Source organism: Polypterus senegalus, chromosome 13, assembly GCF_016835505.1.
Source record: "Polypterus senegalus isolate Bchr_013 chromosome 13, ASM1683550v1, whole genome shotgun sequence".
Taxonomy (NCBI): Eukaryota; Metazoa; Chordata; class Cladistia; order Polypteriformes; family Polypteridae; genus Polypterus; species Polypterus senegalus.
The window spans coordinates 22,956,697-23,019,617 of record NC_053166.1 but is presented as its reverse complement, the minus strand read 5'-3'; the positions used below and the strand labels follow the sequence as shown (position 1 = coordinate 23,019,617).

General features: G+C 36.3%; 3 protein-coding genes across 4 annotated transcripts; all 3 read right to left on the bottom strand.

The window, feature by feature from the left end:
- Window positions 1-10,734: 10,734 nt before the first annotated feature.
- On the bottom strand, window positions 10,735-14,370 carry LOC120543280 (protocadherin-10-like). The gene is made up of 2 exons (XM_039776314.1): window positions 12,073-14,370; window positions 10,735-10,830 (listed from the first exon to the last, which is right to left on the bottom strand). The coding sequence occupies exons 1-2, from the start codon at window positions 14,368-14,370 to the stop codon at window positions 10,735-10,737; spliced, it is 2,394 nt and encodes a 797-aa protein (XP_039632248.1).
- Window positions 14,371-19,955: 5,585 nt separating this feature from the next.
- On the bottom strand, window positions 19,956-22,316 carry LOC120543279 (protocadherin alpha-C2-like). Its single transcript, XM_039776313.1, has one exon. It carries the CDS (start codon window positions 22,314-22,316, stop codon window positions 19,956-19,958), a length of 2,361 nt encoding a protein of 786 aa, XP_039632247.1.
- A 1,116-nt stretch (window positions 22,317-23,432) lies between these two features.
- On the bottom strand, window positions 23,433-60,612 carry LOC120542158 (protocadherin gamma-C3-like). Of its 2 annotated transcripts, none has more exons than XR_005636163.1 (2): window positions 59,812-60,612; window positions 23,433-25,184 (listed from the first exon to the last, which is right to left on the bottom strand). XR_005636163.1 is itself a non-coding variant. In XM_039774395.1 (2 exons), exon 1 carries the CDS (start codon window positions 53,079-53,081, stop codon window positions 52,014-52,016), a length of 1,068 nt encoding a protein of 355 aa, XP_039630329.1. In that variant the 5' UTR covers window positions 53,082-53,520; the 3' UTR covers window positions 23,433-25,184; window positions 51,085-52,013. The 2 variants fall into 2 exon arrangements, 1 of the variants encoding a protein (XP_039630329.1); XM_039774395.1 differs by lacking the exon at window positions 59,812-60,612 and adding an exon at window positions 51,085-53,520.
- Between the last annotated feature and the right edge of the window lie 2,309 nt (window positions 60,613-62,921).

The following is a 62,921-nucleotide window of genomic DNA, read 5'->3' as shown; positions in this document are numbered from 1 at the left end:
TCGCATGTTGGTAAATATCGATTTCTTTAATTTTATGACACACGAGAAGCAGCTATTAACAAACTACAATTACAAGACTTGAAATCTGAATTGATACATTTTCACAATTTCAAAACATTTTGAATTCAACTTCTAAAACCAAGATACTTTTTGCCTTCTGTTCAGTTTTTTTTTTTTATGTTTTCAAATTACCAAAATGAAAATGGATATGTATACTATTTTACAAAGTTGTATTTATGTTTTGAAATTCTCACAACTTATCATTATATGTGTCATGTTTTAAAACCTTTGAAGATGTACTATTAGGCACCTACAGAAATATTTTTTAATGCAAAAATATGGGACATGATTGCGTTTAGTTCATACTTAAAGCTAAGGATTAAATGCAGGTTAACTTTAAGGATTAAGAACAAAGTAAAATGTTTAATTTCCACGTTTTTATAGAAGTTGAGCTGAAGTGTTTTAACTGCGAACGAATCGTTTCTAAGCAAACAAACTTATTTTGTCCTTTAAATGTTCTTCCATTAGTTCAATATGCATTTACATTACTTCAGCAAAATTAACAACAGGAAACAAATACCTGTAGTTGAGAGCTTAAGGTAGAATTGTTTTGATTGATAAATTGAATTAACTTCCCTCACCAGCATTTTAGTAATATATTAGTAATATGTAGCAGTAAATAAAAGCAACATTAAATGAAAATGTATTTTTCTGTTTTGCATTATTTGATGCTTTAATGGACTACTGCACATAAATAACTAATAACTGCAGTAATCTCTTAATGTTCAGGGCTCAGCAATAAGCCTCTTCTCAGGATAGTCGGATTTTGTTTGAGAATCTAAATCTCTTCATCCATTTTTTAAACTATTTTTTCATTGCCAGATTACAACAATCCACAGCCCTGCAATGCTAGCACTGAATGCAAGTAAAGAAGCATTCCTAGATGATAGACCACACCATCACAGGGCATACTTACTCTCACAAAGTCTTTATTCATCACTTACTCAAGTACTATCAGAGTTTCAATATGTGGGAGAACACTGAACACTGAAACCCCCAGTGAATTTTCTTGAAACCAGGCATAATGTGTAAACTTCAAAGAAACTTCAAATCAGGGTGTTTTCAGCTGTGTGATAAAAGCATGATAATTTCTTATTATTATTACTTTGGTTTAATATTGATCTTTTTGGTTAATGAGATTTGTTTTTAGAGAGTTAAATTAAATTTCTTAATTTTAATGGGTAGCCATGAACAACAAGCCTCACTTCAATAACAGGGACATTGAGTAACATCAAAAGAGTAACATCTAAGGCAGGGGTCCTCAATCACGGTCCTGGAGGGCCGCAGTGGCTGCAGGTTTATATTGTTTCCTAATTAGAAAGCAGTCCATAATGAAACTTGGTATTGAACTATTTAGCTTGTTAATGCTTGCATTCATCCAAGAGTGATTTTAACTACACTGTAGAGTTTCCTTCTGTGAGAACATTATCCATGTGTTTTGTGGACCAGAATAGATTTAAACTTAATGGTCCTTCCAATTCCCCTGTCATTCATTTCTAAACATTTTTTTATCATAGATACTTCATTGCAAGCATGTTAGCTGGAGAGCTGCTGGATGATTGGTTATCTGCTTCTCATTATTAACTAATATCTGATTAAGAAAACAGACAACAATTAAAACTTAAATGCAGCTGCTAAAATCTAAAATAGGCAATTAAGGGTTCTGAATGGTGACAGGCAAGAGAATTAAAATTAAGCCCAAAAAAACATATTGTTTTAGTAGTAAATAAAAAAGTTCTAATTAAGAAATTGGTTTCAATGAAAACCTGCAGCCATAGCAGACCTCCAGGACTGTAATTGAGGACGTCTGATCTACAAACTAAAATTTGTCTTTGATGAATGAAAGCACTATCAAGACATAGAGTTAAACACCAACTTTAATTACCAGCAAGGACTGAGTTCTAATTAGGACACTGGCTGGAATGAAAACCCGTAGCCACTGCAGCCCTCCAGGACCGTGATTGAAGTTGAAAACCAGGAAGTGATGATTTTGGCCAATTAATGTTAGAACATCAGCTGTGGATTCATCCAAATGGAAAATATAGGTCAAATATATAATATGTTATGCATTCATTAGGACAGAACTGTTCTATACTGGTTACAGCAGCCACCTCGAATGTCCAGATTTTTTCATTTGAAGATGCCTTTTCTTATTCTTTGGTGTGTGTTTCTTCAGGTCCTGTAATTTCTGACAACATCCCGAAACTTTGAGTGTTGTGTTAATCAGTAATCACTAATTTCCCCAGCATGAGTTAATACAGGTGTGGGTATTACTGAGCCATACTGGCACCACATTAGTAACTGGCAGGTTCAGGAAATACATTGATCAAAGAACAGATTGCACTTAGACTTCCGTAAATCTGTCTTCCAAATGCAACCAGGAACATAAAGAATTAAAACAAGATAGTGTCTATGTTTGTTTTCATTACTTTTTCTCCATAGTTGTGTGGCACAGTGGTTAAGGGTTTGGGCTTCAAACTGTTTGGGTTCAAGTGCCTTCACCTGCCTGTGTTCCAACTGGAAAATGAATAGTAATATAACCAACTCTGTCTCAAACGTGGTTCCTTGGATAAAGACATTGGCCAAATAACTAAATTTAAATGAAAATTTCAGAAACTAATAGTGAAATATCTTTGCGTGGTTGAGTCCTATTCCTTGTGGAACTCATTCTGGCCTGATAATTTCTAATTAGAGCTGGTGTGATGTCATGGTTACTGATTTGTCACAGTAAATGACAAATTTGTCACCCAAGCTGTCATTTTTTTTAATGGCATTTTGTAAACACTTCCTATAGTTGTTTGATTAGATTTAATTATGAGATGTGAAATAATCTGAAATATGTAGAAAACGATTCTAGCCAAAGAAAAATACACAATTGGCAATAATAATTAAGAGATTATTAAAAAAAATAACAATTAAAAAAAACATTTTAGTCATTCTGTAGGAAACATGAATAGAAAAATACCAAAACTTACAATCAAGACTGTAAAATTAAATTGAGCAGTAAATGAGAAAATCTGATAAAGATAATCAAATCTAAACCACACAGCAGAAGATTATGTACTACATTACTAAAATCCATCCATCCATTTTCCAACCCAATGAATCTGAACACAGGAGTCTGCTGGAGCCAATCCCGGGCAGGGTGCCAACCCACCACAGGACTCACACAAACACTCTAGGGCCAATTTAGAATTGTCAATCCACCTAACCTGCACGTCTTTGGACTGTGGGAGAAAACCCATGGGGAGAACATGCAAACTCCACGCAGGGAGGACCCGGGAAGTAAACCCAGGTCTCCTAACTGCGAGGCAGCAGCGCTACCACTGCGCCACCATACCACCCACATTACTAAAATGCAGAAAATAAACCATAAAAAAGACAGAATGCATGTAAAGAAAGAAAAAATCATAGAAAGTCTCATGAAGAAGAAAAAGTGATCTGCATGTTTCAAAACTGGTGCAATTTCCAAGTGTTTTAAAGACTAACTAAACCACATGCTATTATGCAGTTTTGCCCAAGGAGTGGAAAAATATGAAAAACGTTGAATTGATCCACTATGCATAAGTGTGAAGGTATTGGAGATTCACCTGTCATTTGCAATTCGTTTCTACATTGTCCCCAAAGTCACCAGGATATACACAGTTCCCAATAATCCTACAAGCTACAGGGCTGGGCTTGTTTGGTGGGGATATCTCATATTGATTAGATTAAATTAGATTAGATTAGAATTATTAATTTCAAGAGGAAATTTAAATGCACTTAGATGCATACAGTACTGGAAACATGAAAAACATACCAACTCAAAGAATAAATAAAATCAATCAATCAACAAATTAATAAGTAATACAATTATATTGTGCAGAAATTGTAAAAAATAAACTTAAATAAATAAATTAAATATCAGCATTTAGTTTGTTACATCAGGAGGAAGCATTGAATTGCCTGATAGCAGCAGACAGAAAAGTCCTCCAGAGGTGCTACTAAGCCCCTCACTGTGAAATGAACCTGTGGCTATAAGTGCTCTGAGACATAATCTCCTGGGGTAATGGGGGATTTTTTCTTAATTGCATTCAGTTTTGCCACCATCTTCTTTTCCACAACAGCTTCTAGTGTGCCCTGGGATACCATTAGACCAGGCTTTCCTGATAAGTTTGCTCACAGATTATGTGTCTTTTGAATTCAAGCTGCTTCCTAAAGAGACAACAGTGTAGAACAGTACACTGGCTGCTATGGACTGACAGAACATTTCCAGTGACTTGCTGCATACATAGAAAGACCTGAGTCTCCTTTGAAAGTACCGTCAGCTCTGGTACAGTGCCACTTTGTTTACAGACAAGTCCAGTTTGCTGTTTATGTGAACCCCCAGTTAACTGAAGCTCTGCACCACTTCCACATCCTCCTCAAAATGGTGACTGATCTCAGAGGCTCTTTGGTATGCTGGAATTCCACCACCAGCTATTTTGTCTTGCTGATGTTGAGTTGCAGGTGATTCATAAGACAAAATCCACCACAATCCTCCTGATAGAGGAGTCATTGGAATATTTGTAGGTTGTGAGTGCTGGTATTGTACTGGATGTACAGGAAGGGAGACAGGACAGTTCCATCTGGTGCTCTAGTGTTACACACCACCAGTCCCAAAGCCTTACAAACTGCTGTCTGTGATCCAGGAGATTGTGGGGCATCAAGTTGCGTAGCCTTGAGGTTTTTCCACAGTCAGTGAGGCAGAATGGTGGTTAAAGCACTGGAAAAAATCAAAGAACATGATCCTGACTGTGGTGCCAGCTTTGTCTAAGTAGGTGTAGCTATGTGGAGTATTTAGATCAGAACATGTTCCATAACTATGACTCTGAGAGACAAACTGCAAAGAATCAAGATGTTCTTAAATAATGAATTATGGCTGGACCTGCCTCCCGAAGGTCATCATGATGTATTAAGTAAGAGCAAATGGTTGGAAGTTCTTTGGAACACTGGAATGCCCTTTCTCTGGCACTGGGACCACACATGATGTTTTCCACAGGTGGAAAACCTTCCAAAAACTCAGGGAAAAGTAGGACAGGTGCTGAGGAACACCAAAGATGTAGCTGACACATGTCGTCCGAACCATAGACCTGATTCCATCCAGTCTAGCTGCCCAGTTTATTCAGAGAACCATTTTTTGTGCCACACCTAGCTGATCTATATATATACTAGCCATGTTACCTGTCAGACACAGGTTATAAAATACATTTTCAAATATTTCATATCCCTTGCCCTAGGTGTGCCTGCAGCACATTTCCTGTATATCCTTGTGTGACTGAATCTCTTTTGACCGGTTCTCCCTTTGTCAAGCACATTCCCAGACTTTTTTGCTCAGATTCTATCATTTTGACATCACTTGCTCATCTCCTATCTACTTTCATGGTCAGTATTTGAAAGTGATTATCAGTGTGGCTCCAACGCCTTTACTCCTTCATCTGGGTCCTTACACTTGTACTTCCCCTTCTTCTTTCAATTCTTATTTCAATCATGTTACCATGCCAAACTGAAGACAGCTCAGAAAGACAGGACACACAGAGAGAACTTATATATACACCCAACTGGGTTCTCATACGAGGACCACTGCCACCTAGCACATGGGGGATGGAACCATTGCCAAGTTATGGGTTCCATTGGCTCATTAATTATTTTATACCAGTTGGACACAAAGTTATCTTTTCATCCAGCCGGTCAATCCCTCTGTTGTTCCTCTGGGGTAAAAACCCATGTTCCTCCCTCTCTGGGATGCCTGTTTTCCTCCTACTATACACACACACACACTCTGTGGAATCAGGGAGTCAGAAAGTTATTCAAATCCTTTCATTTCCTGCCGGGTATTGTTATGTAAAAAGTATAATTTTAATAAAATATGCCATTTTTGCCCATCAATCTGCACTAAAGTATCTATCTATCTATCTATCTATCTATCTATCTATCTATCTATCTATCTATCTATCTATCTATCTAAATTACCCTTTATGACAAATAGAAAGAAACGTTTTCATAAACATTTGCAAAAATATTAAAAATAAATGCTGGAATATCTCATTTATATAAATATTCAGACCTTTTGCTGTGACACTCAAAATGGTGTTTAGAAACATCCTGTTTGCTTTAATTATTCTTCAAATGTGTTAAAAACTTGATCAGAGTCCATTTGTGGGAAATTGAATTGATTGGATATTATTTAGAAAAGCACACAACTGTGCCTACAAGGTCCCACAATTCACACAGCATGTCAGGGTAAACACCAAGTCATGAAGTCCAATAAACTTTTTGGTGATTGCCAGTATAAAATTGTGGTGAGACACAGCCAGTGCAAGGTTTGCAAATTTATTGCAAATTAAGAGTGGAAATCTTGTATTTATTTTGGTATTCAGACCCATTGTTGTGGCACTGCAAATTGTGGTCAGGTACATCCTGTTTGCTTTAATTCTCCTTGAGAAGTGTCTAGAACTTGATTGGAGCCCACCAGTCACAAACAGTACAACCGGACATAGTTTAGAAAGGCAAACAGCTGTATATTTTATATCCCAACAATTCACACTGCCTATCAAGAAAAAAATAAATAAATAAATAAGAGGCATCGATCAGGGCAAGGTTATGATGCATTTTCTATAGCTTTAAGTGTTCCTGGGAGCACAGTGGACTCAAGAATTGTGAAATGGAAGAGATTTGGAATCATCAGGACTCTTACTAGAGTTGCCTGTTTCGTCAGACACCAGGAAAGAAGGGCCTTTTTCATAAGGGTCATTGTAACAAAGCTGCATACGTTATTTGCTGAGATGGGAGAACCTGTTGGAAGGATAATTATCTCAGCAGTACTCCATCAATCAGGCATGCATGGTAAAGTGGTTAAGTCACACTTGGAGTATGTAAAATGGAATTTGGAGGACTCTGAAAGCATGAGGAAAAAGATTATTTAGTCTAATGAGACAAAAATTGAACTCTCTGGGTAAAACCCTAAACACTATGTCTGGTAAAGACCCGGCAATGCTTATCAAATGCCTAATATCATCCCTACAGTAAAACATGTTGGTGGCTGCATCAAGCTATGGGGTGCTTTTCAGGGGCAGGAGCAGGGAAACTGGTCATACATGTGGAAAGGATGATTGCACCCAAATACAGGGAGATCCCTAAAAAAATCTTCTGCAAAGTACATGTGGCCAAAGGCCAGAGTTATGGTCCACTCTCCAGTATGGCAATGAACTAAAAGCATACAAGCTAAGACAGCCATGGGGTGGTTTCAGGACAAGTTTCTGAGTATCCTTAAGTGACCCAGTCAAAGAACACACTTAAACCTCAATAGAACATGTGTGGATAATCATGAAGATGGCAGTTTACAAACACTTTCCATCCAATATAACAGAGCTTGTGAGGATCTGCCAGGGAAAAATGGGATAAATTGCTAAAGTCCAGGAGCCTCATGCATAACGCCGTGCGTAGAATTCACACTGTAACATGGTGTAAGCTCAAAAGCAGAAATGTGCTTACCCCAGTGGTTCTCAACCCGTGGGGCGGGCCCCCCTAGGGGAGCGAAGTAACAAAAAGGGGGGCACGAAGATGTGAAAAAAAGAAAACAAGATTCGAAAATATGAAAAATATATCTAATGAAACCAAAAGAAATTAACTTAAACTACATTCTGATACTAGAAAAATACATATAGAGTTAGATAAATGTCAATAAAAGTTAAGTAGGTATAATAAAATATGCATCTACAATATATCATTAATTAGAAAAGAACAAATTGGTATTAGTGGACTCCTTTAAAAAAAAAAACATTAGGGGGACGCAATTAAAACTGTTATGAAAACTCGGGTTGGAAATACTTAAAGGTTGAGAAATGCTGGCTTACGTACAAAAAAATCTAGATGCATAAATCTGTGCGAACGCCAACTTCCACGTTCTTCTGCTACATAAATCCCGGTCTGCGTGAAAAGTAACGCAAGTGCACGCGTCTGCTTCCCCTCCCCAACTCCTTCCAGAATTACACCTCTTTGCATATGCAAATCAATATAGATAGCCCTTAAGCTCAGCCTTCTGTGAAAAGACAATGGCAAAAGCACGGGGGAAAATAGAAGAATTTCAACGAATACCAAGTGCAGGCAAGGAAAAACGTACTATTTGTTGGTTTAAAAAGTGGTATAAACAACAAAAGGAAGCTGATCGAGTGACAGAGTGTCGGGGAAACTCGAAAGCTCAAGTTCACAAAGTCGCAGAGTGCCCGAAAAAAAAGTTGTTAGATATCATAGTCACCATGAAAAGGCGAGTTGTAGCCCACCGTCTGAGTGTCATATGAAAGCGTATTAGGGCATAGAGAAGAGTACAGTTGGAAAAAAGCACAAAATGTCAACTTTAATCTCTAAATTTCAACTTTAATCACAGTTTATTTTGTCATTAAAATAAAACATCATAAACTTCATCTTAAAATCATTTAATTTACTAGTTTCTCAAATCACATCGTAACTAAAGTAGCACGTTAAATGCTTTGTTTTGTATTTGATTTTCAATGTGCTCTATGTGTTGGAATCATTACGTTTTTTCAGGCTTTTTCTTCCACTGACAGGGCACAGAATCCATTACATTCATTATATTACAGCTCTCTGAATAATTCAAATACTGAGATGTATACTTGATATAATTTTTATGATGATAGGAGTTAAAGCATGTTATTAAACATGGGAACACGGTTGTACAGTAATTGTTCCTGCCTCACACAAGATGCTTGCTGCACCGTACGCGACCTTCAATAAAATAATTGATTGCAGCAGTACTGTCTCTTTCAAACGTACTAACCTCCAATTCCTGTCCTTACTTTTCTTTCTCCAAATACCCAATCGCCACACAATCAGCTCTGTAATAGACGTTAAGCCATCTGTACGCTTAGAATGCAGATTCTTCAAAACTTTTAAGGAACATTGAAATATCTTCGTAGTACATTTTTAATTATTCTATCCATCTATCTTTCCAGTGTCGCGTCAGCCCCAACAAGAGTACAGCGCGAGGCAGGAACAATCCGTGAACGGAGCGCCAGCTCCTCGCTAGTGCTGTGGCACCGTGTCCTCACATGTTTAATTATTAACAATATAGATTATTTAAATGAAGTTAACGTTTTATCTGTATAATATAATAAACATATTTTGCTGCATTTCATCTTAAAAATGATATCGTCATCATAGGTAAATACGCGCTTTTTAAAGTGGCACAAGTTGTACAATATTATATAATATTATAATATTATTGCAAGTTTACAGTGAGGTGATTGTACTAATAAGTACTAACAGTTCAACAAAGAGCACTTGATGGACTGATTTAGTGCATTTATAGTTCTTGGGATGAAACTGTTTCTGAACCGCGAGGAAAGGCTCTGAAGCATTTGCCGTATGAGAGCAGTTTAATAGACAGCATGGCTGAGGCAGCGTCTGCTTGATGCTGTATACCGATATTTCTCTTTCCAATCAACTGCTGAGCTGTGATTCCACACTCAGATACAGTGATATAAATACTCCGAGTGGTGCAGTGAGAGTAATATGGAAAAAGATGATCCGCTGAGGCAACCCCTAACGGGAGCTGCTGAAAGCAGAAAAAGGTGCAGTGAGGGTAACAACGCTAAAGCAGCTATGGTATTTAGAATAGTTTGGCTATTCCCTGGACCATTATATTGTTACAGGTTAATTACAATCAGATGCCATAAACTAATAAATAATAAGCAGTTAATTACAGTGTATTTATAAAGCTGCGTCAGGGATGTGGATCTAAAAAGGAAAGGGTAACCACACAGGAACATTAACACTGCTTTGACGCTGGGTGCTGCCAGTTTGCAAAACCAAGCGGAGAACTTGCGTACACCAGAGTTGGAGCTACCATGAAAATGTGCATGGCTTTATGCCATGTTTAGGTTTTATACATCGGGATTTGAGCATGGAAACATTCTTATGCAACATTTTTGTGCGTACGCACCATTTATACATGATGCCCCAGGTGTGTGCAAACCTTTGAGACTTACCCAAGAAGATTTGAAGCTGTGAGGGGCTTTTATTAAATTATACTGCTTTATATATCTGAATAGTGAAATGAATGAGATACTTTAGGTTTTGAATTTTAATATTTTTGCCAGTATTTCTGAAAACATGATTTGACATTATGATGTATTCAGTGCAGTTTGATGGGCGAAAATGGCAAATTTATCCATTTGAAATTAAATCTAAAATGCAAAATTTTCAGGAAATGAAGGGGTCTTAATACTTTCTGAATCCAGTTTAAAAACATTATTCCAGCACCAATAATTTGGAACAGTTCAAATATGAAAAAAAAAATGAAAATACAAATGAAACAAATGAATAAAACATTTTAGCAGTTAAATAAAGTTTAAAAAATTACATTAGCAGCTTTATTTTTTCACCATTTTCCACACTCTAGTTACTTTGACAAACTACGAATAAAGTGTACCTATTATTTAATATAGATGCCAGCAGTTCAGTATTGTACAAGGTACTTAAAGCTGTATTGCCAGAGGACCCTTTAAAACCAAATGTGTCAACAACAAGATTTGCCTCAGGGATGAAAGGTGTATAGAATCTTATTTATTAGGGTCCCAAAATGTATTTAAATTTTCCACTAATGTCCAATAACTTGTTACAAAAGGTAAACACTCGTTAGCCGAAATGTTTTTCACTCAGATTCTTGTTCTCATAACTCTCATAAGATTTTGTTGACCCACACATTTCAACATCAAGCTTTTGAATTGGAAACTTTGATAAACAATTATTGCAAATAAATGGGAAAAGTACTTGTAACTAACATCAGGCTATATATTTGAACCCTGTAATTTTTATTCCAGGGTGTGTTGCTGGATCCGTTGCTTTGAGAGTTCATCGCAGTTATATTACATTTTGGTTACCGTCATTTAGAAACCGGTTGAAACTGTGCAGGTCTTCATCTGTATTGGATACATTTGTGTTGCGCCCAGGAGATCTCTGAGCAGCTTGTTTGAAAGCTTCGTGCCACTTTGGGATACCATTTACATTCAGGTTCACATTCACGTCGCGTTTCTTGCAAAAATCTTCACCTTGATATGATTCACTGTTTCTAAAAGCAGAATCTATATTACTGTCACATGCCATTTTTGAAGAGCTGTCGCCATTATAACACAGTAAATCGATCTGTTTTTCTCACTATTTGCGCTAAGTATTTTCAGCTGCTGGCTTTCCGTAAACTCAGGGTCGAAAACGTGCTTGCGAATAAAAGTAAAAGAGTTATTTCAGGAATAGTGAATAAGGCTTTAAAGAGGATTGGCCTGTCTAGCCTAACCTAAATAGAAAACACATACATAAGCATTCCTTTTGGGACCACTGACTCACAATGAGCACTGGGCTGAAGCCAAGGTCAGCACTTGCGTAAGTCCGGCCGTGATTAGCTAATTGAGGAGTGATGTTAACTCTGATGCCTGAGCGGAACAAAATGCTCCTGTTCTACAGGTAATTATAATGGACAAAAGGGGTCTGAAAAAATGGACGAAGAAACACATTTCTTAGCCAATTAAGCTCAAATGTGAAACGAGGGCTGTACATTTTACTCAAGGACAAGTGAAGAAGTCCCATTAAGAAAAGACTACGAATTTAATCTTTATTTAATTTCTGTGTATTTGTTTATATTTTATGTTGAAGAGTCTTTACTGTTTCAACCTATACTTACAATTAATAATCAAGCTTTTCTGGAAAATTAGTTGACTTAAGTGTAATGCCTATCCCATAATCAAGGGATGTAAGTACTAGAAATTAAAAATGACCGAAACGACATGGTGAAGTCATTATTATGAAGTTAACACGCATATTTGCATATGTTGCTACACAATTCTTCGCTTTTGTTACCAACAAAGAAAATACTTCCACAAAACCATTTACATAATACATTTTTCTTTACTGGTGAATAAATTCGATGCTATCGTCTATAACATAAATAAATAACAAATTAATTTTCTGAGAGAATCTTACCTGAATCGGTGTGTCTGCTAATTCGCTTATCGTTCCCTGCTCCTGATTCCTCTCCAAACTGGAAACAATAAAGCCAGTTCCATTGGGCATTGACTGCCTCACCAGCATTTTTCCTTTTCGTGATTCCGCTAAAAGCACGCTGTGCCAATAAGCGTCACTCGAATATAAAGTCGAGTGTGCAGGCAAGTCGGAAATCATTGAATCCCTTTGACTGTAGCAGCTTATCCGATGTGCCGATTTTTCACTGTCTTCAGATGAATTACGGTGGCATTTCAATGCAGCACACAGCACTATGGTTAAAAGAAACATGAATGAAGCAGATGCGAGACCGATCATCAAATATATGTTTAAAGATGATAAATGTTCCGTTTCTATCTCATCATTTACTGTCAGAAGATTTTCAACTTCTGGGTCAGACCTTGATATGAGGATTGTAACTGTGGATGACAGTGAAGGATTGCCATTGTCCCGGGCTTGAATCACAAGTCTTTGTTTGGATGAGTCTCTAAAGCCAAATCGCCTTCTGGTTCGAAGTTCCCCACTGTGTTGGTTTAACGTAAATAATGTCTGGTCAGTAACTTGAAGTAAATGGTATGTAATTCGTGAATTCTGAACAGAATCGTCATCAATTGCTATAACTTTGGTCACTAAATATCCTTCGTCTGCTGAACTTGGAATTGTATCGCTGACTATTGAACCATGAGGGCGCCAGGGTGACACAATAACCGGGGTGTTATCGTTTTCATCAAGAACAGTTATATTGACTGTCACGCTGCTGCTAAGCTGAATAGCCCCAGAGTCTTTGGCTACAACATTAAAAGTATAAAATGTCTGTTGTTCATAGTCGAAGGACTGCAGTGAGTAGATGTTTCCATTATCCCGATTGATGGAAAAATAGTTCGTGAAGGTATTGGAGTCGTTTGTTTCCTTTATGGAATATTTCAGAGCGCCGTTTAGATCTGCATCAGGATCCTTTGCAGTAATGGAACACAACAGAGACCCTGGGATGTTATTTTCTGCAATGGGAACTTCGTATAAAGCACGTGAAAATAATGGTGCGTTGTCATTTACATCCAACACATTTAAAAAAATGGTTTTATTGTTTGTGAGAGGAGGGTTTCCTTCATCCTTAACGATAATATTGATATTAAAGCTAGGTTTTCTTTCTCGATCCAAAAGCTTTGCAGTCACCAAAGCATAAACATCATCCATAGTTTGCTGAAGTTCAAATTCAACATTGTCTGATATATGGCAGTTTACCCTGCCATTGTTTCCAGAGTCTAGATCTGTGACACTAAAGAGTGCGATGACTGTTCCTATGGGTACATCTTCAGCTACTGAACCCTGCGATGACGCAACAATGATTTCTGGCCGATTGTCGTTGCTGTCAACTACTTTAATTATTACTTTGCAGTTTCCAGTCAAAGGATTCGGCCCGATATCTTTTGCTTGAACAAATAACTCATATAACGGAGATTGTTCGAAATCCAGTAATTCATTAACACTGAGTTCACCTGTCCTCGGATTCAAACGGAATTTCATTTGGACCTTTTCAGAGGTATGAGGATTAAAGGAATATAATAACTCGGCGTTTGGACCTTCATCAGCATCTGTCGCGTTTAGTGTAACAAAAGTAGCTCCTGTTAATGTATTTTCTGAAACTTCTACTTCGTAAATCTGTTTTTCAAATTTCGGAGCATTGTCGTTTTCATCGAGTATGGTAACTGTGATATTAATCGAGCCAGATAATGCGGGTATTCCACAATCCAGTGCCGTCAGAATTAAATTGTGCACCGATTTTTTCTCTCTGTCTAGTGCCTCCTTAATTAATAAATCAGCGGACACGGAGCCATCTTTCCAAGTCTGCACGTTGATCTCAAAATACAAATTTTCACTCAGTTTATAATTACACACTGAGTTATTACCGTAATCAGGATCCAAGGCCTTCACCAACAAAAACCTTTCGTCTTTTAGCTTCGACTCTGAAATGTTTATACGACTTACTGAATAAGGAAATCTCGGAGCATTGTCATTTACATCCAAGATTTCTACCTCAACGCTAAACATCTGCAGTGGATTTTCAAGTAAAGCCTCCAGATTAAGTATGCATTCAGGTTTAAATTCGCATATGCTTTCTCTGTCGATTTTTTTCTTAATGAATAAATATCCGTTAATTTTGTTAACATCCAAATAATGTTTCCCACTGCCCAAAGCAATTCGTAGCCCACGTTTAGAAAGACTGCCAGTATCTAAACCGATATCGGACGCTATGTTTCCAATTACTGTTCCTTCCTGCATTTCCTCGGGAACAGAATATCTGTACCGTATTTTCAAACAAAAAATCATTCCAATTTTACAGAATATTAAACACAGATTCACTAACCTCAGCATCTCCAGGAGCACAATACAATATATTAAATCTCAAGTAATCTCAAGTATGACAAATCTTTCAGCTGAATATCCTTTCAGAGAAGCAAATTCGACCAAATATTACTATTTATGCTTGTCTTTGTTTTCCGCCTTCTTCAAATGCTGAATTCAAGCTTTATTTTTCCTGTATGGTTAGTCAACAGCGACACTATGAGGCAGAAAGAGATATATCCCTGAAAATTCAAATGATTTTCCTAGTTGTCTAATTTAATTGTATTATAAGCTGATTGCGGCTTAAAAATGTTTAAAGTGCGACTTTAGAATTACAAAAATAATGCAACAATGTAATGTGTATTTGATTGTGTAATCTTAGGACACACGATAGGCGCTAATGAACAAATTTCAATGAATATAATTTTCCCAGTTTTAAAAAATTTTGAGTACAATTAAGACAGTTTTTTTCTTTTGTTCAGTTTTGTTTTTTACGTGCTTCATTGTTTCCATAAACAAAATAAAAATTGACTGTATAAAATTTCACATATTTATTACAATTTATGATGTGAAATTATCACACGTTATCTTTGTGTCATATTTTCAAACCTTTTAAGAAGTACTTCTAGCTACCTACAGCAATATATTGTTTATCTCTGCAGAAATGTGCGTCATGATTGCCTTTATTACAAATTTAAAGAAGGGGATTACTTGCAGATTAATAATAAGGAGTAACAACAAGGCAACACATTTAATTTCCCCCTTTAGCGGAATCTACGCTGATCTAATCACTAATCACTTAAAAGTGGAATGACTGATTTTGATCTTTATATGATCTTCCTCTGCTCTCTTAAAAATAAAGATGCCAAAGAGGTTCTTCAGAGTGTAATGGTTTCCCAAAAATTCATTCACATTAAGGCTCCATAGAGAACGATTACTTATTTAGATGTATAAGAAGCTCCATAAAAAATCATGGCTTGATGATAACAGATTTATGAAATGCAGCGAAGTTCCTAATTTGAAAATATCTCTTGCTGAACACACTAACACAGGATAAGTTCAGATTTTCTTGCTTTCTGAGTATTTATGGTATGCAAGGTACCCTAATAGACTTTAAAGATTTCTGAATTGTCCATATATTAGAAACGTGTTTAATACAAAGAATTTAATATGCAACTATCCCTTAACAGAATTACATTCTTTGTTAACCAAGGTGTCTTTGAGGAGCCAAACAACACAGTAAAATGCTATTAAAGAGCTGTTATTTTCAAGAGCATAGATAAATATACATGTGCATTACACCAGAAAAACTAATTTCAGGAAAATAATTGCTTCGACCTTAAGGTATAATTTATTTGATTGATAAATTGAATGCATTTCTCTCACCATCAATACAGTAATTTAATCATAATAATTAGCTAAATATAGGAAACTTAAACATTAAATACTTGCAAAATTAGAGGAAACAGTGTCCTATTTCCATTTCATTTCACTTTAGGCTGTTATCAAGCACACAAAAATAAATAAACTGTAGTGGGTTATAGGCATCCAGCAATAAACATCTCATCAAGATAGTAAGGTCTTGTATGAGACTCTTCATCCATATTTTTAAACTGCATTTCTTCATTGCAAGATTACAGGAATCAAGATCTTCTCCTAGCAAAACTGAAACCAATAAGGGAACCATTTATTGATGGTTAGTGCAAGATTCAATCTAACATTTATTCATGGAGTTTTTAGCTGTGTGATTAAAACTTTATTTTATTGTTTTCATTTGATTCTGCTCCATTTTGATTATGGATAGATGTTCTGGTGGGAAGCCTTGGGTAATGGATTTCATAAGGATGTTACTTTGACATGTACCACCTTCCTAAAGTTTGTTGCAGACCACGTACACCTGTTCATGGCAACAGTATTCACTGATCACAGTAGCCTCTTTCAAATTTGCCCAGCCACTGCAAAAATTTCTCAGGAATGCTTGAGGACTGCGGTGGGCTACCGCCCTGCCCAGGGTTTGTTTCCTGCCTCACACCCTGTGCTTGCTGGGATTGGCTCCAGCAGACTCCCGTGACCCTGTAGTTAGGATATAATGGGTTGGATAATGGATGGATAGTTTGAGGAACGTACCATAGAGTTCATGGTGTTGACTTTACCTTCAAATTCCACAAAACTCCATCCAATAAAGTACTGGTGGAATGTGCTGGAAAAACAAGCCCATCCATAGAGGCCTCACCTCACCTCCAGCTTACAGAACTTAAAAGGGGTTAATTCCTAATGTCTTAGCGCCAGATATCACAGGGCACTTTATAGATATATACACAAACATTATACATAAGAAGGAGAGAAATGATTATAAAGGTGATTTGGAGCCAATCCATCAGAATACAATATGCTGTTAAATAATAAAAACAAACACTGCATTATACTTTGACTATCTGTTTTAAGAGAGAAAGAAGAAGAAATGGAGGGAAACATTTTTGAAAACATTATTCTTGCACAAAATTTTTATCAGCTGTTAAGGTAAACTAAGTGACAAAATTAAAAGCAATGAAAAAAGTAACAATACTTTTTAACAGTTAAATAAATAGATAATAAAAATTGTTCAGCCGGTTTATGTTTTCAGCATTTTCCAGGCTCTAGTTACTTTAACAGGTTACCAATAAACTTCTCTTTTTACTCAATCGAGATGCTGCCAACTCAGTATTTGTACAAGGAACCACTTTATTGCCAAACGACCTTTTGAAACCATAAGTGATTTTTCAACAACACCATTCTGCTCAGTTATATAAAGTGTACAGAATTTCTTTACTGGTAGCCCAAATGCCAGTTTGTTTTTTCAAAAAGGATTTCCTACTGTTGAAAAAAAGTCAGAGAGGCGAGATTGCGTTGGTTTAGACCTGTGCAGAGGAGAGATGCTGAATATACTGGGAAAATGAAGCTAAGAAAAGAGCTGCCAGGCAAGAGAAAAGGAGGAAGGCCTAAGAGAAGGTTTATGGATGTGGTGAGAGAGGACATGCAGGTGATGGGTGTAACAGAACAAGATGATGAGGACAGAAAGATATGGAAAAAGATGATCTGCTGTGGCAACCCCTAATGGAAGCAGCCAAAAGAAGAAGAAGAAGCAAACACTTGTGAAGTAAACTGAAACATTCTACACTCGTGATCTGATGTCCAGAAGTCATTTTAAATTAAGGTTGTGTCAACCAATACATTTCGACTTCATGCTTTTCAACTAAGACCTTATATTCAATTGCTGCATAGGAAGTGATAAGTTCATTTTAACTGAAATCAGACCAGATGTGAACCCTGTAATTTGATTTCAAAGTGTTTTGATGGATTTGTTGCTTTGTGTGTTTGGTGCTGTCACTTATGTTCAGGATGAAGTTGTGATCAGTATTAATGAAAAGCCGTATGTATTGCATACAGGAGATAAGTGAACAGCTTCTTTTGAAAGCTGCGTAGCACCCTTGGATATCATGCCAGATTCATATTCACAATTTTCATAATTTAACATTTGTGCAACACCATCACTCTCGTATGCTTCACTATTATTAAAAGTAGATTTGTCAACTGGCCATTTCTGAAGAACTTTCACAATTATAACATGACAGATTGCTTTCTATTTCCAGGTATTTACCATTATTATCACTCTTTCTGCCACAGAAGCTGTTCCAAGTGCCACCAGAGCTAAAGCCGTATGTGCAGCAGGTGGAAGTGTTACATATCACAGGGATAATGGTAACAGTGGAAAAAAAAAATCATGTACAGGATTTATAAAAAAATAATTAAGGCAAAATGTTCCTGCCTCTTTATAGGTAAATTCACAAGAGGAGTTGCCATTTAACATAACTAGACAAAAAAAATTAACTTGAATACATTTTGTAACACTGACTCAAAAAATAATAAAATAAAAAGCTAAGACTAATTAATTAAAAATAATATTGAACAGAATTAACACAACACTTTTAGTATACTTAGTCATCTCAATTAATTTGATGAAGATAAACCAACTTGGTCATTCAAGTTATATTTGTTCAATATCAATAATTAGTCTGCAAAATACTACTTAAATTTTAATAGTCTCTTTTAACATGTATATCTGTCTTGTGTGGAATGTAAAATTAGTTGCAAGTTCATGTAATGGTTCATATGCTGTTGTGCAAGCAAAAACATGCTGAATGTGCCTTGACTGTACTTTATTTTTTATAGCAGGATACTTTCCATCAAATTTGAAAAACAAAAATCACAGTTTTCTAAATGTTTTTAACTTTCTTTCCAACTGTTCATGGGTGTGAGTGTCATTTTGAAGAGATGAGAACATGTGAACAAAAAGGGTAGTTTTTAAGCTAAATATGATAACACTTTATGTTAGGTCCTGAATCTACTGTACTACTCATTTACTACATTAGGCCTTAACAAACACTTCTTTGGGTCTTCATAGCACTTACAAAGCACTAGTAAAGTCTTAATTTATTTCTGAATTACAACCTACACTCTAAATAATAAAGGTCCCTGAGTGGTTTTTGAGAGCGATGCCATATAGGGGAACCATTTTTGGATCCCAAAAGACCATCCAAATGAAGGTTCCAGAAAGAACCATTTATTTATTTGACCCACAATGGGCTCCATACAGTGAATGACCACACATAGATGGTAACAGATTTGTGAAATATACCAATGTCTCATGATATTAAAAAGACTCTTCCTGCATGCAATACCCCAGGCTAAGTTCAGGTTTTTCTTAATCTGTTAGTGTCCTGCAGCCTACCATACATGAAATGTTTAGTTTTAGCTTATGTTTTCATTGTATTTTATTTTTTCCTATATTTTGGTATGTTTTTCAAAGCACAAAGAACCAACGTCATATGCAAAGAATCCTTCCCAGAATAAAATGGTGCTTAGTCAAGCAATGACTCTATGAGGAATCGCACCACCCAGTAATGAACCATATAGAGGCAATAAAGAACGAGGATTTTTAAGAGTGTACAGAACAATTTCATTGACAAAAAGGGTTTGGATAATGGATGAGTAAGATGATTTCATGGCAGACTGTCACAAACTATGATATACCCATTTCACTAAAGGAAATCGAAGATGTTGCCTGCAATGAGAGCTTGTACATTTAATCTTGTGGAATGTTATTTATTAATTTGCATTTTTTTTTTAATTTTGTTGAAGTGTCTACTGAACCATCCTGTACTCCATTGTCTTATCTTTTTAGATAAATAATTAACTAAACTGTATGACCTGTTCCTTAAGTAATGTATATGTAAATTTAAATGTTCATTTATAAAAGGAAACTTCAATGTGTATTTTAATGCAATACAGCAGCAAAAACGCGGTCTGAATTAACATAAAAATTAAATTGTAATCATTCTAGAAGTCTTTATTGCCAATTTGGAAAAACAGTACCACAAAATACTTTCCACAAAACATTTTCTCTTTACTGGTGTATAAATTCGTTACTATTGTCTACAATATAAATGAAAAAATGAATAAATAAATCCTTGATAAATTTTCTGTTAGGGCCTTACCTGAATCGGTGTGTCTGCTAATTCGCTTATCGTTCCCTGCTCTGGGTGCCTCTCCAAACTTGACACAATGAAACCAGTTCCATTGGGCATTGACTGTCTCACCAGCATTTTTCCTTTTCTTGATTCCGCTAAAAGCACGCTGTGCCAGTAAGCGTCGCTCGAATATAAAGTTGAATGTGCCGGCAGGTCAGAAATCATTGAATCCCTTTGGCTGTAACAGCTAATCCGATGTGCTGATTTTTGACTGTCTTCAGATGGACTTTGTTGACATTTAAGCGCAGCACAGATCACTATTGTTAAAATAAGCAGAAATGAAGCCGAAGCGAGACCGATCATCAAATAAATGTTTAAAGTTGATACGTACTCCGTCTCTACCTCATCATTTATTGTCAGAAGAACATCGACTTCCGGGTCAGATCTTGATATGAGGATTGTAACTGTGGACGACAGTGAAGGATTGCCATTGTCCCGGGCTTGAATCACAAGTCTTTGTTTGGAAGAGTCTCGAACGCCAAAGCGCCTTCTGGTTCGAAGCTCCCCACTGTACTGGTTTAACGTAAATAATGTTTGGTCAGTTACTTGAAGTAAATGGTAAGTAATTCGTGAATTTTGAACCGAGTCGTCATCAATTGCTATAACTTTGGTCACTAAATATCCTTCTTCAGCCGACCTCGGAATTATATCGCTAACTATTGACCCATGAGGGCGCCAAGGTGAAACAATAACCGGTGTGTTATCGTTTTCATCAAGGACAGTTATCTTGACAGTCACGCTGCTGCTTAGCTGAGGAGTGCCAGAGTCTTTAGCTACCACATTAAAAATATAGAATGTCAGTTTTTCATAGTCGAAGGACTGCAGTGAGTAAATGTTTCCGTTGTCACGATTAATGGAAAAAATTTTCATGAAGGTGTTATTGGAGTTATTTTTTTCTTCTATGTAATATTTCAAAACGCCGTTCAGGTTCGCATCAGGATCCACTGCAGTAATGGAACAGAGCAGAGTACCGGGGATGTTGTTTTCAGGAACTGGAATTTCAAATGAAGCACGCGAAAACGATGGCGCGTTGTCGTTTACATCCAACACATTTAAACAAATTGTTTTGTTGTTTGCTAGGGGAGGAGTTCCTTCATCCTTGACTACAATAGTGATATTGAAGCTAGATTTTCTTTCTCGATCCAAAAGCTCTGCAGTCACGAGAGCATAAACATTAGCCATAGTTTGCTGAAGTTCAAATTCATTATTGCTTGATATATGACAGTTTACCTTGCCATTGTTCCCAGAGTCCAGATCTGTGACACTAAATAGTGCAATGACTGTGCCTAAGGGTACATCTTCAGATACTGAACTCTGCGATGAGGCAACTATGATTTCCGGCTGGTTGTCGTTGCTGTCGACGACTTTTATTATTACTTTGCAGTGTCCAGTCATAGGATTTGGCCCGTTATCGTTTGCTTGCACAAATAACTCATATAAGGAAGCTTCTTCGAAATCCAGTGGTTCATTAACAATGAGCTCACCTGTCCTGGAATTCAAACGAAATTTCATTTGGGCCTCCTCAGAGGTGTGAGGATTAAATGAATAGAATAACTCAGCGTTTGAGCCTTCATCAGCATCTGTCGCATTTATCGTAATAAACGTGGTACCAGTTGATGTCTTTTCTGAAACCTCTACATGATATACCTCTCTTTCAAATATTGGAGCATTGTCGTTGTCGTCAAGTATGACGACTGTGATATTAATCGAGCCAGACAATGCTGGTTTTCCGCAATCCAATGCCGTCAGAATTAAATTGTGTTCGGCTTGCTGTTCTCTGTCGAGTGCCTCCTTAATTAATAAATCAGCTGACACTGAACCATCTTTCCAAGTCTTGACGGCGATCTCAAAATACAAATTTTCGCTCAGTTTATAATTACATACCGAGTTGTTGCCTATATCGGGGTCCACTGCCTTCACTAACAAAAATCTGTCGCCTTTGAGCTTTGCTTCTGAAATGTTTATGCGACGTACGGTGAAAGGAAATCTCGGGGCATTATCATTCACATCTAAAATTTCTACCTCAACGCTAAACATCTGCAGTGGATTTTCAAGTAAAGTTTCAAGATTAAGTATGCATTCATCTTTGAATGCGCAAATATTTTCTCGATCGATTTTTCTCTTAATGAAAATTTGTCCGTTTATTTTGTTAACATCCAGATAATGCTTTCCACTCCCCAAAGCAATCCGTAGCCCACGTTTATAAAGGGTGCTAGTGTCCAGACCGATATCGGAAGCTATATTTCCAATTACTGCTTCCTCCTGCATTTCCTCGGGAACAGAATAACGAATTTTCAGGCAATATATAGTTGCCATCTTACATAGTATTAAAATAAGATTTACTGACCTGTGCATCTTCCGAGGCACAATAAAAATGTCTGTAAAATATCCAGTATGGCCGATCTTTCAGCTGAATATCCTTTCAGAGATGAAATTTCGAAAATACATCTGTGCTTGTCTTTGTTCTCCGCCTGCTTCAAATCGCATCTAAGCTTTATTTTCTCTGTATGATTAGTCAACAGCGACACTATGAGGCCGAGGAAGATACTTTCCCATTAAATTAAAACTGCACCTACCCTGTTTGGCAAATTAATGTTATGGTATTTGGCTGGATTATAACATTTGTGGCCCATTTTTTGATTAGAAAAGTTAGGATTGTGTTCTTAACTCATTAGCGATAGAATACAAATATCAATTGTATTTGATGTATCCTTGTTGGGCACCCATGGCATCTTTAAAAAAAATAGCAGCATTGTTAAAGATGTATTAACACTCTCCCAAAACATACAGGCATTCTCGAGTACAATTCACACAATACATTTGGTCTGCTGTTCACTTTATTTTTCTCTTTTCAGTTCATAATGCTTCCACAAATAAAATGAAAAATTACTTTATAAGGTTTTCATGTCCTGTTTCAAAATATTTGGATGTTTGTAATTTACCTAAAACAATGTTTTATGTCTGTATGCAAAAATGTGCTGTATCTTAAGCTTTATTATGAATATAAAGCTATTGATTGCATGCTGATGTAAGAACTAAAAAGAAAACATGTTTATTTCCATGTATTATGGGGATGGGGGGCAAAATTATTTCAATGTAAAAGATACTTTCAGTCAACTTTTTAAAACAGCCCAACTAATTATGATCTCAGTGTGCTCTTGCTGGGAGGTAAAGGCCTAATTAACTTGACTTAATATTTCTGCTATATTTTAGATAATTTATCATTTATCTACTGCAGTGGGCTGGCGTCCTGCCCGGGGTTTGTTTCCTGCCTTGTGCCCTGTGTTGGCTGGGATTGGCTCCAGCGGACCCCCGTTGCCCTGTGGTTGGGATATACCGGGTTGGATAGTGGATGGATGGATATCATTTACCTATATATTACTGAGTATGTAACGCTAACTTAAAGTAACTTACATTAGAGGAAAGCAAATGCATTTTTAAATCATTTATTAGTTGCTGTCATATCTAATAAATACTTATTATATTATACTAAACTATTAATATTCAGGTATCCTCAGTAAATATTCCATCAGGATTTCAGTTTTTGTTTTCATTTTTTCATTTTTTTCCCTTGACCCAAACCTGTTTTCTCATTGCATGAACCTCGAGTAGATGGATTCTCGTCTGGCAGAACTAGGCAGAGGGGAGAAAACATTCATAGAATATAACAGCATCACAATGAAAACACCAAATAGTTCAATACATTTAAGTTTGTATATGTGGGAAATCTTTGGAATACCTTGTAAAACACTCATGGAGCCAGAAACAATTTGCAAACTTCACACACAGTAAACATTAAGTCTAGCTATGAAACTGCTGTGATAATCACTACATCACATGACACACTTTTCTGTTGTTCATTACTTAGACTTGCACTTAGTTCCTCCAACATGCAGAAGTTCACTAGGCAGCAACATCGACCGTCCGTTGCCGTCCGTTGGTCTCAGTCCATTGCCATGATTTTTGCTTCATTGCAGGTCACACCCATCTCCATCATGTAATTTATTACTGTCCTTTTCCATGTTTTTATTGGTAATCCTTTTTCTATTTCCTCCTGGTAGATCCCATTCTAATGCAGTCCTGGGGTGTCTTCCTTCTGGAATTCTCAAGGTGCAACCCTGCCTCCTTTTTTGTTTTTCTTCTACCATTTCACTTACAAACTATTGTTCTGTCCTTTTCCATGCTGACTCTGATTTGCCAGGTAACCCCCATCAACCTAAGTAAGAATCTCATTTAGAACCAATCCAGCTGTTGATTAGGATAAATGCAGCCCTGGAGAATGCCTGTGATAATGTTGAAAAGATTGTTATTTCCTGTTCCTGTTCTTATACAACCCTTTCTAATTCAGATACAGAATTCAAAAGATGCTAAGAAATTGTCCAGGAACTCCTTACAACCTTGCTATTTCCCAGACTGTCTCATGATGTATGCTCTTGAATGATTTTCTGAAATCAGTAAAGTTGATGTATAGACCTTCTTGTTTAATTCATAGCTCTGTTTAAATTATGTTCCTTAATTGAAGGATATGTTCACTGCCTGACCAGCCCACTTTGAAGCTGGCCTGTTCCTCTTGGAGTCTCTCATCTGCTTTGACCTTGACTCTGTTTAGTAGAACAAATGAGAACATTTTCCCAGTTACCGACTTCAATGTTATATATCCCCAGTTAATGCAGATGTCAAGCTCACCCTTTTGGGGAGTTTTATAAACCTATCCTTTTTCCAGTCTTCAGGAACAAACTCTGTTCCCCAAATCATGTTAAACAATTGTGTAAACATTTCAGCAGTAATCTGCCCTCCATGCTTCAACAGTTCTGGTGCAATCCAGCTGCTTTGCTACTCTTGAGTGTCTTGATGACTTTTTTTTTTTGTTTGTTTGTTTCTCTATTTCACTCATATTCACAACAAGTATATGCCATTGCAACCTCCATATTGAAATCAATAAAGGTTCTTAGATCTGATTGGTAGAGGGTATCTTTGAAGTGCTCCACCCACCTTGCATTTTGCTCTCCTTCTGACACCAGGACCTTGCCATTCTAGTTCTTGATGAATACTGCACTCACACCATCAGCATCAGCACTGAGATCTCTCCCCAGTCTAAACAAAGAATTAACTTCACCGTTGTCTAGTCCGAAGTCCAGGAATAGGAGTGTGGGTGGGGGATGAGAAACGGGCCAGCACTCCAGCCTCATAAAGAAAGAAAAAAAAGAACATTGCTACAGAATCAGCAACAAGAGTATCAACATTTTTTGTTGTTCATGGTAAGTAATATATTTTGTTTATTTCTGTCTATTTCAGTTTTATATTTTCACAATAAAGTTTCTGTTACAGATGTTGTAATTAAATATAATAGGCATGAGTGGTTGTGAAATATAAACTATCTTCATTCACACAGATAATATGAAAAGATTAGTTGTCACATAAAATTAAGAACAGGCAGTGATAATTTTGGGCAGCTATGATTAAGGTATCAGTTGTGGATTTGTTTGAGAAAATATTGGAAAAATGCAGACTACACCGCTTTATAATTCCAGTAATAGGAGGACTCCATGTGACTGTACATTTGATCCAACTAGTTTCAAAAATCGTGATTCATTTTGTCTATAATTGATATCATTGTTTAATTTATATTCATAAAAAATGTAAAAATAAATATTCTTATTACCATTGTTTTAAATCAATAACTCTCTTTGATTGTTTTTTTTTTTTTTTTATTAATTCATTTTTCCCAGTGGTGCAAAGATAACCAATAAACTTCCAGAGGTTATACTAAAACATTTAGGTCACTGAAAACTGAACAATTATGTAATTTTCTATGTAGTTATAAAAAGACCTTTTTAGGGAACAAATAATAGGCTAAAAATCTTTGAGTTTTCCTGTGGCAACGGAGTATTATTAAGCCTGGAAAGTTGATGCAAAAAATTCCTAGGTGTCCCAATGTCTGTTGACTATTTATAAACCCACTGTCTTTATGAAGGTAATCCAGGAACAAAGTATATTTTTACACATTCTGAATTATTATTTGTACAGTTGTGCACTGTATATTACTTTCATTCTGGTCAGAAAAAGGCAATTAACAAAGCAAAAAAGGTAGGCCACTATAACAGCAAAATTCTACTAACCTATAAACTTTAAACGGTTTTGAACTGGACTACATCAGTAACATCCTCCATCACTATGCTCCTGTTCACTCACTGAGGTCAACCGATTTTGACAAAGCCATCAGATCGATTACCCCCGAGACTTTGGAAATCAGGTGACTCAATTCATCAAACAAAATTAAAACTCATTTGTCCAGGAAGGCATTTAACTCACCCTGACATTCTGACTCTTTCCTTAAGTTTTTCCGTCTTTGTCCAGATACTCAGGATAATTTTTATTTGTATCACAAATTATGTAATTTGTTCAGGGTTTTCTTGTAATATCTTTTATCTTTTATAGTTTTATTTTGATTTATTGTCTCTTATTCTATATTCAGAGCATTGTACAATCGGTATGCATCTTTATTTAGTGTTTTATGTGGATTATTATTTAAATCCAATACATTCCCTGCTGTTCATTTTCAGTTTCACTGAAGCATTTTGAGCAAGAGAAATAAAAATAAAAGTATTATTATTATTATTATTATTATTATTATTATTATTATTATTATTATTATTATTATTATTATTATTATTAAACATGTAGGCCTTTCCTTTAGGGAAATTGCAAAGATAGCCAAGGCATCATTGACTGCAGTTTTCTCCACCATCAACTAGATCTTGAATTTTAACCTCTGACAGGAGGTCTGGCAAACACAAAGCCTCATCAGAATCAGATTAAACGTTTTTGAACATCAAGAGAAATTTCTGTTTAGTTTTTATCATTCCAGGATATTAAGTGCTTATTAATATATAGAATTTAAAAGATTTTAGCATTTGCCTGCAACGTGGAATAAATGTGAAAAAAGTGAACAAGTCTGAATACTTTCTGAATCCAGTAATTGAAGTTGTTATACGTAAATTCTTTTATTTAGATTTTTAAAAACGGAGTTGTTGTGAAAACATGTTAGAAGATTTCAACACTCACAGAGATGTTTCGTGCATGGATGGTACAGCATGACCTCATCACAATGTTAAATACATGTGTGCTATCTCATTCTACCTTTACATAAATATCAGCCCTTTTCATAATTTCTATTTCCGTGTCAACAATTACCAGTATTTTTTCTTTCGGTTTTCCCTGTCATTTATGTTTGTAACAATTGCTTAACTTTGTTTCCATTAGTATTAATTTAAAGTAAGTTGAAAGTTAAAAAAGGGGAATGGTCACCTCCTTGCAGTAACACCTCAATACTCTAGAGATTACTATAGTGCTGCTACAAGAAAAGTAAAAGGGGCAAGTCACCCCTTAACTTTATTTTAAAAGGTTGTTTAATCTTGTACAGAATGATTTTTTCTGAATGGTTTGGTTTAATCATGCAGAGAGTGTAATCTTGTATCATTCATTTTTAAAACAGTAAAAGAGAAAAGTCAGTCTTCTTGTCAGTCCTTCTTCAGGGCACCACACTTCCCACATTACAATCACTCCCCGTGAGATTATACAAAAATGTAAAAATCAATAACCTGTTATTTAGTCACATATTGTTACCTGTTGTGCCAATGAGCTGAAATGCTGCGCGCTTTAATGACTGTAACAGAAGATGGAAATTTTAATACCGATTGAATTGGTTTAGTAAAAAAATAGAGGTCCGATAAGAAACAGTAAAAAAATGATGAATTTGGGAAAATTACAGTAAATAAAGTATGCATGAAATGTACAAAGAACTTAAGATCCAGTCTGTGAAAGCAAACCTTTGCGGCGCAAAACTAAAAAGAACGCTGCACGTGATTAATTTGTTGACAGTGACGGTGAGCAAAGATGGAATACAGTAGTTCCATCACATATTTTCAGATAATATTATTCCATACAAATAAATCAAATCTGTAAATTATGATTCTATATAAGTCACTTCGGTTAGCATGGCATTGCAAGCTCTGGTAACTGAGCGGTTTAGTGAGTAAGTAGTCATCCTCAGCATATCTCATAATGTAAAAAGAATAGGGCACTGCCGTCTGCTTTATATTTTTACAGAAGGTCAGAATGTAACTGTCTATTTTTTAAAAAAAGTTATATTATTTCATCCTCACTTATACTTTGTAAATATGTTTTATATACTTCTTTTTCTTTCTTTCACGTCTGTGGTGTGTTTTTGTTTCTGCTGAAAGAATGTTGATGTCTACGTAGACGGTGACAAAAAGCGACAGATTTCCACCTGCCTAAATGATGAGAACTGTATAGAATTAACCTTGTATAGACGTCTCATGACCTGCTGATCCGGCGATGCCACACAACGATTCTCACAAACATTCCGAGTGTCACTAATTTCAAGAAAGTTAAAGAGAGAGCCTCGCACGTTCTGCTCACCAGTGTAAATCCCCTAAGGGTGCCAGGGTGAAACAATAAAGTTGTCGTTAGCCTTTCTCTTTCATAAAATATACTGTTATGGTATAAATTACATTGTTGAAAAAAACGGGGTGGTACTAATACTACAGAATATTAAGCATTCTTCATTTTTGTACTACAAACAATTGAATTCAAGCTTACTGACTTGATAGTTTATGGATGTACGGTTCTATGTGTTCTGAAAGAAATTACTTCAAATGCATGCTGCAGGCGTAATAGAAGCATTTCAGCACCAAAGCGCTGTCCACCGGAAATTAATTGAATAGGCTATTTAAACAACGCAAGAACAGAGTTTAATTTGCATTGATTTGTTTTCTTAAAATTTTAGAATCTACAATATATTCACCACGTGTCTATTGCAACATTTTCAGTTAGGATACTCTCCATTTACAAATTCAGCAGCATAATTTTAATTAGTATGCCATAAGCAATACAGCAGTCATTTAATCGTTTTAGACCTCTGGTATAACACGCATTTGGGGATGTATCTGTTATCTCGTAAAAGTGTAGAAATACAGTAGTTATTTAAATTTATTTTTCTAATATATTTTAATATTTCAAAGTACAAAACTATTTCACCTTAGAAAACTAGTCCGAACGATGAATGATGTTCAGAATAAGCAATATATATATATATTATAATATATGTCTATATATATAAATGCAGCAATGTTATATCTTTGCTTCACCAATTTTTATTCAGAAAAGAAAATCATTGAAGTCTGAACTTTAAAAGCCTCAGACTCACTAAACTCTTTACATTACAAAATCGCAGACTTTGTTGATTGTCAATGGAGTAATAATGTTTTTCATGTGTGTGTAGCGGGGGAGAGTGCTCCTTAGAAATGTGTCCTTAGTAGTAACTGCAGACAACCAATATATACCCATAACAGCAGAAACTTTAAGACAAAGAAAAAATGTTACTAAAGAAAAGATATTTATATTTAACTTACGTTTGAATGCTTTCACAGCCATATGTAAAAACAGCTTCATGACACTGCATGCCTGTATGAATGCCCTGGACAATGATCAAGCAGAGGCTTTTCTGAAGCTGTAATGCAGAAACTGACTTCAAGTGGCTTGCTTTTTTATTAATCATTTTAATAGTCTGTGTTACATGTAAACCTAAACTAAACGTGCTGTATATGACGTTGCTAAGTTCAGGCATTTTTAGACATTAAAAATCATTTTGACAATCATAAATGAATTTTGTTTCTTTGCATTTAAAGGGCGGCATAGTAGCATAGTGGCGCAGTGGTAGCGCTGCTGCCTCGCAGTAAGAAGACCTGGTTTTGCTTCCCGGGTCCTCCCTGCGTGGAGTCTGCATGTTCTTACCGTGTCTGCAGGGATTTGCTCCGGTTTCCTCCCAGAGTTGGCGATCCTAAATTGTCCCAAGTGTGTGCTTGGTGTGTGTGTGCATGCGTCCTGTTTGTTCATGCCTTGTGGCCTGTGTTGGCTGGGATTAGTTCCAGCAGATCCCCGTGACCATGTGTTAGGATATAGCGGGATGGATAATGGATGGATGGATGCTTTCTAAACTTCATCTTCATGTCTTCACCCATAATACCTGTCTTGAATTTAAACATAAATGGAATGGAACATAATCAAGCTTATAGGTTCATTATTCTGATCTGTACAGTACAAAAAACAGTAAGATTCTTACTTGCATGTGCTACTCAACATGAAACATATCTCCACACTATCTGGCACCATGATTAGTGAGTATGTTTATAACAAGGTAATTTTCCTTTTCTCAGATGATTACCTTTCAACCATGTGGCAGGATATTTATAATAAAAGCAGTAACTTATTTAAAAGCTTTATACTACAACTGTCTAAAGCTCTATAGACACCAGTCCTTCAGAGGTCATTCTTTTTCAACAGAATAATTTAAACTTACCAAACATCTGTGAACAGAAATAGAGATCAGCCGGTGAAACACATATACAAAAATGCTTAAAATATAAAAACAGTAACTATTCTGTCCCCGAACGCCGTGTTAGCGAGGCTTCTCTCCCAAGATCCAGTCCGTACGGAGTGTGCGTCATCTCAAAGGTTTTAGTGAACGTGAACAGATAGTTTTACTCACCAAGAAGGTCAAGGCTGAGAATCCGTATACTTTAATATAGATTTCTGGCAAGAAGTCATACAAGTACTAGGACGTGAAAACCATAAACACCTCGAAGGTAAAAGAACGATACTTTCCTTAACCTAAAATACAATATGGCGGAAGGTATAGCAAAGACTAAAGCAGCGCTAATAGGAAAAAGGGAGCTAGGGACATACCAATATGTATTAATTAAATAGGGGGTGGAGGTAGGAATGTACCAAACAGTCTAATAACAATATTATCACAGGCTACTGTAGCAACACAGTAACTATTATTCTCCAACAATCCCCAAGAAATCAGTTTAACAAAAACGCTTCTGAAAATCTTCTGCATGCACCATATTGTGGGTAACTATACTTTTATAGAATCTGGAAGTGCATTCTTGATTGGCCAAAGTCATTCACAAGTGGAAGGAGGGTGAACAGAAGGTGTACAGAGTGTAACAGGTCAGGAATGATCTGAATCTCTTTACATTTCAGTCTGGAAAGGCAGACTGAATTCACAAATAGGATTTATCAACCAGTGATTTTAGAAGAGTAATCAACTCTACGTTGCATGAATACTTATGGACTATATACTCTCCGAGCAAATGCCTCCGTACAAAAGCACTGCAAGGAGACTCTCAAAGATGAAACACCAGTCGTGCAATGACAGAGTTCGTATAGATACTCCAAATCTAAAAGTAAAAGCGAGCGTCCTGCAGCTGTTTATAGTTATAATTGAAACTCAAAACGGCATGTGTTAATATACTCAATGTACAGACACTGATAGAGTGATTGCGTTTAACTTAAGTGCACAAACGTATGGAAAGACATTTAAATTAGACATTAAAGTTTTGCAAAAGTGCTGCATTAATATATACTTTATATATACTCTTAAGAGTTTGAGAACTTCCTTTGCAAGCGTCTATTAACGATTGTGTTTTTCAGCCTGAGTTTTAAAGATAGTTTCAGACTTTACATCACTGAGAGCGCCTACCGAGAGTGTCGCTGTCTAAAATAACGAGTGTGAGGTGATCACCAGTGGAAGAATGACTTTATGGTGTCTGCAAGAAAAGGGTTTCATATCGTTTGCAATATTTTACCTTTAGCCATAACTGCAATACCTATATTTCCTTAGCCTAATTTACATTTCCTCAAATAAAATGTACTTTTTCGTCATAGCTGTCCTTCATTTATCGAGAACACTCCAGTAACCAATACGCATTAATAAAATATTATATTTCGGATACAATATCATAGATCTTACAAAAACTTTTTAACTACTAATAGAAAGCTTATACATTTCGTTTTACAATGTAATTAACTTATTTTTTACAAAGGTTACTTATTCAGTCGGAGGCAAAGCTTGAAAAAAACTAGTTATTAATTTTTCCAACGCACCCTTTCCCTAAACGTGTATATGAGCCCATTTCAAGAACATTCTCGTACAACCAACCCTTGACGGAAGCTGCAAAGACATTCCACTTGAGTCTACAGGTAGTAGTGTGTTTGTGTCAAATAGCTGTATCCAATCAACCTAAACAAGCAATACTTTAGGATGAGCAATTTGTACTCATGGAGGAACGACCCACGACAGACGGAGAACGTCCAAATTTAACCTCCATCCAGGTTTATGAAACAGGTGAACAGAGCTAGCAAACGTGCAGCCGTGGCGTTCCGAAATTGAATTGGTATTGCATCTGCTTCGTTTATCGCTTTTTGTTCCGTATTCCTCTCTAGATTTGAAACAATGAAACTTGATCAGTCGGGCAAGGTTTGACTCACACACATCTTTCCTTTTACTGAGTCAGCTAAAGGGACGCTGTGCCAATAAGCGTCACTCGATATCAGCGTCGAGTTTTGTGGTAGCTCTGAAATCATTGAATCACTTTGGCTTTAGCAGCAAATCCGGCGTGCTGATTTTGTTTTGTCTTCAGGTCTATAATGATGACATGTATATGTAACACAGACTATTATACTGATGATCAACAAAAATGAAGCAAGCGCTGCCCGGTCAACAAATACATGTTAAAGGATAAGAATTTCTCTGCTTCCAGTTGCTCATTTAGACTTTCGATTCTGAATCCAGTTTTGACACGGGGATAGTAACAGTAGAAGAAAGTGACGGATTTACATTGTCCCGAGCTAGAGTCACAAGCTAGAAGCTAGAAATCGTGTCACTGACTAGACGCCAGGGTGAAACAATAACCGGGTGTTATCGTTTTCATGAAGAACTTTTATTGTCACATGATACTGCTTCACTGAAGACTGCCAGAGTCTCTGACCACAATATTAAAAGTATAGAATATCCTTTTTTTCACAATCGAAGGACTGGAGTGTGTGTGTGTGTATATATATATATATATATATATATATATATATATATATATATATATATATATATATATATATATATATATATATATATATATATATATCCATTGTCCTGGCTAACATAAAATATTTGTTTGTGGTATAGTATTAGTCATTACAAGAGTAATAATGTTGTATTGAATACTTCAGAGCGCCATTCTGATCTGCGTCGATATCACTGGTAGTTAAGGACCGTAGTCTGGTTCCAGGGATGTTCATTTCTGAAATGAGTATTACAAATAAGTATAGAATCTCGTGTAAACGAAGGCGGATTACTATGTACACCGAAAAGGTTTAACGAAAGTTGTTTATTTGAGAGAGGGAGTATTTATCTTTGACACTAATAGTGATACTGAAACTTGAATATATTACTCTGTAGTCAGCAACACATAATAATTTTACACAGTTTCCCGAAATTCAAAATTAACACTGTCTGATTTATAGCAGTCAATCATGCCATTGTACTCAGAGTCCAAATATGCGACACTAAAAAGTGCGATTGCTAATGCCAGTGGGCACGTCTTCCAATACTGAACTCTTCATCGAGGTGACAGTTATTTCAGGATAATTGTCATTACTGTCGATTAGTTGTATCATTACTTTTTAGTGGCCAGTCATTGAATTCGGTCCGTTATATTTCGCTTCCACAACTAACTAAATTGATTAGTACGCTCGAAATCCAGATTATCATTAACTCAAATATCTCCAGATCTGCAGTCTAAACTGGACCCTTTCAATGCTTCTTCATAGGAAAGAGGATAAAATGAGTATAACAGCCCTGAGATGGAACTCTCATCAGTGCCTGTTGCGTTTACGTTTAAAATAGCGGCCCCTATAATAAACGTGCTTTCAGGTATATTTACTTCATAAACATCCCTGCTAAAAAATTATCGTTTCCATCAAGTATGGTAACTGTGACATTACTCGAACCAGACCATGCAGGAATTCCACACTCCCGTTAGAACTAAATTATGCACCGCTTGCATTTCAAGATTAATCCCTCCAATTCTGCGTGTCAATTTTGACATAACAGAATTTCGTTTATATAACTGCACACTTAAATATTACCGACATCAGGATCCACGGCCTTCACCAGCAAATTTTTTTCCGTTCTCAATTTTGATTCTGAAATATTTATGCGACTTACACTAAAACGGAATCTCGAGGCGTATATGAAGCTGATTTTCACATACGACTTCTAGATTAAGTAAGCAATAATCTTTAAATGCATAAATATCTTCTTTTTCATTTTTTTCCACTAATAACCAAATTACCATTTGCTTTGTGTACATCTAGATCAGGCCCGGTTCTAGAGGCGAAGCCGACATCGTGTCATTTGCTTTAAGCCGCGCCCTCACCCTATAATGCCTTCACTCGTTTTCTAAACCAGTGTATTTAAAATTAAACATTTTCGCAATTTCCTTAATGTCAGAAAAATAAAGAAAATTTCTTCGTATGTAGAAGAAAACTTGACTTACGCATTTAACGAATTCATCAGTAAAATTCCGATTAACACCACAAAAACTTTGGACTGATGTGCTGTGTACTTGAGCTGACACAGTTCGCGTGTCGTGACTTGCCTGATTTTCTTTGAAACAAGTTACCGACATTCGACGGAAAAAGACGAGCCCCGTCCTCTATGTTCGGCCGCCTTCGTGCATGCACCCTTTGTACGACCGGTAGAACCGGACCTGATCTAGATATTGTGTGCCACGACCAAAAGCAATTTGTAGTCCTCGTTTAGAAATATTGCTGGTACTGAGCACAACAGCCCGACATCTAAAACTACTTTTCCGATTATTGGTCCTTCCTGCACTTCCTCTGGAATAGAATAACGTATCTTCAAGCAAAATAAATCTGATATCTGAAAAAAGTATTACAAATAGATTCACTGACCTGTTCATCTCCAAAAAAAAAAAAAAGAATAACCTATATCTTTGGAATAAAAACAAAATAATGCGTATGCCTTAAAGGTGAATGTTTTAAGAGAAATGATGCCAGTAAAAGAAAAAAATCCGTCTGTCTTTGTTGACAGCTTGAATGTAATCCTACAGAAATTTCTCAGTATTACTAGTCAACAGCGACACTATGAGGTTGAGAAACGATGGTCTGTTCGGAACTAAAATTATTCTATTGAATGTCTGATTATTTCACTCTTTTTGTTGCTTTACAAATGACATGAAGTGTGGTCAATTCATGTTAAAGAACGCTTGCACTGAATTCTGAAAGTAGGTATAATACAATATATACAATATTTACTTTAATATACTTAAGCATCGCCCCCTGCTCGCTTCGTTCGCCAACCCCCATGTTTGGTTTTCCGGATACGCTCTTGTAAGATGTTTTTTCTTTGAATTGTTGCTATTTCATTAGTTTCACTTTTATTTCAGAACTTCTGTGAAAACAATATTTGGAATCGTTCGTGTCCCAGCATGCTGAATCTTTTAAATGAGGTCTGTGAGACTTGTGTTTAATGACTTTTGTACCATAATGTAGGAAAGGTTTCTCTGTTTGGAATTTCAGCACAGACAAAACGATTCTAAACGAAATTAATCCTGATACTCTATATGTTCAATTTCCTCAAAATAACTATTCAAGGTGGCTCTAAAATCGCTACTGACCCCTACTCTCTTTTCTGTTTCTTTTTCTGGTTTTTTTGTGGTGGTGGCCTGCGCCACCACCACCTACTCAAAGCTTCATGATGCTCCAACAATGATGGACGGATTAAAAGGCAGAAGTCTACATGACCATCATCATCATCAAGCCCTTCCGTGAGAATCCTAAATCCAAAGAGGACTGTTTCATTTATGTTAGGTAGAATGCCCAGAGGGGACTGGGTGGTCTCATGGTCTGGAATCCCTACAGATTTTATTTTTCTCCAGCCGTCTGGAGTTTTTTTGTTTTTCTGTCCCCCCTGGCCATTGAACCTTACTCTTATTCGATGTTAATGTTGATTTATTTTGTTTTATAATTGTGTCTTTCATTTTTCTATTCTTTAATATGTAAAGCACTTTGAGCTACTGTTTGTATGAAAATGTGCTATATAAATAAATGTTGTTGTTGTTGTATTCACATCATTAGCAGTTAATAGTTTTGTTTTTGCAAAGTAACCAATAAATGCATGTGAGTTAAACCCCGTTTTTGAAATTCTCTGACTTAAACTAATTTCCTTTTGTTTGCGTCAATGCAATCTGTGCTATCTTTTTTTTTTTTGATACTGTAGCGAATGACGTAATAAAGTGTCACAAAAGTTCTACTTTAAGAATCACCGACTGTGTAACCCCAAACACAACTTTCTAGCACCCCCACCAACCTTTCCTTCCACAGGTCTCGCCTCCCCCTTACTGCATCAATCAGCACCCAGCTATCAGTCTGCCGTGGTGTACTCTGCCCTCCCTCAAACTAACAGTCACTTAAAACAAAAAAGGCTTTAGCTTGGCCGGGACGCTAAAATACATTCGACTGTAACTGCTTTCATATTATGTACCTTTCTCTGCATATGTATCTCTTTTTTCCGCACTGCTCTTTCTTCTTTGCTGAGAGCATGACTTTACATGACTGAATGTTTTGCTGGCTGTCTGAGCTCTTAATTGATAAGAAGGGTGTGTCTTGAAGACTCTTATGTTCCACGTCCCCGCGAGACTGCCCTGGGACAATCTCTTGGCGGGTCTTTAAAATGTCTTTCGAGAACTTCCGAGAAGATCACGTCTCGTCGCCTGGCTTTTACATTCCAGGACTTTTTTTTATATATAGAGAGATATGTTATAGATGTGAATTTGGTCATTTTTTTAATTATATTTTATAATTTTAAATCCACAAGCATAGAATATTTAAAATGCAGCATAAAAAGTTTGAATTTCAGAGCTAATTTTATATATTTAAAAAAAAAAAATAAATCTGCTTTTGTGTTAAAAGCAAAATTAAGTAAGTACAATATATTCAGTAATCATACAAATATATTTTTCATAAGTATTTTGTACTGCATAAGTATTTTAAGACTTACAATGTATTGAGAGGATTTAGAAAATGGAAGGTTGTATGTATGAACTTTCATGATGTGTGCCATTTACAGACATATATGTGATCTTCATTTTCATACAGTTTGTGCCAATTCTCTTCTAAGTTCTTCTCCTTAGTCAAAGTATATGCCAGAAACCCAGTTTAACAGTTACCTCTTGAAATTTCATACTCAGACTTAATATGTTGCTAAATCTGTACCTTACCATCAACATAGTTAACCACCATTCCTAACTCTTGGGCAGATCCAATTGTGGGTCCTGGCATGGCGAGAGGTCAAGAGAGCACCATACAAGCATGGGGATACACCAAGGATTAGTGCTGGGGCCTCACCATTCACTGCTTCACTTGGCTGGTTGAGCCCCATAGTTCTTCTTTTCAGTGCTATGCTAATGATATGTAGCTGCCTGTTGTTCTTTCTGGAGAACAAAATGGTATAATCTAGAATCTGTGTATGTCTCACTGATATTGCAACCTGGATGAAGGAACACCATCTCTACCTCAATTTCTCAAAGACAGACCTCCTTTTTATCCCAGAACCCTGTCTCTGCTCAGCTTGGCTCATCATCATGCTTCTGTCAAGTTGGTATGCAACCTTGGTGCAATGATTGATGTCCAGCTGTCCATCAGAGAACATGCTGTTCTCTCAATTTGCCGATTCAGTCTATATAATTTCAAATAAGATCAGACCATATCTAAAAGGTATGCAGCACAACTCCCTGGTCCAGGCTTAGGTCATGTCATTTTTGGACTACTGCAACTTTGTGCTGGCAGATGTGCCAGCATGTGTCACTAAGTCACTGTAGATGATTAAAAATGCAGCAGCAAATCTTGTACAAAAACCAGCTGAGGCAAGCACTCCTCACTTTCTCTTCTTGTAATGGCGTGTATTAAGTGATATTAAGTGTATTATAGTGATATTTTTGCGGTCCTATACCCATCCTGACCACTCAGGTCAGCTGATAAACATCATCTAGTGATGTCACCAAATATCAGTCCAGACTCTTCATGTGAAGTTCCTAGCTGGTGAAACAAGCTGCCCACCTCCATTAAAACTTCTATATCCCTTACTTTGATTAAGAAGAACTTGAATAACTATGTGTTTAGCGAATTTTTGTCTATCTGATATTAACTTTTAACTGGATTAATTTGTAACTGGCTTGTATTTTCTTCTGAGATCTTCACTTGTGATGATCAATTTTGTCACCTTCTCCTGTAACGTTTATTTGATTATGTTCACCTCTTTGTAAGTTACTTTGGATTCACAAGGTGTATTGTCACCTTGACAAAGCAGGCAGCATTGTGAGGATTATGTCTTTTGATTTCTCCAGTGCCTTTCATACAATCTAGCCATCTCCATTAAGGGATAAGCTCCGAGATACAGTATGCAGGTGGATGAACCTGTGGTGTCCTGAATAATGGACTATCTATTGGGCAGGTTACAGTTTGTGAGACTCAAGAACTGTATTAGTAACACTGGAACACCACAAGGAACAGCCTTGTATCCTTTTCTCTTCTCTTTTCTCTTCTCACTTGCAGAAATTTTTAGATGACTTTGTACTTATGGGATGTATTGATAAATGAGGTGAGACAGAAAAGACAAGTTAGGTAGAGAACATTGTGTCTTGGTGCAGAAAGAACTGTCTGAAACAAAAAATACAAACAATAGTGTCCCATTTATCATTTTGGGTCTTTGTTTATGTTTTTCAACCAGTTAAAAAATCAGTTAAATTTTGTATGAGTGGCACTGGGTTGCAGTGCTTGGACTTTGATTAATTTGAGTTTCAGCTACAGTCTTACATATCTTCCTTTTCTTCTTTCGGCTGCTCCCGTTAGGGGTTGCCACAGCAGATCATCTGTCCGCATATGGATTTGGCAAAAGTTTACACCAGATGGCCTTCCTGACGTAACCCTCTCCATTTATCCAGGCTTGGGACTGGCACGAAGAAACACACTGGTCTGTGCATCCTTTGTGGCTGGGTTTTCTACACTCTTACATATCAAGGTACCAAAGTGGTTCTTTAGAGAAATGCCATATGGAAACCACTTTTGGTTCTCAAAAGAGTCACCTATATGGGGGCTCCAGAAAGATTTTTTTTTTTATTTAGATCTGTAACAGGTTTCATAAAGAGATAATAAGTGAAATCCCGGTAGCTTCTTGATTTTAAAGGGACTCTCAGTGCTTACAATATCTCAGGCTAACTTTGGGGTTTCTTGATAAGTTGCTTACTATACATTAAAGATTTCTATTTTGTTCACATATCAGGAACTATTTCAAGGCTCAAAGAACCAATTACAAATATTAAAAAAAAAAAACTTTTCCAAGAATAAAATGGCTCCTTGTCATGTGTTCTGTGTACAAAGAACCACACAATCGAGTAAAGTGTAATTTTGGAACAATAATTTTAAAGAGGGCAGAGTACCTTCTGAAACTAATCATTCTATTCTCACAAAGTTTGTTCACATTTTCCCCAAGTACTCCAGTTTTCACCCGCATTTCAAAAGAAGATCAGCTCTTACTGAATATTGAATAACAAATATAAATTGACAAAGATTGAGTGCAAAGTGCGCATGAATGGATTTTACTGATTATTGTGTATGCAGTTTGTGTCACATTTCCATATTCTCCCTGTGTATGCATAGGTTTTCTTTATGTACTTTCTCTCACATTCTGATGACAGTGGAGTGAGTGAGTGAGTGAGGGACGGAGGTGTTGTAACAAACAGGTTCCCCCATTCATGACTGGTTTCCTAAATGTCCTCAGCACTGCCAGGATAAACATAATCCTGAATTAGAATTGGAGGCTTCAGGAAATATATGCATTTATGGGTTGACAAAGTACTGTGCAATCTTTACATATCTTTTCATAAGACATACTCAAACAGATAACTATGCATTAAAATTGATCAATTATGACAATTTTACAACTGAAGCAAGTTACATTATGTAATCTGCTTAGAGTCACTTAATACGTCAGACTATATATATGGACTATATAAAACAAATTTCTTCCTTAAAATCTTGCACCCTAACTGTGAGAAAAATTGCAAGACTTTGAGGGCAATGTGCCTGGACTTTGCCTGTTGTTCCAGGATTAGGCCTAATTCCCTACAATTCCCTACTAGATAAAATGAGAACAGAAAATTAACGTCTTTACTAGAGAAGTTTAGAAATGTTACATTTTAGAAATATTAACTTGAACCTGATATACAGTATGTTTCAATGAGAAGTTTGCATAATAATTACACTCTGCTTTCTTTTCAATGTGACTAAACTATGTTGTCTGCAAATGATTTGCATCCTGTGACATTAACAACACCACCATTAGTGAGAACATCACTAACACTTCCAAGATTGTTGAAATATAAGACATCTTCAAAATAGATTCATTTCCATTAAAATCAATAAATACAGTGTATCACTTTCTCCAAAAGAACAGGAAATCTTTTATGGTTCTATTTCACATTACATCACCTTTGCTCAACACTATATTTCAAGATTTTAATTTCTCATCTCACCTCTTATACAGTTACAGGTTTTCTCCTAAAGAGCAAAACACGACTCATACTTTGCTTCAATGACAGTTGATTTATGCCTCGATGAACATGACCAGCAAGAACTGACCAGAAAGTGGATGAATGTGGAAATGTTACATTGGCTCATGCAATATAGTTAGTCTACAGCTGTATTCAAGAAGCACCTTCAGTTGAAAATTAATTACTTTGCATTCAGAACAAGTAAGATGCTAAAAGTCGAAGATGGAGCATTGTCGCCTGCTTAAAGTAACAAGGATCCATCAAGAAAACATAAACTTAATAGGGATAATGTACATAAAAATAATAAGCAATAAATAATGTAGTTTAAAGAAAATATATGCTACTTAGTACATTGCAAACATATTATGGTAGACTGTTCAGCACAGAATATTACATATTCAAATTCCACAAAAGAAGTGACAAGGCAAGTAAATGCTTCTAATAATGCCCATATTTAAATATGTGTCAAAAGAAAAAAATATTTCTAAATGACCTATTAAAAAAGCATATCAGATGCCTTAAATTTGCTACCAACTTAAACTAACAATACCTTGTGCTATCTATTTAAAGGGATTTATTAAAGTAATGTTGGAAACCATCATTAACATTTCCAAGCATATAGCAACTACCGATAAATAGATTGTGTGTGATGTGTGTGTTTGTGTATCATTAAACCATAAAATTACATTTGGCTAAAAGAAAACTTGCAAATCAATTCAAACACACTAATGGAAGTACTTTGCAAATAATTACTTCATATATAGTAATAATCATTTAATTTAGCAATGAAGAAAGAAATAGAAAGAACTCATGCTTAATCTGCAATTCATATGAAATGTGTTTCTTCAAGACTTTAAAACGTCTGTTTCCATTTTCGTGTCATTTATGATATAAGACAGAATTGCTTTTCCTCGAGTGCTGTAGCGTGTATTTCTTATAAGAACCATATGCGTTTAAAGCATATCAGATGAGAAACAGCTGACTCTTCCGAGTTATTGTTTTTCACTACTCTGTTGTAGAATGTTTCTTTTTCATAGTCGAAAGACTACAGCGCTAAGTATTTCCGTTGTATACATGAATAAAAATATTTTTTAGAGGTCATGTTGAAGTGATTCTTTACTATGGAATTTTTGTAGCGCTATTTTTAATATCATCTAGATCTTTGGCTTTTAAGGAGCAGAGCCGGGTGCCAGGGATGATGTTTTCCGAAACGGGTATTTCGTATGACGTCATTATAAACTGAGGCGTATTATCATTTACATCCAGCAGGTTTAAATAAATGGTTGTATTATTAGACAGAAAAGGTATTCCTTTATCCTTGATCATGATACTTGTGTTAAGACTAGGAGTTGTTTCTCTATCCAAAAGATTCGCTGTCACCAAGGTATACTAATTTTCCATTGAACGCTTGAGTTCAAAATCAGCATTACCTGAGATATAACAGTCTACTTCAACACTGGCGCCCGAGTCCACATCCCGACAGTAAAGACCGTGATAATTGTGCCAATTGGTTTTTAACATAGGAGACAGTACAGGAGCATTGTCACGGATATCAATTATTTTTATTATTACTTTGCAGTTCCTTGTCACTGGCCTTGATGCGTTGTCCTTGACTTAAACAAACAATTCAAACTGATGAGACTGTTCAAAGTCTAAGACATCAGTTACAGTTCATCCATCCATCCATTTTCTAACCCGCTGAATCCGAATACAGGGTCACGGGGGTCTGCTGGAGCCAATCCCAGCCAACACAGGGCACAAGGCAGGAACCAATCCTGGGCTGGGTGCCAAACCACCACAGGACACACACAAACACACCCACACACCAAGCACACACTAGGGCCAATTTAGAGTTATCTTTCCTTTTCTAGGATCTAAAATAAATTTCATTCGCCCCTCTCCTGCACTGTGAAGATTAAATGAATACAACAACTATACACTGGAGCCTTCATAAACGTCTCTGGATTTTCTGGCACATTTGTTTCATGAACCTTTCTATTAAATTTTGGTGCATTATCGTTTGTATCAGTTATGTTGACCGTGATATTAATCTAGCCATATTTCTTAATCAAGAAATATTTATTTGAGTTGCACTGAACGAGAAATTTGGAGCATTGTCATTAACATCCAAGATTTTCTCAATACTAAATATCTGAAGGGAGTTTTCCAGAACTATTTCAAGATTATGTAAACAACTGTTCTTAAAAGCAAAGACGTTTTCCCTTTCGATTTTTTATTTAACAAATAAACTTCATTTTGCATTGTTTACACCAAGGTACCGCTTCCTTTGGCCTGGAGCAATCTGTACCCCTTGGTTAGAAAAATTGTGAACTTTAATCCCAATATCTGCTGCTACGTTTTCGATTACAGCTCCTTTCTCCAATTCTTCGGGAAAAGAATAACGAATGTTTAAACAGGGTACGAGATACAATATTATAAAAATATTACTATTTCAAACGTCATCATCACTAAGAAATCAAGCCAATGCAGATAATGTTGCTAACTTAAATACTGAAAATCCTAACGGAAAAGGAATTGAATATAAAATATGATCCTCTTACCGTTTTTTCCCATTACTTCAACGCAAATAATTTTTCCAGTGTTCTTAGTCAACAGCGACACCCCACGGTGAAACTGAAACGTTTCTGTCGGTGTATAAATGTAGCGTGCATCAGAGAATGTGATCATTTTTAAACTAATAATTTTGTGTGCAGACACATTTCTGTTTCAAATATTCATTTTTGATTATTGTTATTTAACCTTTGCAGACGTTTTCCTAAGGTAACTGTCTTTTACAATTTATTAACATGAATGACTTTATTATGTGTGTGTTCAAGCTTAGCGTGCTGTCACCACGACCTTTAAAGAGGAATGCAAATGAAATGATCCCTTCATTTTGTAATGTCGCTTATTTATGAAGAGTGCGTATCATATACCTGATAGAATCAGGTAAGGCAAAAAATCAGCCCTGAACGCGATATAAATCCACGGTATTGCACATACAGATACACACACACCCTTTTAAATTACCAGTTAATAAAATTACAGTTTGACATGTGAAAGCTGGAATGTATAGTGTTAATGCATTTGTACACCAAACTCAACTGAGTTACGTTGGACCAGGAATTAAATGTACTAGCCAATTCGCGGCGTACCATACGCCACATAATCTGGCCGTTTTTTTAAATGATTTTTAAACACAAGGAGAAAATTAACATTTGAAAAATCGGTAATGTAATAGTAATAAATCAGCAAGAAAAGCAACATTGTAACAATGCACGGAACGAACCAATACACAATCGTCCGTGACTGAATTTCTCGTTCAGTATGCACTGCCTGCTCATGTGCCCACCTCCAACTCAGTACTTGAGTCGTTGTCGTCTTTGCGCAGTCCAGATGCACCTGTGACTCACGTAGACTTTTCATTGCTCTGTGCAGTTGTGGCTGCTTTTTTCTATATAATCCACCAAGACACCCGACCACGGTAGTAGCGAGGTGGGGCTTCGTTGTTCCTTTCGCATGGTTTTTCATGGTGGACGCAGTTGGGTGTCGAAACCGAAAAGAATAATGAAAAGTCAACGTGGCTCAGACGTGCATGTGGACTCCTAGAACAGATGAAAGGGACTAACTGGGTGGTCGGTGAGTTTTTGCGTCCGGGCACATGGGCAGGCAGTGTGAAAGCCTAGAGAGCGAGGGTAGATGTGGGCCGGTGAAAAAGGAGTGTTGGTGGGCAGGGAAACATCTTTCGTGTTCCTGCAGGAGCATCTAAGAAGACACATGTTTGTCGCGGATGCAAATTGCTGTATGCAGCATGTAAAACAGTTTTCTATGGTGCCAGCGATCGTGTGTGCCAGCGATCGTGTGTCGTAACCGAAAACTCGGTTTTTAAAGACTGCTTACTTCATTGTGTTTTAACCTCAGCTGTAAAGGATTGTTTTAAGGATCCCATGGGATACCCCTCACAAACCGTTTTACACGCTGCATATGGCGATTCACCTCCGCGAGAAACATGCCTCTATGAACAGTCAATGTGGCTCGGAAGTGCATGTGGCCTCTACGACAGATGACTATAAATGACGCCGGTTTTTCTGTGTCGTCACGTCCGAGTTGGTGGGTGTGGCTCGGCGAGTTGTCGTCGTATCCAATGGTCTTGAAGTTGGTGGGCGTGGCTCCTTCCTGCGTGTGCCATAGGTGTTTTACCTGTCTGCGGCTTAAATCCACGCCCCTTCCGGCGTGCTTTCCATGGGTGTCTTGCCTTAGTGAATTATATATATAGATAGATTTTAACAGAAGGATGATTACAGTCCTGACCATTGCACCTTATCCTGCCTAATTTTACTAACATCACAGGTTTTTGGGGTATTATTTGCTGTTGGAAAAATGTTTGATATATTTTCCCAGGAGAAAAAAAAGACATTTTGGTTACTTTGTATGATTTTGGAAAGCTGTTACTTACAAAAGCTGCAAGAAAAAATGAAGAAAGCTCTTCAATATTAAATTTTACCTAACTGAACTGCACCAATTGGAAATCCAAAAATATTTATTGTATTCTTTAGATGAATGTTATAGCTGTAAGATATTGCTAAGTTTTAACTTATACAAATTTGAGAGAGCTTCAATAAAAAAGTGGAGACTGTCACCATGCACTGAGGACACATATGTCTTCAAAAATTGCTCATCAGTTTTGTAAAAATAAACAGAGGTTCAACTGTAACAGGAGATATCTTTTTACTTGTGTAGTACAACATAGAAATCTAGTAGTGGTCGAAAATTATCCTTCAAAAATATCCCTTTTAAATATACAGCAGATTTATTGGGACATGTACTTTGAATGATTGTAAGATATACTGTAGCATTTTGAAATACATATTTTTATAAATACACGTTTTGTTTTGCTTGGAACAGCTAATCCCTAAACACACCACTAATAAGTGACAGCCCCCTCAGTATGTATGATTTGCTATTATAGAAGAGGGCAGGCTGAATGAGATATGGCAGCAAATCAATAATGCACCTTAGGTAAGGACACACATATGCACATGGGTTAGAATTGGTCAGGCATCTTTATAAGCAAGAATGCAGACCACACACTTTTAAATGGGTGATTATAACCTTCAAAATACTCTACAGTCTTAGCATTTTACATCTACTTTGGTAACCATTACAGTATGACAACAAAAATGAAATACTTCTTAGTAGTAAATGCATGAAATAAACAGAGTGATAACAATCAAATCAATTGGTTGTAGCTCATATACACTTACAAGGCAAAAAATTAGGAATGGAATTAAAATTAAACTGTACTTCACTGTACAATAAAATATTTGCTGTTACTCACGATGCATTGTGTGACACAATGAGCTACTCTAAATACAGTTGATCACTTTATGAAAACAATTAATACTAATAATTGATCAACGGTATCAATTTAAAAATCCAACAAACACACAAATACCAAGTACACATGTACTACATATAAGAGAGAAGAACTAACAATCTAACAATAGTTGTAATTGAGCAAAGGACTGTCAGTAACTATAATCTGGTATTGCAAAATGTGATTTACATAAGGAAATCTGGGTCACAGGTCAAATCAGGTGATTATGCTGTATGTGACTATTCAGTGTTCCATGGATAACTTTCAAAAGTCTGCTGCAATGGCATTGAATTGCTTCTCGGTTGCCAGGGGTCCAAACAGCTTGTTCCTGTAATGTGTTGGGACTTAAAACATAAAAGGCATTTTCTTTAGCCATTTCCTTTTATGGATTTATTCTTTATGAAGATGTACTTTAATTTGCTCCAGTGATAACCTGGGAGATTTCAAACACCCAGTGCAGAGTCTCTCAAATTGTCATAATACAGATGTCATACCGGAATGTGATCAGCTAGGAGCAGATTGACATTCTTCAGCCTTCTCAAAAAATGAAGGTACTCTTAAGCCTGGTAAGGTTGAGGAACTATGACACATCCTCGGTGATATGGACTCTTAAGAAATTAAAGTTACTTGTTCTTTCATGCCTAATCTCATTAATGTTAAAAGGTGCAAGTCTCTCGAAGACAACAATGACCTCCTTTGTCTTACTAGCATTGGGATAAAAATTCTTATTTTTATAACCTTCTCCCTACAGCCCATACCATTGTTGCTCAATACCTCAGCTCATATAATTTTTATTGAACATTTACTCCTGTTCTATTTTCTTAGGTGGCACTAGGCATAAGCAAAACTTTAGACTAAAATTCATTGATGTTAAATAGACAGTCCAGAACTAATACTGAGAATGCATCTTTTTATGCAATGTTTACATTAGCTGTACTTTGCTTTTATATTCTGCTATTATTGAACATAACTCTTATTCTTTTGCTGTGAATACATCATAATAAGCATTAATTTAACCAGCTTTGTTCCAATTTGTTAGAACTTTTAACAAAATGGTTATTTTTGTTTGTAATGCTTTCATCATCATTTCAGCAACATCATCATGTCACCATTTTTTGTATACATTTTTTCATGGGCAATACCATTTTATGCATCTGGATCTCATGGGTTGCGGTGGGCTGGCACTCTGCCTGGGGTTTGTTTCCTGCCTTGCCCCCTGTGTTGGCTGGGATTGGCTCCAGCAGACCCCTGTGACCCTGTAGTTAGGATATAGCGGGTTGGATAATAGATGGGTAGATGGATCTCAGTAGCTTCCTCCAGAGAATAAGAAAGCCAAGCATTATAACCTACATCGGCATCATAAGTTCTGATTCTTGTAACTGAATAACCTGTTTTCACATTTCTAGGAATCGTTTCTTGAACAACAGCAGTTCCATTTGTAGTATAAGGGAAAACGATCACGGGTGGATTGTCGTTTTGATCCAAAATAAACACAGTCACAGTGACATTGCTGCTGAGCGATGGAACTCCAGAATCTTTAGCTATAACAATACATTTGTGTTCCAGGTTGCTATGATGCCACGTGGTCGTTAGACCATGTATCTTGTAGCATCATGGTGGTCATGATGTATAACACCACCACTCCCATTACACAAGATGCAAACTTTGAGAAATCTTAAGAAGACCAGTGTCAAGAAAATGAAGAAAAATATTTAGTCCAGGTCTTCTGATCAAGACCTGAATGACATTAATAGTAACAAGTTAGCCTTAATATTATTTTGTTTTGCTGTTATAAGTGGTTGTAAGATAGTATACGCAAAAAAGATACAATTAAACATTACAATAAAATTCCACCCTGAAAGTAATTTCAAAACAATATTTAGATATTCAACTAACAAACTCATTCTATTCATAATTTTAAGTCATAGTTTTAAAAAGTTTCACAGCCTTATTCCTGTATTCCTGCAGTAGTGGGGTGTTGTGCCATGTTAGCCATTATGGATCCAGTGAGAAGTCAAGCAAAATGACACCTTCTATTGGCTAACTGAACTGATTACAATTAGCAAGCTTTCAAGGCAACTGAGGCTCCTTCTTCAGGCAACAACTGGCCAAAGGAAGGGGCCTCAGTTACCTCAAAAACTTCCATATTGTAATTGGTTCAGTTAGTCAATAAAAGATGTAATTGCCCGAGGGGACTGGGCGGTCTCTTGGTCTGGAAACCCTACAGATTTTATTTTTTTCTCCAGCCTTTGGAGATTTTTTTTGTTTTTTCTGTCCACCCTGGCCATCGGACCTTACTCTTATTCTATGTTAATTAATGTTGACTTATGTTTATCTTTTATTGTGTCTTCTATTTTTCTATTCATTTTGTAAAGCACTTTGAGCTACATTTTTTTGTATGAATATGTGCTATATAAATAAATGTTGATTGATTGATTGATTGATTGACTTCTAACTTCAAAAAGTATTCCAAAAGTTTCAGCAAAATTATTGTTAATGTCTTTTGATTTTTTGAATTACTCCATAGTTTCACAATAATGTTGGTCAGATCTTGCTTTTGGATGTTGTAGCTTATTGAAGAGAGTCTAAAAAAGTGCCATCAAAACGTGGTCTTGTGTTTCATGTGCAAGGATTTCAAGCATGCAATAGCCAAGGTTGAAACGTAATTGGCCTCCTAGTCAACTAAACCTAAGGTTAAGTAATGCAAAGCAATGCAGAAATTATATACAGGTCAGCTGAGACTTTTAGTTTGGCTGAAAAGAGACTTGTGTACGGTGATCCTGAAGTTCAATGCACAAAAATAAACTGATTACACTAAAATAAATTAAACAAAAATAAATGCAGGGTCACCATACTTGTTTTCAGCACAGTAAGTAAACTGTGGCAACCCTAAAGGAGAAGCCGAAAGAAGAAGAATAAGTAAGTTAGTAAACAACCATGACAGCAGTGGCTATTAGTAAAAAGTAAGGGTGTTTCTTTACAGGAAATGGATTCAGGTGTAAAAAGGATTACTAGATAAAGCAGTCCATATCGTTCAAATCGGGAAGTGTTAGCACTAATAGGGAAGTGAATGCATAACCATTTATTGATAAGTGTCCATAAATAGTTTGAATGTCTGTGTTTTGAGGTGTGACTGGAGTACTACAGTCTTCAGTAGTATAAGCCTGGAGGAGATTCTTAATGCAATGCCTATGTTTTAGCTGTCTCTCTGCTGCCATCTAGTGCTTCTTCTTCTAATTCATTCGCAGACAAACAAAGATCAAGATCCAAATGAAGATTATATATAGAGATTACTCAGTTGTCATTTTTATTCCACAGTTAATATAATTACAATGTAACAATTTATCACTGATCCAAAAACAAATGCACTTCCATAGTTACATTGTATCTGTACTTTCAAAATGTAATAAAAACATTAGGGCATGTAACTACAACTATGTAACAGATGTTCCATAGTCTGGGCAATTGTAATGGAGAATTGCAGTTACAACTGCATAGGTTTTCAATGATATTTCAAGATCTTTTTTAAATGGTGAAAACATCTTTGCAAAATGGTTAATGTTTTTTCCCAAAATCTAGAGGGGCACCTCCTTGACATGTTTTACTTAAACAAACATTTGTCACATTCTTGTAGTTGTGTTACACTATTTATTGTTGATTTTTTTGGGCTTTTATTATTCCCATCCCTAAAATAATACTGCCAAACATCATTTCATCATTCAATCAAGGTACACAGGGCCACAGAGCCATTCTGAGCATCACCGGGCACAAGGCAGGAAACAGCCCAGGATGGGGAGCCATCCCATTGCAAGGCCAACTGACAAATATACCAGCAGTCATGCTCTCACACATATGGCCATGTAACCCAACCTACATATCCCTGGGATGTGGCAGTATAAAACCCATGAAGAAGACATAGGGAGACATGGGTAGAACGTATACATTTTACACACGTATCTCCAGACAGAATTCCATCTCAGGGTAATGGATCTGTAAGGCAAAAGCAATGACCATTTTGCAAATGTGTTTTCACCATTTAAAACAGATCTTGAAATAGCATCGAAAACCTATGCAGTTATCACTGCAATTCTACATTAAAATTGCCCAGACCATGGAACATCTGTTACATGGTAGATACTGCAGTGAAATTTTGCAAAAACATTACAATTGTTTTTCTTCACATAGAGATAAATCCATGTAATAAATTACAGAGTAGTGTGTAAAGAGTAAATTAAGGAGCTCGAAAACTCCGCTTGATATTTCCAAGGGTAGGATTGACAAGCTGTGTTGGGCCTGTTTTGTTAAAACTAATGCTCTCATTTTATAAGCAGAATTGATCCTCTACACTTATTCTGTCTTTTTCGCCCCATTGACTAAGGTGATAATCTTTGAGTGTTTCAGGTTCGTAATACAGTGATGTGGGTTATGGCAAAGCTATTCCTTGAACTCCAGAAATACAAATAAATGGTCTTCTTTAAACTGTAGAAATTAAACATTAATTTTAGTTGGACTTCACTTAGGATATATTTTATATATATATGTCAGAAAATGTTGGAGTACTTTGTCTAGTGAACATACAGTTTAGTTAATGTGCCCTGATAAAACATACTTTCATCCATGACATACTGTCATCAACCTTTATGTCGATGAGTTAAAGTTAACCAACTGAAACGACTGGTCCTTTCGTGTTGGGCTTATAAAAACTGATACTTTTTATTAGTCTTATCATTAATAGCAAATACATCAGCTGTCTTAAAGGATGTGTGTGTGTGTGTGTGTGTGCGTGTGTGTGTGTTGTGTGTTCCTATTTTTGGCCTGTATGGAGTCTATACAGTATAAACATATAGGATTAATTTGTCATGCGTGACATTATTCTGGAAAGTCACATAAAGTTTAGACACCCTTTACCTAACTTAAATGAATGTCTGACTTTCAAATTACTTTCAACATCACATTTATACATTTGTAGTTTGCAACTGATTGTTGACCTATCCAGAACTGCTTTGTGCTGCCGGAAAAAGTTCTGGACACTGGCCACATTGATTTATATTAAGTGGGTATGAGAATGTAATTTACAGCACCTGGGTACCTGCAGTAATCATCACAATAATAACTATTAATTTAGCATAGTTAACATTTAGTTGTATTTTATGCTGTTTTATGTGTAGTTAGTTTAATTGAACAAAATCGATATTCTCTTAAAACCTACCTGAACTGGTGTTTCGGCTACTTCATTAATTGATGTCTGCTCTGGTTTCTTTCCTAAACTTGAGACAGTGAATCCAGATCCATTGGGCACTGGGTGCTGCACGAACATCTTTCCTTTTCTCGATTCTGCTCAAAGCACGCTGTGCCAGTAAACATCCCTTGAAATCAACATACAGTTCAGTGGCAGGTCGGAGATCATTGAAAATCTTTGGCTGTAGCAGCGGATCCCGTGCGACGCCATTTTCTTGTTTTCTGTTGGATTATGAGGACATATAATTGCTACACAAATCACTATGGTTAAAAGAAACAAGAATGAAACAGATGCGAGGCCAATCATCAAATACATGTTAAAAGGTATTAAATATTCTGTCTCTAGGTCATCATTTAATGTCACACGTCCTTCAGCTTCTGGGTCAGATCTTGATACGAGGATTGTAACTGTCGATGACAGTGGAGGACTGCCATTGTCTCGAGCTTGAATCAAAAGTCTTTGTTTGGAAGCATCCCTGAAGACAAAATGTCTTCTGGTTCGAAGTTCTCCGGTGTATTGATTGAGAGTGAATAAGGTCTGGTCAGTAACTTGAAGCAGATGGTAAGTTATTCGTGAATTTTGCACAGAGTCGCCATCCATCTCTATCACTTTAATTACTAAATATCCTTCTTCTGGGGAATTCGGAATTGTGTCACTAACTATTGAACCACGTGAGCGCCAGGGAGAAATAATAACTGTGGTGTTATAATTTTCATCAAGAATTCTTACTGTGATAGATGCGCTGCTGTTCAGCTGAGGACTGCCAGAATCTCTGGCCAGAACACTAAAGTTTAAAATATCTCTTTTTCAAAGTCAAAAGACTGTAGTGCATAAATATTTCCACTGTCTTGATCAATGGGAAATAATTTCGTTAAGGTATTATTGAAGTTATTCAGTTCTTATATTGAATACTTTACAACTCCGTTTTGGTCTTTGTCAGGATCATTAGCAGTAATGGAGCAAATGCGAGTACCGGGTAAATTGTTCTCTGAAACAGGGATTTCGTAGGAAGCGTGTGAAAAAGATGGTGCGTTATCATTTACATCCAACAGTGTTAAATTAACGCTTTCATTATTTGAGAGAGAAGGTATTCCTTTGTCCTTGACGATGATAGTAATGTTAAAACCTGGGATTAATTCTCGATCTAACAGCTCTGCAGTTACCAACGCGTAATAATTTTCTACAGTTTGCTGAAGAGTAAAATGAGTATTATCTGAAATACCACAGTTAACCATGCCATTGTCTCCAGAGACCAAATCAGTAACACTGAAAAGGGCGATTACTGTGCCAATTGGTACATCCTCTAATACTGAGCTCTTTAATGAAGTGACGGTGATTTCAGATCGATTGTCATTGCAGTCGTTGATTTTTACAACCACTTTGCATTGCCCGGTCATTGGTTTGTATCCGATATCGTTTGCTTGAACAAACAATTCATACTGATGAGACAGTTCGAAATCCAAAAGGTCAATAACCTTGATCTCTCCCGTTCTTTGATCAACACTGAATCTTTTCCGTGCCTCCTCTGAAGTGTGAAGAGTAAATGAATGCACTAACTTGGCATTGGAGCCTTCATCGGCGTCTGTTGCCTTGAGTTTAATACATGTAGTTCCTAATGATTCATTTTCTGGTACATTCACCTGATAAATGTGTATATCAAACTTGGGTGATTTGTCATTTGCATCAAGTATAGTAACAGTGATATTGATCGTACCAGAAAGTGCAGGGGTTCCACAGTCCACTGCTGTTAGAATTAAATTGTGCACCGTCAACGTTTCTCTATCTAAAGGTTGATTAATTAATAAATCGGCGTACATTGTACCATCTTTCCAGGTCTGTACATATATTTTGAAATATTTACTTTCGCTTAGTTTGTAATTGCATACTGAATTATTGCCGACATCCGGATCTTCGGCTTTAACCAGTAAAAATCTTTCTGACTGTAATTCTGATTCTGAAATGTTCATCCGAGACACGGGAAATGGAAAATATGGAGCATTGTCATTCACATCTGTGATTTGTACTTCAATACTGAAAACTTGAAGAGGATTTTCAAGTATGCCTCCAGATGAATTAAACAATCCTCTTTAAACATGCATATCTTTTCTCTGTCAAGTCCATTGTTCTTGTTTAACCCCAGATGCTGTTTCCCAGGATTCAGCGCAATTTGAAGGCCTCGTTTAGAAAGATTGTAGTTGTTAACCCCAATATCGGCAGCGATGTTTCCAACCACTGCTCCTGTCTCCGTTTCTTCGGGAACGGAATAACGTATTTTTAAGCCTGACACATCCCAAACAATATAAGACAATATTGCAAGCAGATTCACTAACCTCATCGTATCTGTATAAAAACACCAATACGTCTTTGAATCTTGCAGATTTCTGTTGACTTGTAAAGTGACTTATTTTTAATTAAAAACAGACTTCACAATGGCCTCCTACTTGCTTAAATGCGCAAGATTATCACCAGTTTTATTGTTGAACAGCGACACTATGTGGCAGAAACATACATTTTTTCCCAGACACCAGTTTATAAAATACAACGACTGCTCACATAATGTAGAGATTATATATACAGGTACATTTCTATTAAAATATTGGATTTTTCTTGACAAAATAAAATAAATATTTTTGGAATCTTTTATGAGCTAACAAATAAACGTAATAATCAATTTCAGTCTTATTTCTGTGTCTCAAATATTCAAATATAGTGTAGTATGTTTTAAAAAGTTCTTTTACAAACGTTTGTTTATAATTTGCTCACTTAAAAATAGCTTTTTCATGTTACTAGCTCTGCATTAATTTGTAGTTGATGCATAGAAATGCACTGTACAATATGACCATTTTATAATGTTTTTTTTCTTCTACTTCATTTTATGAATCATACGAGATACTTTAAACGAGAAAGAATCATTAAGCTCGCTGGGCCTCACATTTAAGAATGAATTATTTCATACAAAACGTTTGTATTCGTTGAAAATAAGTGTTCAAAAGTTATTTATTTAATTAGAAAATGCTTTGCATAGTTTTTATTCAATCTATATGTGGACAGACACAGGATTCCTTTTACATATTACAGCTTTAAACAAGAGAGGCAGTAAAGTAAAGTATTCCCCTCACCTTATACCTCCTCAGTCCTAGGCTCAAAATTCAGTTTGATCCTTGTCAGTGTATGAGTTTTATAAGTTTCCTCTAACCGTTCAAAAATGTTTGACTGCCAACTAAAATTTTTCATCATGAAAGCAAATGTGTATGTTTACATTAGATAGAACTTTATTTATTGCCAGGGAGAAATTCAGCTTTTTACAAAAGCTCATTTGATTGATTGAATGATACACACACACACTATAGTCAAAACACACACCAGAATGACAAAATAGGAAGAAAATTAAAAGGAAAGATATGTGTACATACTTGTGAAATGGAATGATATTCCACCAAAAATTAATTTCTGTCCTGCACAGGATACTGCTGGGAGAAGCTTCTGCAATCTTGTACTGGAGTAAAGCAGGCTAGGGTTTTATTTTTTATTATTGGTATTATTATCGCTGTTTTTTTCCCTTGGCTAGGGTTTTAATGAAATGTTTATGCTTGCTATTTGTTAATATTGTTGGTCATTTTGTTTCTATGTATCACTTCATCATTTTTATGTTCCTGGTGTTTTGTGGATGTACCCCCAAGAGGCAGTGCCACCTGCCTATCACCACCAAGAGGCAGCCCTCAGCCCTATTAAGGCTGGGAAACCCAACTATCAGTCCATTCTGAATGCACTTGCGGTGTGGTGTGATGAGTTTATCTAGAGATTATCTGTTTTGTGCTTTTTGTGAATTTCTAGAATTTTATTTTTACCTGTGTGCTCAGTATTTCGACTACTGTTTGGATTTGTGATTAAGATATTGGATTGCCTGTGACTTTTCAGGTATTTTCTGTTGTGCATTTTGTGTTCTTTGGAGCTTCTTAGTTTAACAGAGCCATTTTTGATCAATAAATCATTTTATGTATTCTTGTTTGCTCTTTTTGTGACTAGCAGGGTATTTGATATAATTTCCTTTTCAAGTGGTATATTTTTTGTATTGTTGGGACTTTAATGCTTGAGCCCTCTCCACATCACAACTATGATATATTCTTATATTATGTACTGACATTAATAGCAGTCTATTTTCATTACATTTTGGTAAATCGATGCAGGAATACTTTACTCAACAAATATATTACATATATACTATATGAAAAACATTTACTTTACATGTATGATGGAAATTAATGGAAACATCTTGGAGAGAAATAAAACTCTGTGCAGTAAACAGTGTACATAGGTCATTGAAATGGAAGGTACTTTGTTTGGTTTCCAAAGTTAAAATCATTTCTACTTATTTTATTTATTTATTTATTTATTTATTTAAAAGTCATCCTGACTAAGAAAAAAGCAAGTTAATTGTGGTACAAGCTGTAACTTTAGCTGCTTCTGTTTCATTGTAAAGTGAGGCCTGCTATGAGTTACAGGGCTTTCTGTTTTATATTTGTATTTTCAAAAAAATAAATATTTAAAGGCAGAAAATATCATTTAAGGCAGAAACCACAAATGTAACAGAAACAAATCAAATCAAACGAAGGACTGGCATGTGCCCAAGACTTTTTTCTGTCATGTACCCACAACAGAGTAGACTCTATTCCCTATAACCCTGATTTGGATTAATTGTGTTTAAGAAATTTATTATAGTAATTATAATTTATTATTAAACCTGCTTAATCTAGTCTAGTCCAGTGGCATCATTTTGGGTCTGTGGGGCCCCTGATCTCCTATATAGGCTAGCCATGGTTTCTCCCATTTACTGTTTTAAAAATGTCTGCTGACAGAATGAAAACTCCAAGGGGGGTCATTATTAAGAAGCTGCAGCTAAGACCCCTGTAAGTACATTGGCTAGCAATGCACTTGGTATAGGTAATAATGATAAAAAGAAGAAGAAACTAATGATTGAGAAGGCAGGCACAAAGACCATCAGGCTCCAGACTATACATAGAGTAAGTAACTGCATATTAAGTGATAGAATGATGGCTGTGAATTCATGGAATTCATGTCTGCATGCAACAGTGCCATTATTGGCTTGAGTGACTACATCAGGTTTGACAGAAATAAATTAACCAGGCGTGTGAAGATCAGTGAGGATGACAGAGCAACATATTCCCCCATAGCATAGGCAATTGAAATCAACTACTTGCAAGCACAGCCTGGTAACCCATCTGCAATGAAGCTGGACAAAAGTTCAAGTGTGGTATGGCTGAATAGCCAAAGGCTCAAAGGACAGACAGAAAGCCTATTATTGCTGCTCAGGACCAGGCACTCACACCAGGTACCACCAGCTAAATATCTTGAAGCAATAGTTGGACCGCAAGTACAAAATATGCAGCATGGCTGCGGAGATAATCAGCCTATCATTTCTAGGCTGGCAATCTGCAGCATACTAGCTGGACAAAATGCCTGAGAAAGTGGTACCAGCATGTACCATAGGCTGTCGTCAGCAATGGAGACACTACCATCATATGGGACATGGCAATGCAAACCAATCGTACCATTTCAACTAGCTGTCCTGATATGGGGTCTATCACAAGAAGGAGAAACATTGCCTGCTAACTGATATAGCTGACTGAGATTAAAACAATATTATGCTCAAAGAAGGTGTACATCAGAGCAAATTAGATAGTAGAGATCAGTAGGACGAGGCACAACTGTACTAGAGTTTTGTCTGTGGTGGTTGGAGATCTTGGTACCATCAAGAAAAATTTCAATACAAATCTACAGGAGCTACCAGGACTCTACACAGCCCAAGAAGTGCAGAAGACTACACTGATGGGACCCACTCAAATTTTCTGTGGACTGGGTTTGGACACATTTCAGCAGCCACCAGAAGAAATTTTAATAATAATAATAATAATAATAATATCATTATTATTAATAATAATAATAATAAGAAGAAGAAGAAGAAGAAGAAGAATAACTGTCAGCTGGGGCGGCACAGTGGTGCAGTGGTAGTGCTGCTGCCTTGCAGTTAGGAGACCTGGGTTCGCTTCCCAGGTCCTCCCTGTGTGGAGTTTGCATGTTCTCCCTGTGTCTGTGTGGGTTTCCTCCGGGCACTCCAGTTTCCTCCCACAGTCCAATGACAGGCAGATTGGTGATTCTAGATTGGCCCTAGTGTGTGTCCTGCGGTGGGTTGACACCCTGCCTGGGATTGGCTCCAGCAGACCCCTGTGTTTGGATTCAGCGGGTTGGAAAATGGATGGATAACTGTCAGATGTCAGTGTGGGCTGGTAGATTCATTATATTCTGTTATTGTCCTATTGTTCTTGCATCCAATGTACATGCCCCCATTAGGACAGATTATCTCAATACCCAAGGTGAACAACCACAGCTATGCAGAAAACATCTTTATTTATCTGTATCACCAGATGACCTTGACACTCTGGACTCAATGATCCAAAGTCTGTCTTGTATTTTGGAAAGGATGAGTAGTAATTTCCAAAAGTTAAATAAGGAAAAAAATGAAATCTTAGTTAAATGGATATAGTGAACATTTTAGAAATAAACTTAATCCCTTGCCATTAAAAGTCAAGGCAGATGTAAAGAATTTAGGTATTTTCTTGGACTCTGACCTAAACTTTAAATCACATATTGACTATATTACTAGGACTGCATTTTCTCATTTAAAGAATTTTGCCAAAGTTATATCCTGAAACATTAATTCACACTTTTGGTTTTAGTCAACTAGATTACTGTAAGGCATTTTAACTGGTCTACCTAAGAAAAGGCATCAATCGGTTGCAGTCAGTTCAGAATACAGAACAAGAATCTTAACCAGAAAAAGAAAATCTGAGCACATCTCACCAGTTTTAGCATCATCACATTGGTTACTCGTGTCTTTTAGAATTGATTTTAAATACTACTAATGATGTATAAAGCTTTAAATAATCTTCCTCCTTCCTATATCTTGGAGTGCCTGTCCCCCTACATTCCAATTTGTAATCTTAGGTCTTCTAAAAGCGACCTGGTTGTAATTCCAAGAGCCGAGTTTAAAAGAACTGATGAGGTGTCCTTTTGCTTTTATGCAACAATAATCTGGAGTGCTTTACCAATTAAGATATGCCAGGCTAATATGTGGAACATTTTAAGAAATTCCTAAAAACACACTTTTTGAATTGTGCTTTTATGATTTAGTTCTACTCTAAATAACCTATGTATATATGCATAGAATTATTATCTTCAGTGAATCTGCAATCATTTTCAATCTTTACTTCTCTGCACCACCATCACTGGATCAAGGTCCTGTGCAGCAACCTGTGATGTCTGAATGAATGCAGATACCCCAATTTATCAACACCCATTAAGTTAAATACATCAAGACACAAAAAAGTACTGCATAAGACAGTGGTTCTCAAACTGTGGGCGGGCCCCCCTAGGGGGTTGCGAAGTAACAAAAAGGGGGGTGCAAAGATGTGAAAAAAGAAAACAAGAATCAAAAATATGAAAAAAACATCTGTTGAAACCAAAACAAATGAACTTAAACTACATTCTAAAACTAGAACAATAAATACAGAGTTAGATAAACGTCGATAAAAGTTAAGTAGGTATAATAAAATATGCATCTACATTTCAAAAAAATTTTAGGGGGGGTGCGCGATTAAAACTGTTATGAAAACTCGGGTCGCAAATGAGAAACGCTGGCTTAAGAACATTAATATGAGGTATAATGTCCAATATTGGCCGGGCAGTCTTTGTCCTGGAACCCCTGCAAACTGTAATTTTCATATTTGTATATCTTACCTATGTGTGCATTATGTATTTATCTTTGGTATACTATATATTCTATTATTTTCTTATCTAATTTATGTATTTATTTTGTATAAAACTACTTATTTGACTTTGACTACTTCTTTGTTACAAAGCATCTGGGACTATTAAAAAGTGAACTGAAATTTTAAAAGTTGCATTCATGTCACAGAAGATTAACGGCTAGAGGATGAAAATACACAGTCAAAAAGAAAACCATTTAAAGTAAATGTATTATAGGAAACAATTTAATATAGGACTAGATGAGCATACTGTCAGAGGAAAGATTATATAGCTGTTCCTATGCAACAATCTGTTATTGATCAAAGTATTAACTTACTAAACACGTTTATATATATAAAATCACCAAAGCAATTGTTTGCAATGGTTAAGACATTAAACTCTAACAGAAATATTGGTTCATTTATCACTCACTGTGATTTACTTTATTTGCTATGCATATTTTGCAGAAATAAATTAACAATTTTAAATGAAACATAAAATTTCTTTAAATTTGCATCTAAGATCTACAAAGTTCCAAACTACTTGGTTAAGCACATACAAATTCTTCTTCGTTATATGGTTTCTTCACAGAACACGGATCTCAACAAATCTCCTTAAACCTCTGGAAATCTCCAGTGTATTAAGCTTGAGGTTTAGATGTCAACGTACTCCTAAATGATCCTCATTTTCAGACAGAAAGTTAACTTCCCAAAATACATGCCTGCGATTTTATTTAATGTTATGAGCACATTTTACACAAAACTAAGAGAAAAAAAAAAGTTTTACTTTCAATCAAGTCTACCCTGTTGTCCACACTTAATAGGAACAATTAAAATGCATCTTTTATTTTAAAAATATATAAATCCCCCTTACCTGTACCGGTGTTGGTATGCTGTCATTTGTTTCACTGTTTTCAATGTTCTTCGGCAAACCTGCCACAACAAATCCAGAATCTATATGGGTGCCGAATGTCTCGGAAGCATTTTGCCTTTTCTTGACTAAAATCAAGTTGTTTCAATAAACGTCGCTCGAAATAAAGTTGAGTTTGCCGGCAGGTCAGAGATCTTTGAATCCCTTTGTCTGTAGCTTCGAATTGCAACAGAAGAATATGTACGTTTCTCGCGGGGACTCTGACATTTTGAAATTATGCAAAGCACTAAAGCAATAAGAAACAGAAAAGATACCAAACCCAGGCTGATAAGTAAATATGTATCAATCGATGAAAAATAGTCCGGATCAAAAGCTTCATCAGATACAGTATTTCATGAAATTCCTTGGATTCTGGAGCAGTTTCTGATAAAATAATTGTAACTGAGTATGACAAAGAAGGATCTCCTTTATCTTCGCTTTGGATGACTAATCTCTATTTAGAAGAATCCCTCTATGATAAACGACTTTTGGTGCGCAGTCCTCCGTTGTACTAGTCCAGGTTAAAAGGCGTGTGGTCAGATACTTGAAGTAAGTGACATGTAATTCGAGAGTTCTGTATTGAATCTGCATCAGCTGCTATTACATTTGTAACAAACTGACCTTCAACAAAATTGGAAGACATTTCACTAGCTATTTACGGACCCGCGAGGACACCAGGAGAAACAATAATGGAGTTATTATCGTTCTGATTGAGAACTTAACGGATACCGTGCTGCTCAGTGGATGACTTACGGAGTCTGCAGCTTTCACCTCGAAAGTAAAGAACATCTCTTTTTCATAATCAAAAAAAAAAAAACAATGCATGTATTTCCATTATCTGGGTTAATTGAAAATATTGTATTTAAACTTGAATTAAAAGCAATAAGTTTGTGAATTGAATATTTTTGTATCGGAATCTGGGTCATTGGCGGTAATAATATGTAATATAGCGCCCGGTAGGTTGTTTCCCAAAACAAGAACGGTATCAAATATATTTAAAAAAAGAAGGTGGGATGTCATTTATATCAAGAATATTTAACGTACTGTTAGAAAGGTGTCCCTTTATCCTTAACAATGATGGTGATATTCTGTAGCGGAATATTCTCCCTATCCGTTGTCTCCGAGGTCACCAGAGCGTAATACTTGTCCATCAGTTGTTTGCTAAAGTTTGAAGTCAGAATTTTCTAAAATATAGCAGTCATCCTGAGCATTGTCTCCGGAATCTAAATCCGTACCACTGAAAAGTGCTGTGGGCACGCTCTCCGGCACTGAACGTTTCACTGACGTGATGGTGATGTCTGGATTATTATCATTGCAGTCAAAGATGCGTATTATTTCATTACAGCAGCCGACCATTTGATTATACCCGGTGTCTTTTGCTTGCACGTAAAATTGATAATAATTACTTTCTTCAAAATCCAATACTATTTTTTGTCCTTTTTGAATTTGCCTTGTTCCTTTCCAGGTTTGTGAGGAGGTAGAATAAAATATGTTATTTCTGCATTAGCACCCTCGTCTGCGTCAGTTGTGTTTAGTTTAGTAACCGGCATTCCAATAACTGCATTTTACGAAACATTCAATTCGTAGGATTGTTTATTGAACATTGGAGCATTGCCATTTGCGTCGAGGACAACGACATCAGGATCCTCGGCCTTCACAACAAAATGTCTTTCTCCTTGCAAGGCGGATTCGGAAATGTTTAAAAACGCTAAAACACTAAACGGAAATAGGGGTGCGTTGTCATTTATGTCTGTCACTTGCACTTCAACGCTAAACATCTGAAGCGTATTCGCAATGACCGCCTCCAACGAAAACCAGAAAGCATCTTTAAATGTGCAAATGCCTTCTCTGTCATTTTTTTTCTTGAATAAATGAATTGCCGTTTGTATTGTTTACGTCGAGGTAATGTTTTCCAGGACCCTTGGCAATCTGTAACCCATGCCTCTAAAGACTGTCAGTATTAAGGGCGACGTTCGAACTATATTTCCAATTACAGCTCCTTTATCCAATTCCTCTGGAATAGAAAAGCTAACCTTCATACAAGTCACGTAGCACATTTCAGACATTATTTTAAAAACACTCACCGTCCGCTCCACAGTCAAATTCATGGTGTAATACGATGTCGTAATTTTTGGTTACAAAATGCAGTTCATTCGACTTTTCTGTTTTGTTTCGAATCGCTAACGTGAACAAGATTGCACAAAACTGAATTTTCTTTCAGCAATTATTTGTCAGCAGCGACGCTGTAAGGACGAAAGTAGCATTGCGTGCTCAGTCTGCAAACCTGTTTAATTTGTTTTCAGGCAGAAGTACGCAAAGACGTTAAGCGACAACTGTTCAAACAGGTGATCGTAGTCATTATTAAATTGTCTTGATTAAACTGAACTTAAATCGTGTGGTGTGTTGCTTCGCTAATGTGAAACAACTGTAAATATAATAATTGCAAATATACATTATCAGTAAATAAAAAGTAGCTGTTTCAGGTCCCATTACAACTAGGTGACCCTTACAGTACCATTGTATATGCCACTGCTCTAACAATTTGAAGTAAACGCCATGCACGTCATTTTTGACAAAAAAAAAAACACAAGCTGTTGAAAAATTTTATGAAAACGTATTATTTACCCTAACTTTATTAAATTTGAATTATGTAAGAAACAAAATAATACAGGCAAGTAGAGCAGCGAAGAAAGAAAAATTATCTTCATTATGCCGTTTACCAAATGAAACAACTTAGAATCATTGAACGATTTTGCTTAGCCATTGAAACAAACAATACAAAAACTGAAAGTTACCAAACTCAAACTGACAACTCTTATGAAGTTGAGCAAGTCACTTCACCTAAATTACTGCTTAGATTACGGAAAGGCAAATAATCTTAAATAACCTAAGATAAAGATGTATATAATCTATGTCCATTTTCAGAACATACCAATTGGTAGATGAGGCCAATAGAATCTCTTTTTCTTTATGTTCTCCTTCTACAAAGTCTCTGTCATTCCACATTGATGGATATTCTATTTTATTAATACTAAATATTATTCCAAGATATTTGACTTTTTAAGGCTGTTAAT

Bases quoted from the DNA above. Each gene is read 5' to 3' on its own strand.
- LOC120543280 (XM_039776314.1), bottom strand. From the start codon at position 14,370: ATGCAGGAAGGAACAGTAATTGGAAACATAGCGTCCGATATCGGTTTA. The intron at 10,831-12,072 runs GTAAGATTCTCT...TGTTTATCAAAG, and splicing joins TAGCAGACACACCGATTCAG to TTTCCAATTCAAAAGCTTGA.
- LOC120543279 (XM_039776313.1), bottom strand. From the start codon at position 22,316: ATGGCAACTATATATTGCCTGAAAATTCGTTATTCTGTTCCCGAGGAA.
- LOC120542158 (XM_039774395.1), bottom strand. From the start codon at position 53,081: ATGAACATTTCAGAATCAGAATTACAGTCAGAAAGATTTTTACTGGTT.